This window comes from Vigna radiata, chromosome 4 (assembly GCF_000741045.1).
Source record: "Vigna radiata var. radiata cultivar VC1973A chromosome 4, Vradiata_ver6, whole genome shotgun sequence".
In the NCBI taxonomy this organism is placed as follows: domain Eukaryota; kingdom Viridiplantae; phylum Streptophyta; class Magnoliopsida; order Fabales; family Fabaceae; genus Vigna; species Vigna radiata.
The window spans coordinates 12,945,162-13,017,250 of NC_028354.1; the positions used below are offsets into that span (position 1 = coordinate 12,945,162).

General features: G+C 32.4%; 3 protein-coding genes and 1 pseudogene across 11 annotated transcripts in view; 2 read left to right on the forward strand and 2 right to left on the reverse strand.

The window, feature by feature from the left end:
- Positions 1-1,071: 1,071 nt before the first annotated feature.
- LOC106758377 (protein LURP-one-related 15-like) lies at positions 1,072-2,709 on the reverse strand. The gene is made up of 4 exons (XM_014641307.2): positions 2,636-2,709; positions 2,276-2,460; positions 1,352-1,570; positions 1,072-1,182 (listed from the first exon to the last, which is right to left on the reverse strand). Exons 1-4 carry the CDS (start codon positions 2,697-2,699, stop codon positions 1,072-1,074), a joined length of 579 nt encoding a protein of 192 aa, XP_014496793.1. The 5' UTR covers positions 2,700-2,709.
- Positions 2,710-14,498: 11,789 nt separating this feature from the next.
- LOC106758193 (pentatricopeptide repeat-containing protein At2g38420, mitochondrial) lies at positions 14,499-19,828 on the forward strand. Of its 3 annotated transcripts, none has more exons than XM_022779835.1 (2): positions 14,499-17,459; positions 19,309-19,828. In XM_022779835.1, the coding sequence occupies exon 1, from the start codon at positions 14,587-14,589 to the stop codon at positions 16,084-16,086; it is 1,500 nt and encodes a 499-aa protein (XP_022635556.1). In that variant the 5' UTR covers positions 14,499-14,586; the 3' UTR covers positions 16,087-17,459; positions 19,309-19,828. The 3 variants fall into 3 exon arrangements, with proteins under 3 accessions (XP_022635556.1, XP_022635557.1, XP_014496627.1); XM_022779836.1 differs by having other exon boundaries at positions 14,499-17,365; XM_014641141.2 differs by lacking the exon at positions 19,309-19,828 and having other exon boundaries at positions 14,499-16,225; positions 17,276-17,791.
- Positions 19,829-19,868: 40 nt separating this feature from the next.
- On the reverse strand, positions 19,869-20,971 carry LOC106758378 (annotated as a pseudogene).
- Positions 20,972-64,922: 43,951 nt separating this feature from the next.
- LOC106759597 (alpha-soluble NSF attachment protein 2) overlaps positions 64,923-72,089 on the forward strand; it is a 16,253-nt gene continuing 9,086 nt past the window's right edge. For 3 of the 7 annotated variants that reach the window (XM_014642844.2, XM_022779837.1, XM_014642845.2), the window contains exons 1-7: positions 64,923-65,449; positions 65,571-65,643; positions 66,573-66,652; positions 66,918-67,069; positions 67,273-67,432; positions 67,512-67,559; positions 67,943-68,023. In XM_014642844.2, the coding sequence (XP_014498330.1) occupies positions 65,156-65,449; positions 65,571-65,643; positions 66,573-66,652; positions 66,918-67,069; positions 67,273-67,432; positions 67,512-67,559; positions 67,943-68,023 (888 nt within the window). In that variant the 5' untranslated portion in view covers positions 64,923-65,155. The remainder of the gene's footprint in view (positions 65,450-65,570; positions 65,644-66,572; positions 66,653-66,917; positions 67,070-67,272; positions 67,433-67,511; positions 67,560-67,942; positions 68,024-72,089) is intronic. The other 4 variants (XM_014642846.2, XM_022779838.1, XM_014642848.2 and 1 more) reach the window with 2 other exon arrangements.

Sequence of the window (72,089 nt, forward strand, 5' to 3'; positions counted from 1 at the left end):
CAGCAAAAGAAATGTGGAATTTTTTAGAGGTCACTCACGAAGGCATTGAAGAAGTCAAACTAAATTTAGTAGTACGTACTCCTAAGCTGGCTTTTAATGCATTGAGTGACAAATGATAATCATTACTATGTTGCAATTTTATTTCAATCTCCTCCTACGCATTGCATTCAGTTTGGTCAGCATCGTCATCTCCAAGTTGTAATACATACAACTGTTTGTTAGGGCACTTACCATTGAAAGAAAACTTCTCATCACATAAGCAATAAAGGATTTTCTCTTTTCTCAATTGCATTTTTGTTGGACTTATCCTTTCCACATTAGAAATTTTCATTCTCAATCCTGGAGGGTAGTAATAGAGGTGGTAATGTCGTCTTTGTGTTTGATAATGTGTTTTTTGAGGAGAATTTTAGTTGTTGTAGTGATAGAGGAACCAATGAAGGATGGATTTGTCAGCATAAAAAATCTATTCCATCACTAAAGATGAACCATCGTAATTAGGAAAACCAATGGAAATGTCCTTGACCGATGAAACCTTCATGAGCAATAATTGTTGTAAGGACAACTTGATCTCCTCCATCGTAGTTTCCTATGATTTTTTTATTTCCATTGTTTTCTAAAGTTTTTCCATTGTCGTCGTCAAAGGACGAATATCCTCGGCATTTGTACGAATTTCAACTTGCATTTCTTTCACACGTGTGCTCTTGAGCATTCCTTTGCTCTTGTCTCCTTTTAACACGTAGTCATTTTCCTTTAGGTTTGTGTTTCTTACAATGAGATAAACATGACTTAGAAAATAAATGCATATGTTTATTTGAATAAGTAAACATAGAATTAATAAGTTGAAGTTTAAAGTTCCTTCTTCTTTCTCATCATCTGATAATTTATAATTAAAATTGAACTACCTTTTCCTTTAATGCATAAGATGCCACTTATTTAATAATAAAACTTTCATATAATAAAGAATTTACAAAATATCAAAACAATAAAAAAAAAACTCAAATAATTAAATCGAATACAAATGTATAGAAGAAATTGAGATATTCGAGTATGATTCAATCATGTTGTAACTCATCAACGTTGAAGAGTTAGAACTAGAGCCACAATGAATGCATGATCGATATTTGGAAACACGGACACCATGTACTTCTCTCTGCTAAACATAGTGCCAAGCTTTGTATTTATCTGCAATAACAATCATTTCCATGAATAAGTACGTGTAAAGCATATCAAATATATATATATATATATATATATATATAATGTGTGTAAAACAAATAATCATATTGTTTTTCCTTCCTCTCTATCTTGGGAAATTAATCAAAACAATAATTGTGTATTAAGATTAAATTACCTGGGCAACAAGTATGTTGGAATCGCCTAAGTAAACATCCCAAGAGCGTCCAGACCAACTTGATTTGATTTTGAAGTCACAAACATCAGTGACATTATTTGCCAAGAACACGTCGGATTTCAACCTTAACTGAAAAAATGAGGAATTGTGTTTTCTAAATATCAGATCCCTAGATTCTTCACTTTGTCCTCTGAATGCTTTCCAATCATAATTCTGAATCTGTATTATCCAGCAAGTTCAAACTTAGATTTATATGTTAGGATAAACTTAAATATAATAATAAAATTAAACGAGTTGTTTATTATTTACAAGTTTTGTTTATTTTAGAGTGTAAGGATCGACAAGTTAATGTAGTGTTTATTAGACAATAATAAGTAATAATCATGTTTTAATGATGGAGTTTATGGTTGGAGATGAAAAACTAAAATGTAAGTCTATAAATATAAGTGTGTAATTAATTGACATACATAATAACAAAACAAGTAGTAATACAAGGAAGTAAACAAGGTTAGTTTTGCTAATACTTTCAACCATCAAACTTTTTATACTAAATACTGATGCAATTGGATTCTATGATAAATGGGTTAAGGATCCATCTTAGTAAATGGAATTCCGATCAAGGAATTTTATTCTTCAAAGATTTAAGACAAGAAGATACACTGCTCTCTTTCTTGTTTCTGATAATTTCTAAAGGTCTATCTGGTTTGATAAAGCATACTGAGGCCAATAATATGTTATCTGGTGTCAAAATAGAGGCAAATTAATTGAAAGTAAGGCTTCTACCGTTTGTAGGGAACAACATTACATACTAATACTCACACTTCAATTTCCATCCATGATTTCATGATACGGGTTCTTGTTTTATTAAAGTACAAATTCATGTGTAAAAGGAAGAAAAAGAAGCTATGTATGAAATAAACTAACCGATCTGCGAAGATGAACAATGGGGTTTCCATGAGAGTCAAACAAGAAACTGTGTTTGCGGGGTTTTACAATGCTTACGAGATTGCTCTTAACAGTGAAAACTATGTTGCCATTGGTGTCTGTCACAGTGAAATTATCTGCTATACTCCTCTCCTTTATGATTATCAGATCAACAGGATGTGGACCTGCAATATGCAAGGCACAATATAATTAACAAATAACCACTTCAGATTAATCAAAGAACAAATATGAAACTCTTTAACATATCAAACTATCTATCAATTATATATGCTTATGATCATATTTTGGACCCCATAAAGTAAATGATTATCTGAACAATGCATAGAGGCTCATATATACCTGGAGCACAGTACTGAGGTGCGGTAATGGGAGTGCCAAAGGGTGGTGATAATTGGTTTGCCATATTTGATGGTTGAACTTGAAGGATGAGTTGCAGAAGAATATGACTTTAATTTGTATAATCAAAAACTGAAGCTTTGTTATATATATATTTATATATGTGGCAATCGTGAAGCATGTTAAAGGGATAGGTTTTCTTTGAGGGAAAGGATCAACTTCTTGTGATGACTAATGGTTTGAATAGCAGTTTTTGACTTCTCTACGTGTGAGAAAGTTCAACTAAGGAACAAGACAACGCTCTCTCCTTACATAAGAACAAGTAAATGTCAACCTGTTACTGGATTTCTTAGAATAAGAAAAGAAGAAAATAACAAAGAGAATATTCCACATACACAGGCCGTACGAATCAAGTCATAGGGGGAAATGATATATTAACATCAAAATTTGACACAGTTGAGGAATCCTCTTCCACATGGTTTTTTAATTGCTTTGAAGTTGCGCTTATGTGGAAAAAGGAAGACTGAAAAATGAGACAAATGGAGTGCGGGAGATTTGCTTTCGAATTTTCAGTGGGACCTTTTCTCCTTTCCCATACCCCTTCCATTATTATTAGAGCATAGTTTATGGTGAATCCTAACTCTCTTTTAAGAAGTATATTAAGTGAGAGAAATTTAAAATTAGAGCATAGTTATTTGAAAAATTAAAAGCTCATATATTTGCAATAAATTAGTAGTTAATTAGATTTCTTTTTGTATTTAAAATAAATATTCTTTTCTAAAAAATAGGTTTATGGGTTGGTCTTGACCCACGGGACTTTTGTAGATATTTTGGTCTTATGGGTTTTTCTGACTCCAATCCACGTGGATCAGGGTCAAACCAGGTAAAGGAGGCCAAATTGACGGGTCTAATTATTATGTTGATGCCTCTCCCTTATCAAAACTACACACACTCTTACTCTTCTTTTCTACATTTTCCCCTTAACTCACCTTCTTCATCACCAAAGGAACACTCACATGCACTACCTAACCTTCATTCATTCTTCTCTTCCATTGTCACCCACTTACAGTTCAGAACCTCCATCATCATCAGAAAAACATCATCACACAAATCATCTTCTCCAACTCGTTGATTACTTTTCCTCTCACTATTTTCTTCTACCTGCAGAAACGTAGAGGTGGAGCAGGCATCTAACCCTAGCTCGAGCCTCTTTCTTACGGATCAATCGTCGCCTCGATGCCATTTGTTAAAACTTTTGTCGTCCTCCAGTATCGACACCGTCAATAGTGACTTCTCCTGTAGTGCTAGGAAGGGGTCTAACAACAAACTCTCCTTCACACAACCGTGAACACTCCTTGCACTAGCCTCCCACTGCTAGCCTCTCGTTGAACTGAGCCTTCAATCTCGCCGCGAAACTACTTGTAACAAACACAAAGGAAGTTTCTTTACTGATAAAGCATAATAGCCACGTGTTATAAGAGATGAAAAACGTAGAGGAATACGCAAGAGCACACATTAAAGAAGGGAGAAAGTTAAATGGCGTGACTTAATATGAGAAAAAGCAGACTTATGGTATGATATTGTCCAGGCTCCACAACGTTTGATTGAGCTCAGTGAAGTCTTCCTAAGCTTAACGTCATTCATCTCAAGCTCCATAAACCCTAGCTGAGCTTAACATCATTCATGCCGAGCTCCAAAAAGTCTAGTCGAGCTCCTCATTTCAGCTCAAAATCGTGGTGGTTGATCTCTCTATTATCGTTTTATTCATTTCCTTGTTTCGACACTTGACACTTTTATATAACACTATTCATTACACTACTTCACTTGAGTTCATTGCACCTCCTCTGCAGAAAGAAGCACGGCAGGTCGCTTGAGCTCGACTAAAGTAGCCCAACAGGTTGGCTAAAAGAACCCGACCAGAACACATGTGATGAAAATTAACTATGTGAGTGGTTGAGCATGTCATTTACACACATTCTATTTGTGGTGGTGATTTGGTATATGTTGCAGTGTGTTTAGTAAATCATACATGAAGCATACCTGAGAGCAATGAACAAATAACTTGGTAGCAACGTATGACTTTTTCTACAAATTTAACATAATTTAATCCAACCAAGTTTTATACAACAACCAACGATATGTTCTTCCTATCTACCACAAACATTGTCATAATTACCATATCACAACACAAACTGGTTGAATTGGATGACTGTTGTGCAAAAAAAATTGAAAAATGAGGGCAAAAACATAAGTGGGGTAGCAATGAACAAATAAGTGGGTAGCAACGTTGGACTTTCTATACAAATTTAACATATTTAATCTAACTAACATTTATACAACAACTAATGATATGTTATTCCTATCTACCACAAACATCATTGCAGTTACCATATCAGAACACAAGCCAATTTAATTGGGTCATTGTTGTGTAAAAAAGAAAAGAAAAATCAGGACAAAAGCATAAGTGGCGAGTAGTGAACATATAAGTTGGTAACAACATTACACTTTTTGTACAAATTTAACATACTTTGTGTCAAATTTTGATGTTAATATATCATTTCCATTTTCAATTTGGTCCTAATGAATTTTGTTCAATTGAGTCTTTTTAAAATACTTAACGACAAATTATACTGATGGACATTTTTACATGGCAATGATATATGTGACGTGGTGCGAGAAAGAGCTCGGTGGAGCTTAGTGAAGAGTGTGGAAAGCTCTATGGAGCATCTAGAAAGCTTAGTGGAACATAAGGTTAGCTTAGTGAAGCATGTGGAAAGCTTAGTAAAACATGAGGTTAGCACAGGCAATTGGAGAACTCGGCAAGATAACTGAGTAGTGCGGTGTGTAGGACCCAAGAAAAAATATTTACATGAGATAAAATAGATAATAGACAATAATATGTGTTTAAATTATTATTATATTTAAAAGGTTGAGATAACTTGTTTGGTTAGAACCCGTGTGTTGAAAAGTGTGAATAATTGGAAAACACTAGAAGGATGGATGGGGTTGAATAGTGCTATGGAAAAAAATTCCAAAGAGATCATTTAACAACTTTGTTAAGTATTAAATGATTTGCACAAGTTATGAGACACTTGATTTGTAAAATACTATTTAAACCACAGGTTCAGGAATAAAACGTTCGTCAACTGTTTTCACAAATCTATTGCAGAACTTTAGGAAAGATAATTCTTAAGAAAGATAGTGTTTAATGACAAGAGCTTCTCTAAGAAATTAAGTTAGTAAGAAACTACAACATTTATAAGTAAAATACACTACAAAGATGTAGCAATAAACACACATTTATTTTACACTAGTTCGCACAACTAAGCTACATTCAATTCTCCTCTAAGACCTCTTAGAGGGTTCCACTAGATTTTCAATGAGGTTACAAATGAGTATTCGTACAATTCCCGGTTAAACTAGTCACTCTCAGTAACACTTCTTACACTGACTAGAATTAAGTATCACTCAATCCTAGTTGTGCAGTATTCTTCACCACTTCTGGTATCCCTAAGCAATCCTGTTATCTTCCTGATACGCTCCCTAGTTGAGTTTTATCCACTCCTGGTTACCACTAGACAATCTTAAGTGTCTTCTTGATACACTATTTAGTAACTGAGTTTCACCCAATCCTGGTTACCGTAAGGCAATCCCGGTATCTTCCTGATATACTATCTAGAACTGAGTTTCACTCATTCCTAGTTACCACCAAACAATCCTATTATCATCCCGATACATTATCTGGTAATTGTTTAACTCAACTGAGTTAATCGTTAAGTGTTTGAATTCTATTCTGAATGTGCAATTAATTAGATTGCTGACAAGTCCTAGACGATTACTCTCACAGAGAGGATGTGTTTTTCAGTACAATTCAATCTAATAGACTTTGTATATTTTTCTCTCTTTTTACAAGTTTAAGCTTATGATTCTATGAAGTTCGGAGTTTTTTATTCTTTCACTGATATAAGCTTTTCTTCTTGGATATTTTATTTTCACAAGTTTATCCTCTTGATCTTCTTTTCAAGTAATCTTCTATTTAAAGGCTTCACGAGAAAATATATGTTAGATTGAGCTTGTTTTTTATCTTTGGATCTTCAAGTCTTTTTGTAGGTAGCAGCCGTAGGTTGTAATCAACTTGTCGAAGCAGGAATGTGTTTTTAGTACTTTGACAAAAGTAGGTAATACGAACTTTTCAGTACAACTTTTGCTCGAGAGAACATTCCTTGAATGTCTTCTTTGTCTCTAATGTCTACTTCTAACTTGTACATGATAGAGCATGTGGATACTTGTAATAGGCAATCTACAAAGACTAGAGAAATTCATGTAGATATGTCCTTTTTTGATCATTTTTGTTTTTCTTGAGACGTTATGCATTTAATGCTCTTTAATGCATGTCCAGAACAACTAAGTGCTTTTGAAATTTTCTTCCATTTAAACAGATTTGACAGTTTAAGCATTTCTAAAAAGATACCAAGTAATTCATAAGATTTTCATCGTTGGATGCAAACATCTTTTTGTGTAAGGTATCGTTTACCCTATACAAGGCATTTAATAATAGTAGTTCTTTTACTGATCTTGTTCTGTATAAGAGTGTGTTTAACAAGATGTCGTTCAACACAAGTTTTTGAATCGTTCTTTATAACTTTTAGTGTGTTTTCCAAAAAAATCCTATAACACCTTTTTATTAAGACATAGTGAGAGCTCGTTGAGCATTGCTTAGCAATGTATGGCACTAGTGCATAATTGGCCTTTAATGTCACCCCGTAGACGTTGGACCAGAAAATATCCAACTAAATTATTGACCGGTGGCATTTTCATAAATAAGTTGGACATATAGATGTCGGTTCGGAGGGGCCCCGACGTCTATAATCACATAGACGTCGGGGCCCCTCTGAACCGATGTCTATATGTCTGACAGGTAGGTGAAAAGTCATTTTTTTCTACATCTAGACGTTTGATCCCGCCACCCCAACGTCTATATGCGATTATAAACGTCGGCTCCCCCTACATCCGACATCTATATATACCACGAATATTAATTTTTAAATAGAATGGGCGTCACATTAGTGAAGTCCCCAACGTATATTCGAGAATAGACATCGAGCGTTGGGGCCACTGACATCCTAGTTCCTGTTAAATCAGAAATTGCGAACCAGCAGTTACGCGCACTTCATCGTCTTCCTTCGCCTTTTCTCTCTGCGGCCTTGCATTTCCAGGTGCGATTGATCTCTTTTGAATTGTTTAAACTTACTTTTACTCCTATTAAAGTAGTCTTTGATGTATTATCTTTCATTTGAACCGATTAAAATGAGTTTTTGTTGTGTTTTGGTGTCGTTTTTCTCGTGTCTTTGGGCAACGTAGTACACCTTCTCCCTTTGTTGGCCAACGTCTTTTGGATCTCTTATGGCATTTCAACCCAAAGCCGAACCTGGGTCCTTGCCTAGTTTTCATGTCACCGTATTCTTTTTAGGTTTAAACCTTTTTTTGGTCCCTAAGTTATAAGGGGATGTTCAGTTTAGTTCCCGTTTTTAAAAATGTAAATCTTTGGTCTCTAAGTTATAAAAAATGTATCAAATGAGTCCTTTTTTAACTTGAAATACTGTTTTTGGTTGTTTCTTAACAACAACTACATCTTTAGATTGCTCTGATTTGTTTCTTAATAATAACAACACTTTATATTGCTCTTTGTACTTTGACCATGAACATCAAAAAAGGACTCATTTGATACATTTTTTTATAACTTAAGAATCAAAGGTTTACATTTTTAAAAGCGGGGACTAAACTGAACATCCGCTCATAACTTAGGGACCAAAAAGAGGTTTAAACCTTCTTTTTATTTGGCGGTTGGAAGGGAACTAGGCAAAGACCCAGGTTCGGTTTTGGATTGAAATGCCATAAGAGATAAAAAAAAAGACGCATTTTTTCTTACGAAGAAACTAGCAAAGGAAGGAGGTGCTACTATGCTACCCAAAGACACGAGCAAAACTACACTAAAATACAACGAAAACTCAGTAGATGTCAGTTGACATGACCGACGTCTATAGTTCCCTTAGACGTTGGTTAATTCCATGTCCGACATTTGTATAGATGTTGGACATGGCATTAACCGGCATCTATAAAGATGTCGGACCTACAGAGTCCGACGTCCCATTAACGTTACCCATAAAGACATCGAGTCGGGATCTAACAATAAAAGCCCAAAATAACAGACGCCTAAAGCCCTTTCTGCACTAGTGTGACAAAAGCGTGTTTAGCAAAACGCTCATATGACATATTTGATGTGTTTACAATTATATTGTTTAATGATGTGTCTATTGTCACAGTGGTGTGTTTACTAAAGCTTTTCTTTAATCATTCAGATTTTCACAAAGCATTTTCATTATAAATTTCTCATTTAATGATATTGATTTCACAAAGATAGTGCTTGTTAAACATCATTTATTTCATAATTGTTTGTTAAACTTCAAAACATGTGACGGTGTTAGACGGTCCTGTCTTATAGACGATATTTTCTTAACAAGGTAAGGTCTTAGGATTGAATCTTAGTCATGATGTTCTGTTTATTTTTATTTCCCTATTTGGATAGAAACATGGAGAGTAGCATTATATCCTATGAAAATGGTACGTAAGACAAAAAGATATGTGGTTGTCGCAACCAAAAAATCGCGACGAGATGATCCAAAGAAAACATATTTTGAAAAAGTGTTTTGGAGTCGCCACCATAGTTTATTCTGGAAAACTATGGAAAAAACCATAAAGAGAAGACACGGTCCACGAAAACCAAAGATTGGGTTCGGGAGTCGGTTACGCGTAGGGAAGGTGTTAGCATCCTACAACGCCTGCCCGAAGGCAGTACCTTTAATTAAATGCGCGAATAAAGATGTGGTTTGCAAAATGTTTAACTATCCCAAGAACAACGATATAAAGAAACAAAAATATTTTTTTAGTTTTTTGGGCCCGACAAGGATTGACCTTGCTCCTACGTATTCTCATTCAAAATGAGAAATCAGGGTTACGTAGTTCTTTCAGAAAGATTTGTGGTTTGAAAATATTTTGGTATTTTTAATAGAGAAGGAAAAGATTTTCACCACAAGGCCTACGCGAGCGGTCGCACGTGTGCTTAAACCTTTTTTCAAAATATTTTTATTTGATTTTTAATTTTTGTAAAAGAAAAGGAAAAGATTTTCAGCACAAGGCCTACGCGAGCGGTCGCACGTGTGCTTAAACCTTTTCAAAATATTTTTATTTGATTTTTAATTTTTGTAAAAGAAAAGGAAAAGATTTTCAGCACAAGGCCTACGCGAGCGGTCGCACGTGTGCTTAAACCTTTTCAAAATATTTTTATTTGATTTTTAATTTTTGTAAAAGAAAAGGAAAAGATTTTCAGCACAAGGCCTACGCGAGCGGTCGCACGTGTGCTTAAACCTTTTCAAAATATTTTTATTTGATTTTTAATTTTTGTAAAAGAAAAGGAAAAGATTTCCAACACAAGGCCTACGCGAGCGATCGCACGTGTGCTTAAACCTTTTCAAAATATTTTTATTTGATTTTTAATTTTTTATGATTTTAATATTTTTATTTCTATTAGCAAAGGGATATAACAACACACAATAATAAAAAAAATGCCAAAGCTGAAGAAATAATAAAAAAAACAAAGACAATAAAAAACATCACAATCCAAGCCCAATAAGAATAGGGGTGCAGAGATTAAAAACCGGGGGTGCTGAATAAAATACTGAAACTTCTGGTCTTGTAGCCTGTTAGGGGTGTATGGCCAAAAATGGGGGTGCAGCTCGAAATTTGTTGATCCAGGTCCAAGGGGTGCAGCAGCAAAGTTGGAGGTGACATGTAGTAGATTTCAGTCCAAGCCCAAAGATAGGGGGTGCGACAGCAAAATTGGAGGTGCCACAAACGAAATGGGCCCAATGCCCAAACTTTTTTTGTTTGCCAAATGCAGACTGGCTTCGGCCCAATGGGAGGGAGTGTGAATGGTAACAGTGGGGGTACCACTGGATATTTCGCTGACCCGGCCCAAGGCCTCTTTCCTTGCAGAAACAAAGTGGGGGTGCAAANAGAGTGGTGTGGTGACAGGAGGAGATGGCGCGCCCAAAAGCCAGGCCCAAGGCCCTTTTGTATGCAGATAGGAAATGGGGTGTGAATAACATACGCATGGTGGCAGGCGGAGAAACTGTAGTGCAAAGCCAAGCCCAAAACCCCTTCTGACCTAGACACCTCTAGGGGTTCAAACAAAATCCTCTCACTTCGCCAGGTGCAGCCTCAGAGACCTAGAGTCTCCTCCTCCAGAGACGAATCTAGAAACACCCCTCCTCACCCAACCGGCCACCGTCAACCACCGTCTGCGACCTCGTCAACAACGATGCTCGTTGCCGGAGCCACCAAGTCGAGACCGTCGTTCACCGTCAAGATGGCCGCCACTACCTCCATGGAAGTCGCGCTGCCGCCAGAGTCATCATCGCAGCCATCACTGTGCCAGTTGCTTCAAGTCACCGTCCACAGCGTCGTCAACAACGATACTCGTTGCTGGAGCCACCAGGTCGAGGCCCTCATCCCCGTCGAGCTCCCTTTGTCTCCATCGTGTCGCCGCCACTGCCTAGCTCTCCCCGCCTTAGGTCACGATGTCGTTTGTTACCAGGACCGCTGGCGACGATGCCGGTCACTATCGGGGTCTCGTTCTGTGCCCCGCTTCACTTCGAACAGAGCAATCCCACACCAACATCCTCCACTGTCGTGATTTCTCGAGATTTCCAATTACTCACGCTCCGCCAAGCTAGGGTCGACACAGGCGCCTTTGGTCATCACCCACGGCTACTACCGGGTCTGCAATTGGAAACCAAAATTCAGAACCACCATTAACAAAGCTACCGATTTCATTGCTTCACTTCCCTTTCAATCTTGGTTTTCTTGTTGTAAATTTTCACTGGTTTGAATTTGATTTTGCGTTGAATTGGTTGATGGAATGTTTCGTAGTATGATGTGCCCTTCTATTCTTCCTCCCTTATTCTTTGTATGGTTTCTTCTTCTTAAAATGGTGTGCGCCTAAATGAGGGATAACAGAGGACGAATTGTGGTTGCTGGTGTGAGTATGACGGTCTCTGTTCTTGGTGGTTTTTGTTTTTTTTCATTTTGTTCATTGTAGGTTGAGGGTGAGGATCCTAATGGGTGATGGAGATGGATTTTAGAAAATGAGGGAATGAGTTTCTCTGTTGTGTGTGATGAGGGTGTAGAAGTGGAGGGGCTGAATCGGTTATGTGGTGAGGGAGTAATTCCGCGTAGTGTGTTCTGAGGCGTTGTCTGTGAATGATTCTGGGTGATGAAAGTATTATGGAGGAGGTTGTGATGATGATGGTGTTTTTTTCTGTTGAGTCCGTAAAGGGATGGAGATTTTTGATAGAGATGAAAATGATTGAACCTGTTGGTGTGTTACAGTGTGCCCCCTAAGCCAGAAGGGTGAGATTTTTTCTTTGGGGATGAAGGTGGTTTCGGGTTATGATAGAATCTGAGAGTCAATGGTGACGTGAGGATGGTGTGGGTGGTTAACGCATGAATGGTGTGCCTGAAATTTGTTGAGGTCGTGGGGGAATTGAGAACAGTGCCAGAGTCCAATTTTTTCTGCTGGATCAACGCCAATTGCCACATCACACATTCTTCCCTTTTTTCTTTTCTTTTTTTTTTGTTTTTTCTTTTTTTCTTTCTTTTTTTCTTGTTTTCTTTTTTTTTTGTTTTTTTTTTCTTTTTTTTTTTCTATTCCCTTTTTGAATTAAATCAAATAGTAAAACAAAAATTAATAAAACAAAACAAAAAAAATAAATTAAATTAAATTAAAATAAAATAAAATAAAACAAAAATAAAAACAAGTCCTATTGTCCTATTATTCAATTATCCGGACGAAATTGGGTGTTGACAGTGATAGCTCAGATGGTAGGAGCTTGTTTTGATAGAAAGGTCATGTGTCCAATTCGTAGTGGGAAGATTGATGAAAAGTATTTTATGGAATATTTTTTAAAGCATTTTTTGAACCCTAATTTGATAGGCCACGTAGATAATGGACTCTAAGGCTGACATTGCATACTTTAAAGCAGCATAAGAAAGATAAAACATGATATTTAAGGTCTGATAATGAAAATTTAATTAGAGATCAATCAAAATTAAAATATATTTTATTTTGATTTTATTATGTATTCAATGTGCATTTACATAGGCTTGAGGATGAACTTAGACTTTCTGGAATTAGGGTTAGACGTGTCTCCTTATTAAATTAGGTTAAGACAAAAACTCTACACAGTGGGGAATGGAGGCAAACTTAAGCATTTTAAGATTTGTGATTTGTTTTGCTTCGAGCTTTACCAAACCTCGGTCGAGATGTTTTAGACCTTGGTCAAGTTGTATCAGACATTGGCTGAGATGTTGCAAACCTTGGACGAGTTATGTTAGACCTTGGTCGGGATATTGTAGACCTTGGCCGAGTTGTGTTAGACCTTAATTGAGACATTTCAAACCTTGGACTATGATGTATCAAACCTTGGTTGAGAGGTTTTAGACCTTGATCGGGAACTTTCAAACCTTAGTCAAGTCGTATTTGACCTTAGTCAAGTTGCATCCAACCTTGGTCGAGATGTATCCGAGCGTTGCCGAGTTGTATCCGACCTAGGCAAAGCTACATCCGACCTTGGCCGAAATGCATCTGACCTTGGCCAAGATGCATTCGACCTCGGCCAAGATGTATCTGACCTTAGCCTAGTTATATCCAACTTTGGTCGACCATTATCTGACCTTGGTCGAGCTATATCAAATAACTAAGTTGTATCAGACTTATCCTTATCTACATATATCAGGTGGCTTTGTATAAGAGGGTGCCTTGTGTTAAGACCACTCTATGTGATGAGTTAGGGTGCAAAATCATTTGTGGTTGCGTTGTTGGTTTGATAACATGTTTTGAGTTAAAATATGTTAGAGGATATGATGTGATTTTTATATTACATGTAGTAATGATATGGATATAAATTATGTGGTTGTTTGATAATATTACGCATGTGATGCCTGCATATGTGATGTGATGGTGCAATTGAGAAGCATGTGTCTCGATCAGAGGTGAGGGGGACTTTGGGAGCTGATCTTGAGGACTCCAATTGTGGTCTCTGGGAGAGCAGTAGGGAGTGGTAGACTCGACGTAGCAGTTTCAGAGATGTAATTCCTTGGAAAAGCTCTTTGAGAGGGTCATAGAAAGTTACACCAAAGGAACCCGACTTAGAGAAGCTCAACTTAGAGTGGTTGGTGCGTAGGAGCTCGAAGTAGAAATGCTTAGTTAAGAGTTGTCGGCCAAGGAAAGTTTAACCAAACGAACATACAATACAAACTACGAAGGAGCTTAATTTAAAATAATTCGTTGATAAAAATTCGGGCCATAGATACTTGATCGAGAAAGGTCGACCAAGAAAAACTCGACATATATATATATAAAAAGCATTTAAATTATAGTTAATGAATTACATAGATTAATTTTATTTTATGTATAAAATTATAGAAAATGATTGTGTTGTTATAGAATATTAATTTTAACTATTGGTAATTTAAAAAAAAAAAACATTGAATTTTAATTTTAAAATAAAGATGAATATGATAGAAATTGATGTTTTTTAAAATGTATTATCCTTGAAAAAAAATACCTCAGCATATTTTCATTCAAAGAAAGTTATTCTAATTTTTAACAAATGAATGGTAGTCATTGTAATTTATTAGTATATAAATTAAAGATACATAATCTTCAATAAAGGAAATTACATTAACTATTTATATAACCGTACATCTATAATTTTGTCAAAATCTGTTTTAGTTTAAGGTTTGATTTGCATCAGTCCCAAGCCAAAATTTTGGTTTTGTTTCGTGGATACAATTAATCCAATGTCAGTTCTTGCTCTGTTTCTCGGCAGATCGAAATGGTGAGACAGCCCTTATCCAAGAGAGCTAACAAATACCTAAGAAAATTCAGGAAATGGCCACACTCTCCTTACAAGACCTCATGGCACCGCAACTTTGGTCAACAACAAGCCATGCAAAAGCTCAAACAAGCAACCCTTGAAATGGGTTTTTCCCAGGAACCCCAAACAGCTAACCTTCCCCACCCTTTTCTTCTCTCCACTCTCCTTGACTCATTCAAAGCTTACAGCTGTGACCCAACTCCAAAAGCTTACTACTTTGTCATAAAAACCTTAACCAACACCTCCCAGTTGCAGGACATTCCTGCTCTCCTTGACCACCTGGAACACTTGGAGAAGTTTGAAACTCCAGAGTCCATCCTTGTGTACCTTATTAGGTTCTATGGTCTTTCTGATAAGGTCCAAGATGCTGTGGATTTGTTTTTCAGGATCCCCAGGTTCAGGTGCACACCAACTGTTTGCTCGTTGAATTTGGTTCTCTCACTGCTTTGTAGGAAGAGAGAGTATCTCAAAATGGTTCCCGACATCTTGCTGAAAAGCCAGCATATGAACATTCGCATTGAGGAATCGACATTTCGGGTTTTAATCAAGGCCTTGTGTAGAATTAAGAGGGTGGGTTATGCCATTAAGATGCTGAATTATATGATAGAAGATGGGTATGGTTTGGATGAGACAATTTGTTCTTCGATAATATCATCATTGTGTGAACAAGACGATCTGACCAGTGTTGAGGCTTTGATTGTTTGGAGGGATATGAGGAAAGTGGGATTTTGTCCTGGTGTCAGGGATTATACAAACATGATTAGGTTCTTGGCTAAGGAAGGGAAGGGTATGGATGCTTTGGATGTTCTGAACCAGCAGAAACAAGATGGAATTAAACCCGATGTTGTTAATTATACTATGGTCTTGAGTGGGCTTGTAGCAGAGGGGGAGTATGTAAAGTTAGATCAATTATTTGATGAAATACTTGTGTTTGGAGTCGTTCCTGATGTTTATACTTATAACGTGTATATAAATGGTTTGTGTAAGCAGAATAACATAGATGAGGCCTTTAAGATTGTTGCTTCTATGGAAGAGTTAGAATGCAAACCAAATGTCGTTACTTGCAATACTTTATTGGGTGCCTTGTGTTTAGCAGGGGATTTACGTAAGGCAAGGGAGGTAATGAAGGAAATGGGGTGGAAGGGTGTTGGGCTCAATTTGCATTCATACAGAATCATGCTTGATGGTTTGGTTGCGAAAGGTGAGATTGGTGAAGCGTGCTTTTTGTTGGAGGAAATGTTGGAGAAGTGTTTGTTTCCTAGATCTTCAACCTTTGATAATATCATCTTTCAGATGTGCCAAAAAGGCTTGATTGCTGAAGCAATAGAATTGACCAAGAAAATTGTTGCGAAAAGCTTTGTTCCTGGGGCCAGGACTTGGGAAGCATTGCTTCTTAAATCAGGATTCAAACAAGAGTTTTCAGAAACCACATTTTTTGGTTTGTTGGGCCAAAATTAATTTTGGTTGTCAAACTGGCTCAGGTAACAGAACTGTTATTGAAAGGACTCGCATCTTGGAAGACAACCTAAACCATATCAGCAGTTAACTGATACATGATGAAGTCATCAATCGGCATATGGAAAACAAACCTTTAACGGTATGTTTGGATAACGAATTTTAATAGGGTAATTCAGTTTTTTAGCGAACTTTAGAATGCTATGTGGTAGAATACTTTCTTTAGCTACTGTACATGGAAAGAATTTCAAATTCTAGTAATTTTAAAAGGTATTTTTTTATTAACTTCAGTTATAGAATTTCAAATTCCACTTAAAAGAATTTGGAATTTTTCATTTGCTCTCTCCGAAGCGTTTGTTCTTTCTCCCTTGCTACCTACCCTCTCTAGGTTCACAGCCCTTTGCTCTCTCTCCCTCTCTCTCTCTCAGACACACCGTTCAGAGCACTCTCTTTGCCGTTCATGCAGTCATATCCGGTTCATCACTGTTGATGTTCGTTTTTGTGCATTTCATCTCTATTAGATATGACATTTGTTCCTTCAATTTGTGTTTCGTTTTTTATTTCATTGTTTTGTGTTTCAATATTGATCGCATTGTATGCTTGTGAAAATCAACTCTAATCTTGCTTCACTTGGCGCAAATAAGAATCGATCGCCAACCATTCCGTTTTTATTTAGTCTATACTTTGTTTAGTTTTTTCTTATAGTACAATCTCTATTCTTTTTGTATAAATTAAAGATATCAAGTTTTCTTTAGCTGCAGCAGTAATTTATTTGTACTGAATTGCTTTGCTATTTGTGAAAGCTATCAAGTTTCTTAGTTTGTTAGTCTTATTGAATTTAACCAACTTGTCATAGGCCGGAAGTTACCACCATTAATGATTGATTATGTGAGAAAAGAACTCACATAAGAGGGACTTTGCTTTGGTGTTTTTCTTGTAATAAAAGGGGCATATGATTTCTTAATAGAACGTACCAAAGTCACTTGTTAAAAAAATTAAGAGAAATTCTGTTTTTTTTTTTAAAAAAGAAAATTCTCTAAGTAGTTGTGTTTTCTTATTTTCGGGAGAAGAAGTTATTTGTTTCTCCTTGGATTTATATAAAGAAATATTGTAATTTTATTTCCTATAATAAAATTACATTTTTGCTTATTGTCAATTTTGATTCTCATTTTCATCTTTTATTTGATGGAAGCTCCTTCAACCAAGTTGATGAAGATCCCTTGATGAAGATGATGAAGACGGAAAGCATGAAGAATAGGAGATTGAGTGGCATGATGAATGGGTAAGTGATGCATCCTAGAAGGAGGTTAGGTCAATCTTGAAGGAAAAGGTAGAAAAAGTCTAGAAAAGAGACAACTCCAAGAGAACTTAGAAAAGTGAGTCTTGCAATTTTGACAAAGTTTCACTAATGTCATTAAAGTTCTAAGAATACAAGAGGGGGAACTTCTCCTTTTATAGGTCAAGGAGAGATCTCTAGAAAGAAAAGTGTACATGCACTTGAAAAGAACCTAGAAGCTTCCTTGTCCAAGGGGGATGAATGGGGGAGTCTCTCCCTCCTAACTAACGTCCAAGGGAGATGCATGGGAGCCTCTCCCTTAAGTGACCGGCCCTGTGGATGTCCCTTCAATTTACAAAGGCTCTTCAAGGCCCAAAACTTTGTTCAAGACAACATCTCGTCAACTCTAACCTTTCCTAATTGTTTTGCTCATAACTTTCTCCACAAAGTTCTAAATGAGATGATTCTTTTTTGTTGAAAATTAGACTCAAAGAGTTTTCATTTGAATATAGGCTTGTGTCTTCTAGACCTCTAAGCTAGATGCAGTTGAATTTCGAAAGATGTTAACATAGGGACAAGTCTAAAAAAGGGCAAGATAACACGGCCAAAATACAGGGCCCAAAGCAAAATATTTATGTACATTTTTCAAAGCTTAAGAAAAGGGAAGAACAAGCTTGAAAACACCATATTTCATAAGAGTAGAAGTCCTTCTTCTTCCAATCTCCTAACCCCAGTTTAAGCTGTAGCTCCCTAGAAGGATCTCCACCAAGCTCCTTGGGTGATTTCCATCAGTATTTGCTTAAGAGTTTTGCCAATTTTAGAGTGCAAGGGTCAGTAGATTAATGTAGTTGTTATTAGACAATATTTGGAAATAAATGATGTCTTAATGATAGAGTTTATGGCTTTGTAGGTGAAAAGTCAATATGTAAGTTTATAAATTGTAAGTGTGTGATTAACACACAATGTGAAGCGTATTCATAATTTCTAAGTGAGTATTATTTTTTAACAAGAACTACAAGACAATAGTATAAAAGAGATCTGCCTTAAATTTTTGCTGTCCATTCCTAGAAAAAATAGGTGGCTACTTTAATTAGTACAGATCAATAGAAACAGAAAGCTTTAGACCATTGTACAATATCATCTCATATACTCATTGACGCAATTGGGCATTTAGTGAAAATAAGGTGGACTAGTTGGTCATCTGTTGTTAATAGCGGGATCCAATAGAACATCAAGAGTGTACTGTGATTTTTATTTGGTAACTTCCTCAAAAGCCTAATATTTTATCAATTCAACCAGTACTCTCGCACATTCTTGCTTAAGAAGGAAAGTAAGGACACAAAATGAGAGCTTTGATCAGTGGTTAGAATATCCCACAAGAAACACACAAAAATTATACATAAAACTTTTTTTAAAAACGTTATGTGGAATTTTTCGGTATTAGTTAAAGTTTTGAAAGATAACTGTTAGTTTTAAATAAATCCTCCCAATATATCGAAAAACTTTGTTATTTCTCTAAAATAAATTGTGTCCATTATAGTAGAAGTCTCTGCATGTAGTTGAAGAACGCTGGTTTTACGATGAAAGTGAGCAAAAATTTGAATTCACCAAAAGTGGGTCTCTATTTCGGAAAAAAGTCTGAAAGAATGTATGTATCCCAAGTTTCCAGAAAAATATCAGCCCCCACAACGCTGCAGGGAATTCAGCTTGATTCTTAAAACTCTTGCAAGATTCTGTTTGGCTTGATTTTAAATGAGAAGCATTTTTGTTTTGTATGCACCTACTTTAGTACGTAATGCTAAGATAAAAGCTTGTTTTTCACAATGATTGATAGCTAAATCAGGTACATATATAGCGCAGAGTGCGGTTGAGAGTGGTAGAAACAAACAAAAAAGGTTCAAATTATGCCAAAACGCGTCCTAATTGACCATTTTTTTCATATATGCCAGATGAATGGGAAGAAATCTCATGAGGACTATTCTGCAACACGTTTTCATCTTCTTTTTCAGAGGGGAAACGCGTAAACGAAACCAAATCAGTACAGCCTTAGCTATAATGATTGAAGAGGTAGAGATGAATGCTTCTGGGCAAGTAACTAGACTAGTGATTAATCAAGAAGGTATCACAGGCTGTAACAATGTTTTTCAAATGTGTGGGGTTCAACCGTTCGAAGTACTCAAGATCATCTCAGAGAAAGTATCCAAGATAATAGAAGAGCTGTGCTGACAATTTTCTCTACCCGATCTTAGATAATCAACCAACAATTTCGACGATAGACACACAATATGCTCTTATCATGGAGTACACAAAGGTAGTCTTGAACATAATGGCGTCACTGATTCGAGCCTGACCATCACAGCTAAAAGCGACGATGTTTACTCATTTGATATTGTTCTATTGAGTATATTATCTCTGGATGATCTCTATCTTATATCTAAACGAAATAAACGGGAAAACAAATTAAAGAATAAAAAAGAAAGCCAATAACAAAATAAAGGCTCAAATGAAATTACATTAATTTAAGTTCATTCAAATGATATAGAAGTGTGGTTTCAAAATTGGTATATTCAATAATGGTTTTAGACAATAAGGTATATTCAACATTGGTATTTGCAGTATCTGCTTGTTCCTGCAACAACAAAGCATGCTCAAGTTGCACCTCTACTTCACCCATTGTTGGTCGCTCATCTGCTTCATGTTTTACGCATCCTTGAATGATATCTACAAAGACTTGCCAACATTCAGGTGCAATCGTTCCTTCGATACTCGGATCAACTTTCTCTTCAACCGGCATTTCCATAAATTCCCTTTCTGTTATCCTTTGCACATATGTCCCTCCACACACAACTTGTAATAGAACCATACCAAATGAGTAAACATCAGTTTTATCCGTGATGGTAAAGTCCAGGATATGCTCCATAGCCAGGTAGCCAAAAGTACCTATAAATGAAAGTATTATCTTAGTCTAACTGGCAAGATTTCATTAGTAAGCAACGTCATAAAATGAAGGATAAAGATACTTAGACAACATTTTTTGACAACATTTGAACATCATCATACGTGTCATTGTGTGATTGGTTCATGGTAGTGTCTTAAACCAATCACACAATGACACGTATGATTGATGTTCAAATGTTGTCAAAAAATGTTGTCTATGTATCATTACCCTAAAATGAAACATTACCAGCAGCATCATCTACTTTAATCGGCTCTGGCTTTGACATAAAACGTTGTCCCTGTACGCTAAAGCTAAAATCTATAAGCTTTGGCTGCATGTTTCCATCCAAAAGAATGTTGCCAGGTTTGATATTACGATGAATGATGGTGCGTTTTGCTCCAGCATGAAGATAGTGCAGTCCCCGTGCTGCTCCTATGAAGATCTCTAACCTTTTTTTTCCATGGCAGTTTTTCACTTGCTATGTGTTGATAAAGAGAATCCTTGGACAGGTATTCGTACACAATAATCTTCTCTTTCTTGTGGTTGCAGAATCCTACAAGAGAGACAATATTAGGGTGACGAAGCTGGCAAAGAACCTCTATTTCATTCTTGAAGGTGCCTTTGTCTTCTACATTAAATCTTTTTATTATGACTGGAAAAGGAGAACTGTTTACATGATGTTACTAAAATTTTAATTCCAATTTTATGAAAGAAAAAAGAAATCAAAGAGAGACGTCACATCAGTAAAAATAAAATGTTGTTAAAAAAGGGTTTATAACTAGTGATGTGTAAGATCTCCGGTCTGAGTTTACTAACTTGGTTATTTAGTAAGTTAATATAATCTATTTTAATTATTAGTGAATAAAAAAAATCGAATTTGATTTGAGGTGGATGGATAAACAATTTGATTTATTGGTTAACTTAATCAAAAATATTCTTTTCAATTTTAAAAAATAATAATTTTTTTCTAATTCAAATCTAAATAAATTTTAATTTAAAATGATATTAAACTTCATAGACAATTCAAAATCAAGAAAATATAACAGTGTCCAAAATTATCTTAAACTTCCATTAGAATCCAAAATGAAGAACAAAAAGCAAAACAAATATGTATGTAACATTTATAATTTTGTGTCATTTATTCTTCTATAATATTAGAGTCTTAAATAGATAAATCTACAATTCAATAATATTGAAGCATCTTTTTCTTTATCCTTATCTACAAAACAAGAATGTTAACTAATAATATTGAAACACAAAATAATAATTAGGTGAGTTGGTGATCTAATGTGACTCACCATAGATTTAACCCACGTGAGTCAGATTCTTAATGGGTCGAACTGAAAATTTGCATGTATCAAAATTTCATTTTTTTTTCAACCCAGTCTAGTCTAAACCTGTACTGGACTTGTTTGGCTCACAAGTTTCAACTTGTTTTGATAGCACTATTATAAACATCAGTATGTTCACATTGTTGCAAGTAGCAAAATGCGGCAAAATTCGACTTTAAAATGTGTTTTGTCATTTTTAAAAATATTTCGTCCAAATTGGCATTGAATACACTCAAAACATACATCAATTTGTAATTCAATGTTGGTCCTAGGACCAATAAACATTAAATGATGTCATTTAACGTTTGTTAGCCCTAATGCCAATGTTAAATTACAAATTGTAAAATCCTTTTTTTCTTGTTAGATGAACAATGCCAACACCATAAACAAAAACTTTCACATTCTAAACTCCTTCGTTCTCTCTATTGTCTTCTTCATCATCTCATCTTTCTCCTTGGTTAGGATTGACATTACAATTAGAGAAGGAGACTTCTTCCACTCCGCTATCTTAGTCTATCTCAAGGTAAGTACCCCCCCCCCTCTTCCATTTTGTGAGTCAATTCTCCACCACATTTCAAGCTTCATCTTCCTTTGCATGTGATTAATAAAGTTGTCCAAAGTTTCTCTTTTAGATCGTGAGTCTAACACAATGTTTGGGTCACTAATCCAAAATCTCTTTGTGTTTGTAGAGCCATTTTAGGTTCTTTGGATCTTAAAGCAACTTGAAAGAGGGTAGAAATTTGTCCAACACAAAAAGGTGAGGAAAGTTAAACCTATAACTAATTGCATGTTGATTTTCGTCAAATTTATTGCTTGCATGTTGAATCTTTGACATGGATATGATTTGTATGTTATATGTTGTGTTTTGGGTCCATAAACAGGTTCAATTTGTGATAGTATTGAAGTTTGGGGTTTGGTAGGCAGAGAAGGAGTGAAAATCATGCTATTTTCGCCCAAGCAACACATTGTTGCCCAAGCAAGACAAGTCTTGCCTAAGCGACAGATCTTGCCCAAGAGAGAATGATACTATAACTAAATTCAGATTCTGTCAAATTTTTGCCCAAGCGACAAATTTTTTGCTCAAGGGAGTAAATTCTTGCTTGGACAACACATCATTTTCTTTGTCTAGGTCATTTGGGAAAAACTAAGATGTTGCAAAACAAGTTGGCTTCGTTTTAACACCAAGAGGGGGGGGGTGAATTGGTGAGTTTTCAAAATCAGAGTCTTTTCGTAATCTTTAACACAAAGTATAAAACTTTACAAATTTTCTTGAATCACAAGTAATAGAAATTTAAGTGCAGCGGAATATTGCAGTAGACTACGCAAATAACAAAGTCGACTGAATGTAAAAGTATAGGGATAGAGAATTCAAACGCAGGTTTTTATACTGGTTCGACCTCAATGCCTACATCTAGTGTCCTTCCAATCCTAGGAAGCAAATGCACTATAATGGTCAAGGTTTTTACAACAAGGCTTTTATAGAGACCTCCACGTCCAAAATATAAGAAACCTCTCTAACCCTCTAACAAAAATATAGGCAATACACACAGTAAGACTTGCAGCAAGATATCCCCTCTTCTATAATCTGCAACCCACTTTAAACAATCCTCAAAGTGTACTAGACTCCACGAGTCTACTCCCTCTAATCACAACAGGTACAACAAAAATCACCACGGAATGCAACACGAGCCTTGATCAACCAAAGAACACCTCAATTGTGCGGATAATGATCAATCAATAAGCAACATAACATGTAACACATAACAAAACATGTGTTATTAATAATGTGTTGTCATAATCAAAAACAGAGTGAATAAAGACTGTGAGATTAAGGTTAGCTAAACCAGTGCTTCCCTTATCAACAATCTCAACATAAGATTCCCGCTTTGTTAACCGTTAGATCAATTTAAAATTCTGAAAGTTGGTCCTAGACATATTTTGCTTTACTTTGACCAGTCATATATTTTATTTGAGATCTATAGTTAGAGCAATTTTTCATGCAAGTTTCTAGTAGTTTAGGTTGTCAACAAATTTGACCTTTGTTGCTTGTTTAGTACATAACTTTTTTCTACAATTATCGAATTTAGTTGATTTTCATCTATCATGAGGAGCTAAATCTCTCTAAGTGTTGAACCAAAGATGTAACTTTTAGAACTCTCTTGTGTTGATATTGTTATCTTTACCAAAGTATGCTTTTATTTCATGAATGTGAATTAGTTTATAATTGTTGTTGGATAAATTAGTCACTTATCTTATTTCATTAGTTTGGGATTGAGTGAAAATTTTTTTCAAGTTATGGTCCAACTAATTCTATTCCTGCTTTTAGATGCTAGAAATAAATCTAAGGCTCTAATTGGCTATAAAGCTCTTACTTTGAAGGAAATGATTCATTCAAGTAATCATTGAGGAATCATATGAAGCTTGACCATCTTAGGCTCTAGATGTCAAGAATGGACCTAAAGTTATACTTAAAAAATCTCTTACTACATGAATATTGCATCCTTATAAATAATGATTGAATCAATACAAAATAGGGACAAAGTGGTAAAATATAGTTTTAACACATATTTTTAATCTTGAAGTTAACCTTTTACTCTAAACTATTTTAGTATGTACTCCTTTAAATAAACATTATTTTTACATTAAACCTGTTTTGACACCTCTCGTACAACTAAAACAATGTTTCATTCAAGTCCAACTAGTTTAAAATTTGTGTATTCTACCAAATCCATTTGGATACGACACTTATGATTCTACCCGTTGGAGCATCAACACATATCTTTAGTGATTCTGACATTAAATGCATGTATTTGGATAATTGAGTATATAGAGTTTGTAGTTGTATATTTGATTTTTTTTATGAATGTTTGAAATACACTATTTTATTATGAAATTGATTTAATTGTTATATGTTTATTTTTGTCATAAGCTAGTGTATCCTCTCTTGTGCTTTTGTTTCTTGTGTTTGTTGTATTAATTATAATAATTAGTTTTAAATTAGAATAATTAGTCTTTATTAGTTAATTCTTGCATATTTACTTTTCTTTTATTTAATTTAATTATTAGTGTTAAATATCAATTATTATAATTGATATTATAATAATTGATATTAAATTGGTAGAGTTTATTTCCTTTTAACTCTTTCTAATTAGGTTATCGATTTGTATATTTATACTATTGTAATCCAATAATCAAAGTAGAAATTCATCCAAAATACCTTTCTATATATTGTTCTTCTTTTGTAACGATCATCTTTACTTAACAAATGAAAAAATAAGTGTGAGTTTATCTCTAAAAAAATGTTGATACAGCTAAATAAATATATGATCGTGGAAGTTTTAGTGTACATCTATGGTTTATAATAATTTTGTGTCAAGCTTTGTTTGAAGTTGTTAATGTAGAATTTGTTATATGCTAGTATAATTATTATCAATAACTAAAATATGTTGAGATGCAAAGATTAATGCATATAATATATTGGTGGCAATTGTTTTCTGCACCTTATCATTTTCTTCATTTGCACCCTATCATTTTTTTTTAACTCCAATTCTGTCCTTATGAGCTTTATTTGAAGCGTTTGGGAGGGTGCAGTCCAGATAATGAATGTGACTGATCGGAAAATAGATTCCGTACTTACCAAAAATGCTGTCTGAAAGGAAAAAAGTGTTTTCCAAAAATAACATTCCGGAAGAGAGAAGTCGTTATCCCAAAAATGTATTTCAGAATTGAATTTAAAAAAAAAAAAATCAGAAAAAAGATTTCCAGAAGCATATTTTCCTTTTTTGGAAACAAAATTCCAAAATATATTTTTCATTTCAAACTTTTTCTCAAATGAAAAGGAGATTGTCAAAGAAATAAGTCATCATTCCGAAAACAAATTAAAAAAAAAAAATCATAAAAAGTTTTGGAAACAAAATTTCAGAATGTATTTTCTATTTTCGGATTATATATTCCAAAAGTAACTTTCAAATAAAGACAAAACGGGAAATTTAATAAATTGATTGGGTGCGGGAGGAAAATGTTAGGGTGCAGAAAGCAACATCCTGTATATGTTAACTGAAACATTGACACGTGACGAATAGAGATTTTAGGTGAGGATTGTTTTATATATAGTAAAAATTTATACAAAGACTAGCTTTACTGATATAGTAATTCCAAACTTATAGAAGAATTATTATTTTTTTTCTAAAATTAATAACCAAATCAACTGATCATTTACATCAACCTAATTTTTTAAAATCTAATTAAAACAAAGAAAATTATACTTACACAGCTTAATTAATAATATAGTTTAAATAATTAACCTTTAATATATATTTACATAAATAATACACATTTCCTGAAAAAGAGAAATGTTAATTCCATACTATTATACCATATTTTAGAACAAAGTAAATAAACTAGTGAATTAATTAATCCACCAATTCGTGATTGATTTGGTCTGAGTTTAAATTTTTTTAGCTTACTTAAAAAATGAGACAGATTTGATGAATTTACTAAATGATTAATTCTTGATAGATAAGATCGGATTAGGTTAAGTGTGCGTTTTAAACGAACTAATTTTTACTGATTATTCAAATATTCAAGTTGTATTGACAACCTTATAATTGATAGAATAAGAACTAATATGGAACCAAATTAGTGGTAAAAGAAAGAAAACAAGTGTTGTATTGAAATTGATGTTAGCAAAAGACGTTTTGAAAGTGAATAGTTTGTTGAAGAAGATGTTTATAAATTGCATGAAAGTCGAATCCTCGTCACACCATAATAAGATCGAGAAGATATTGTCTGATAAAATGTAGTACAAAACATTATTTTTTTCACTGTATTGAATAGTTGATTCACATGCTTATTGGGGTTTTGAATTTGTTGTATATGTGTGGAATAGAGTTGCTGTTTTTTTCTCTGCATTTACTTCACTTAATATGCTTCTTATTTATGGACCACAAAGTTTCTATCAACCTTTATCAATTATGAAAATGAAAGTCATAATAAATAGAAGAGTTTAAACTCTGAGAGTGATTGCTATATTTTTTTCTCATATTTTTTTAGAAATAATATATTAACACCTATAAATATTTTTTTTTATATTTTATTTTTCTTTTTATTAAAAAATATAATTTTTTTTATGATAATTTGACATTTATACTATATATCAAACTAATATAAAAATTTGTCATTATATCATTATTTATTTTAAAAAATATATATTTTTCCAAAATAATTGATGATTGTGCATTTGTCCTTCTTATTTTAAAATTAAAAGAAAAATTATGATTCACTGGATTAGTGTCAAATTAAATCAGTAATCTCAATTATTAAATAATTTTAATTTGATTTGTTCATAGTACAAAGGAAAATACTAATTTGGTGAATAAATCTGTAATTAATTATTTGAAAATGCTAATAATTGTCTGTAAAGTTATTTATGTAAAAATAATTTATAAAAAATATTTAATTTTCTTTTACAATAAATATATTTTTTATCTAAAAATTATTATAAAAAATTATACTCATCTTTAAATTAAATTATAAAATATTTATTCTTTGTATTTTATGAAAGTTTATATAAAGCAAATGTTTACCCACCAACAATAAATAGAATATTTTTGGTGTAACAACGGACTTTCTTAATTAACTAAAATGTCACATCTAAATAAATTTATTGAACGTAATATTTTATATTAATTCTCATACTAAATAATTTATATTTAATTTAGAAACTCAATACAATTTTCAATAATGATTAAAAACCAAAAAGAAACAGGAAAAAATTATCATTATTATTAGTATATATATATATATATATATATATATATATATATATATATATATATATATATATATATAACAATATATGTAAAAAATTATCATTATTATTTATTTGTAAAGCATAAAACGACAATATTTTAATGTTTTTTATAACATAAATATTGACAACCCTACCTATCAGATAAGGCTATTTATGTTAGACCTAATATGCACTAAATTATAGACCTGCAATACGGATGCAAATAGGTTGAGTCCCATAACGAGCTTTTGACCAAACTTCATTGGTTAAATATTGATTTGCCATATAAATAAGTTAAAAATTATTCTAGAAGCTTGTTTATTCATAATAAAACTTTAATTATGATACTTATGCGTTAACTTGAGGTGATTGTACTGTTCACGATTATAATTTTAATTAATATATGAATGAATTAATGTACATATGAATGTAGTTGGGTATTTCTTTATTAGTTGCTAAATACTAATTTGTACAATATTGTAGGAAAATACTATCTTAGCGATGTTGGATTTATGTTAAAAAGTACAATTATGATACCATATAGAGGTGTAAGATATCACCTTAAAGAAACGATTCCCCTTGCAAGTGGCACTGAACGACATTATCGATTAGAGACAATGACATACATTATTTTAGCTTGTTATATCCTACACAACTTTATCCGTGGAGTTTTTCACGATGATCCATTGCTTAATGAGGTTGATAATGACTTGAATGAAAGGGAAGAGCACAATGTGTCATCTTCTCCAGTTCGAGAAGATGATTATAGGGTTGGTAGTACTATTAAGGATGTCATAGCTGATGAAATGTGGCGAGATTATCAAAATTCAAAGTTATTGTAATTCACATTTTTTTATGACTCTGTTCTTTGAATATCACATCTATTTGGTTTTATGAATAATTGAACTTCACTTCTTACCATTTTCTTTATGAAATAGGTTTAATATCGATAGAGGTAAGGGAGCTGCCACTGAGTCCACCATCACCTCCTTCATTTGTGGATGAATATAGTCCAGGGAATACTCAATTTGTGCCTTCCGTCCCATTTGGTGGAACTTCATCCTTAAGAGCCTCCAAAAGGAAGACACCTATGGTCGATGTCATTGATTCTCAATTTGATAAGTTGACAACCAGCCTAGACGGTTTCAGAAATGCCCTTACCTCTTCAAATGTGCATTTCGATGTAATTTCTTGTGCAGCCGTACGTCAAGTCTCAGCGATGGAAGATAGAAATCAAATACTACGTTCCCAAACGAAGATTCTTCGTGGCACCCCGAACTACACATATACAGAAGCTGACATTTATGAAATGTTGAGTGTTATGAACATTTTTGATGAATCCTTGCTCGAGCAATGTTATGAATTCTTATGTGGAAACCCCACATGTACGAAGAGGTTGATGGGACTTCCACCACACAAGCGGTGGAATAAATTTTGTAAAATGATCTCGGGCGGTGACGTTTAGGATGTGTTATCTGACTACTTGTATTACTATTATATTATGAGATGTACTTGTAATGTAATTCTGACTTGGTTTTCATCAATCCACTATTTCAAGTTATGCTTATGGTTATGATCTAATGGTTTGTCTTTGCTTGTTGTTATTTTTAATATTCCATAATTTGTTATCATTTACCTTGTTATTGTTTTCATTAATTGTTTTGTTGAAGAAATTGTGAAATGGCCTCATCATCAACCAAAAGGCCTAGAAAAAGTTGTAAGGGAAAAGAAACCGTAAGTGAGGCAGAAAATGCAGCCTATGTCAGACCATCTATTGCAAAACAATTAAATCAGCTTCGTGTCTTCAGTCATAGCCATCAGATAGAAAACTATACAGCTGATTTCTACACAAGGAATATTGTTGTTCCTTAAATAATGAATTTCGAATCATTTGCCGGTTCATGGTTATTTTTCCAACATCATCTTATATTTCAAGGGGTGGTCGAATTTCTTACATTGCAGGCAACCCTTTTATCTCGATTTAATCAAAGTTTTTTATTCAAATCTAAAGATTTCTACAAATGGATATTTGCTTAGTGAGGTGCACAAGAGAAGAATCAAATTGAAACTTGCCGATTGGTTGAATATTGCTAATATGAAGTATGAAGGTCAAGACTTTTCCTATGATCGGGAGATGGCATTAGCTACTATGGTTAGACTAGAAATGTAGGTTCAACGTGTTAAAAGAGTTGGTTCTTTGAATATTAATGATAGACTTCTGCATTATGTTATTGTACACATGTTGACTCCACGACCTGGAAATTTTGCAAGGTTATTGCAGGAGGATATCTTTATGATATGAGTGCTTAAAAATAATATAGCTATCAATTGGCCTCATCACATCATGCAGCATATGCTCAAATGCAAGGCCGGTGACACACCCCTACCATATGGTGTATTGATCACCCAAATCTTGCAATATTGTGAAGTACATGTTGATTCGATGCCAGCACTCATATTGGGACCAGACATCATTTTTCAATTAATTCTTTGAAGAGGTTGAATATTGTTAATGTCAACGGTGTTTGGCAACACGATGTCGGCGATGATGAAGAAGAAGACCAACCACAACATCATGACAACCCTGTGCAACCTCCTCTAGATCTTTCAAGTCCTAATATGATGACTTAAATGTGGGAGGGAGTACAAGACTTGCAACATAGAATGCATGGTATGGAACAAATGCAGGTGCAAGTTCCATATATTGAAGATAACTTGGCAAATCAATCTCTCAACATGAACCAACAATTTGCTTACTATTACGTCACTGTATTACATGACTTTTTTCATGTACTTGACCTCTATGATTGATTTCTTACATTACCTATATATGAATTGTACTTGTTTTCACATCTCTTTTCACACTTTTATTTGTTGTCAACTTATTGAGCTATAAAACAGATGGATCCACGAATAATTGGTGAATTAGAAGGAATAGTTACTCAAAGAACAAGACTATGTGTGGCTCTTGAATGCCAAGTACAGGCCATGGAGCGTCGAAATGAATTGTTGCGTCAAAATGAATGGTTAAGGGCTAGGAATCAATCATCTAATCCAACTTCGGAACAAATTCATAACTTATTACGACCTATGAACATTCAAGATGACAATTTATTGAGACAATGCTTCGAATTTCTATCTTCACATCCATCCCATACAAGACGTTTAATAGGAATGTCGGCACAATATCGTTTCAATACATTGCTTAGATACCTCAGTGAAGCAACTTCATCATGATCTATTACAGATATATTTGTATGTTATTATGTTTGCACTTTTTATTTTATGTAATAGATAATTATAACTTCGGTTAATTATCTCCTGCATTCAAAATTAATAAATCTAACTTCCACAACAAATAAATTCATACTACTTGGAACTAAATTATATTACAAACAAATATTATATTTAAAAAAAAAATCATTTCACTAAATTATAATTTAATTAAATTTTCAAAATTATTTTGAATAATTATTCTAAATTTTTTACTCTTAATAAACATTTTTACAGTTAAATATAACATTAACAAATATCATTTTATATTACTTTAATACCTAGGGGCATTTTGGTAATCTTCATTTTCTACCAATTAAACAAATTTGAGTAGTGCTCCCTGCACCTCACCTCCTTCTCCCTACACCTCCAAATTTACGTATTTCTCCTTCATTTAATAAAAGTCAAAATGCAATTAATGAATAGTTAATGATTTCTTAACCCCTAACAAGTTTCCTAACTCCCAACAATCCTGTATGAGGGTATAAACCCTATCATGCACCCCCTTTCCTGGTTACCATCACTCACAGTAGCGTTTTCTTCTTCACTTCACTATTTTATTGTTTTGAGTTGAGAGGGTATCCATTAGTGATTTTGATCAGTGGTGGTGATCGGTGGTGGTGATCTGTAGTGGTGATACTTGCTAGTGGGAGGAGGAAGAAGAGAAAGCTCCGTCCAGGTTAGTTCAACATTGGAAATAAACACAGTTAACCATCGTTCGTCGTGCAGTTAAGCTTGCCACCGTTCGAACGACGTTTTTTCTTTGTCGCCCATCGAGTTGCGGTTTCTCACAACCGCATTTGGTGTTGCGTTTCTCTCCAACTGCCCTTCGTGTTGCAGTTTTTAGGAGTCGCAGTTTGAAGTGCATTTCTACTTTGCAGGTTGATTTTAATATATTGTCATATATGTATTATGTTGTATGCTTATTACGAGTTGTTGTAGTGTTGTATTACGAGTGTATTACGAGTTCTTGTAGTGCTTTACTTAGTTCCCAGTAGTTCCAATGGGTGTAGTTATTTATAGATTATGACATCGAAAATGTTACTGGCATTATAATCTTCAATGCATGGAAGGTTAGGGTTTAGCTGGACTTAGGGTTCTTGAGACTGCGTTTATAGGTGTAAAAGAAAACAAGAATAGATGTTAGAATGTCATTGATATACTGTCATGCTTACTTTTGGTTAAAATGAGAAGGAAATAAAGTAAGATAGAAAGAAAAAGCAATGATGCGGGGATGCATGATTCTGGATTATGAGGGTGTAGAAGAAAAGAATATATGGTGATTCCTTAAATGAGATGGGGTGTTGCTGTGTTGGAAAAATTTGGAGCACCTGAAGAAAGGAACGTATAGGTCACTCGTGGAGAAAAGTTGGAGCACCTGAAGAAAGGAACGTAGGTCACCTGAGAATATTATCTATTTTAAATAATTTCTATTTTAGCTATTTTAAATAATTTCTCTTTTAGACGTAGATATATTTTTAGGTAGATATATTTTTAGTTATTTAATTTAAGACATTATTAATATATTTCATAATTTATATTTTAATTTTTAAATGTGTAAACTTTGTTTTAATTATTTTTAAAAAATCAGAATATGCAAAGTTGGAGAAATTATGTGGTTTAATTAGTTTTTATTATGCGGTTTATTAGCTTTTATTTAATTAAAATTATATACATAAGAAATAATATAAAAAATATTTAAGAAATAAATAAACCAATTTACGAAAATATACTTAATCTAAATTCATAATTAAAACTTAATTTAAATTACATTAATAATAAATAATATATAAAATTTTATAAACTTAAAAAAATTAACAAATAAACTAAAATTAAAATAACAGCAATTTGAAAAAAAAAAACTAAGAAACAAAAAAACATCAAAACCGCTTTCAACCCGCAGTCTGAACTACGTTTCTCCCAATTCTCCCAACCCGCAACAAAGTTGTGCACCCCCAAACCAAACCAACCGCAGATCCACCGACGGTTGCCTTTTAGCGCTGATCCAACTGTGGCGCGACTACATTCGTCGTTTGCATGCGTTCCATTTGCAGTTGGACAACGCACCCCCAAAACTCATACGTCGTTCGTACTACGGCAGGGGTTAACCGCAGTTCCAGTTGCGGTTCGATATGCGGCACCCCCAAAACCAATCTGCCCTTCGTACTGCAGCAGGTGTTAACCGCAGTGCCATTTGCGATTAACCCCGCCGATCCCATTCCCACATTTCAGATACACATTGATAAATAGTTTAGATGAAAAATGCAACCACAAACAAACCATGATTCTCACACCCACAACTTCAACAAGATCTACGAGAGGAATACTAACCTAGACGCCAAAAAAACTTGAAACACGATCTGAGAAGAAGAATTGGTAACGAGCAACGCTAACAGCAAACTCCACACGCGCCAACAGACAGATAGCAGCTGCACTTTAAAAACTTGATCTTGGAGGGGTGGAGAGCAAGACGAGTAAAGGTAGAATGAAGAAAGGGGGTGTAGGTTTCTTTTGGTGTGAGTTGCGGCAGACTCATTTAACTTTTAAAAAAAACAATGAATAGTTGATAGAAATAGGCTTATAGGGATTAGGGGTACAGTGGGAATTAAAGTAAGATTGGGAGGTGCAGGACGAGATCATGGAGGTGTAGGGAGGAACACACAACAAATTTTTTTTAACTATCACATCAATCAAATCCTACACTAATTTTCTCACAAACTATTCCTTTAAATCAACTCTCAATTACCTACAAATCCACTCAAATAAACACAAAAAAATTACCTTCAAATTCACTCAATCACTCTTCTCTAAATTATCTCTTGTAATCATTCCGAGGTGAACACATCCTTAAACATATGGAGTATCCACCAATTAGTCATACTGAATTTTCCCTTTAAATAAAATGTCAAATTCAAGTTGTTTATAAGAAGAACATGGGTGAAGGGATGTTTATCATAATTTGAAAAAGATAAACTACTGAGTTAAATATAATATACAATAATTATTAAACACCTTTTTCAAAATTTTTAAATTGTATACATTCAATAACATACTTGAAAATTTTCAACTCATTTATCTTTATATAGTCCAGTAATTGCTACTTTTATACCATTCAATTTATTAGCTTAGTTAAACCTAAATTAGGTAATATATTCACAAAATTATATTTAAGTTTTTAAGAAATTAACTTAAACTTAATTTAATCTTATAAAATTAAAAATTACATCAATTTATATTATAAATTTGTTTAACAGCGATAAGACAATAAATCTAATAAATAAAAAATAAAAAAAATCTTATTAAAATAGATTCTAAATATTTCTGATAACATTTTAAGTGTAATTTAACTTAATTCAATTTTTATAATATAAATTTATAAAGTAAATTTGCATTCGCTTCCTTTATCCTTTATTTTATATTTAATTGAATGGAAAATTAATTTAAATAACTCAATTTTATAAAATAGATTTAAAATATAAAATTATATTCTCTTATTTATTATAAATTCATGTTAAAATTGATATAAAATTTTCAATGACATATAAATTATTTTAAAAATATAATTCATATTTATTTCTATATTATAAAATTTTCTTATACTTCTAATTTATATATAAACTTAATATAAATACTCTTTTGATTTTCACATAGCTTTATAAATTATATCTCTAATTTTTGTACTAATAGAGTACTATTTTCGTACAAATACTATTCATAAAAAAGAAAAAGTTAAATCAGTAATAAATACGAAAAAACTATATAAGAAATCAACATTATTTTCAAAATCTTAAATATATTTTAAAGTCTAACAAATAATGTGAGTCTCTCTTTAAATAATTATCACTAAATTATGTGGCATTCACACGATGTTAATATGCGTGACATCTTACACTTAAAAATCTCTATAGTAATCATTATAAGCTTTTCTTAATTTGTTTTGGTCCCTCAGCTAAAATAATTTGTACCTTTAATAATGGGTGACATGACACTGACGTTACATTCCCATAGCATGTGTAACATGTTCTCATTTTAACTCATGTAAACAATTATATTTTTACTAATTTTTATTTTTTTTAAATTTTATATTAAGATGAAATTAATTTATAATATATAAATGATTGTAAATCTTATTTTATATATAAATTTTAAAAAATTAAGTTAAATTTAAAATCTATTTTTAATTCTTTTATTTTTTATTTTTTATTTTTCATTTTTCATTTTTCTTTTCCCACGAGCACCATTCTCTTCTTTTCATTTTGCAGGTATTGTTAGGTTTGAATCCTTGTATCACCATAAACTGAAAAGTCTTTTGAGATTCAGAGTTCATGTGCTTTTATTACAGACCAATATACCTCTGCAAGTAATTCTTTTATTTTCTTTCCACTTTAATTCTAAACAAAGAAAAAAAAATTAATTTGCTTCTTTTATTTAAAATATTTCACCTCTCAATATAAAATCTCTTCTTTTTTTTTCTCTACCTTTGAAATTATTTTCTAATTTTTCTTTTTTATTTCTACCTTATAATTAGAAATTGATAAATACATCATAATGTGAATCAATTAAATTTTGATTTTATATAAGTATATGTCTTTTTATTCTATATATCTTAAGTTTTCTTTCTTGTTGTTGTGCTTGTGTATAGATTTAATTATTGCATATATATGAAATATGAGTTAAATAAACGAATTTCTTCTAGTTAAGGTATCGAGCGATATATATTAGGGATTTTCCTAAAGTCTTTGAAATACTTCTTTAAAAAAAAAAAAAAACATGAATTCAAGTAAATAGAAACTAACTGAACTTATATAGAATTGGGATGTTTTAATAAGAAGTGATTTAATGTATGAAATTACGTTTTAAGTAGAAGTTGAACTTTATAACAGAGTCATCTCTTAAGTGACAAGTTCTTTATTCAAGTTTAAGTAATGAAAATTTAGTTTCTAGGTGTTTTGAAAGAAAGAATATATAAATTTGAAAAAAATTTGAGAGGAAATTGATTATTGTTTTTTTAAGAGATTTGAGATGAGTGAAAATAAATTTTAAAAGTAAAATTTGTAAAAATTAGTGTAAAATTTGATCAAATAAATAAAAAATATTTAATGAATAAAAATTAAATATTACTAAAATACTCTTAATAGTAAAAATAAGGGTTAAATATGTTTTTAGTTCCTCAAGTTTCACTGATTTTTTGTTTTAGTCCCTGCATGAAACATTGATGATATTTCATCCTCTTAGTATGAAAACTCGTATTTTTAGTCCCTAAAAACAGACGCCGTTAGTTTTTTTGTGATGTGGCTAACGGCACAGCCACGTCTTCTCACAGTTTCAGTGTTCTTTGTCTGCCACGTTTCTTCTTTAACTTGTGAGACGATATAGACGCAATCAATCTGCACGCGCCATCGTCACTTCCTACCTCACTTCCCCCAACCCTCTCCCTGTCGTTGTCACACCCATTGATTCTGAAGACATTGTTGTCGATTTCCTCCACCAACCCATCTGCTCCAATGTGGAAACACAAAATCACTTCTTCTTCTTCGTCTTGAATTTGGTTTTCTGCATTATAGATTTGGGAATCCTGGTTCTGCGCATTCTCTAGTTGAATTTGGTTTTCTGCAGGTTTATTGTGGTTGCAGTGGTGGCTTTTCACGAAGAAGGAGAAGACGCAATTCTTCAACTTGGTTAAAGATGAAATTTTTAGAGGGAATTACCGGGAAATTTATTTTATTTTTTTGAGGTTTAATTTGGGTGGTTGAAGAAAAATGGAGTTTCTCTGATCTGTGGTTGGGTCTGTGTGTTAAAGTAAAAGTGTAAGGGGAAATTTATGTGTTTATATAATTTTTTTTTCTTAATTTGGGTGTTTTGGGTTGAAATGTTCATGTGGTGTTTTTGAATCTGCATAGGTGAAAGCTTTTTTTTTGGGTTGCAGCTTGTGCTAAGTTTGGAATGCAGCTTTACTTGCCTGAAGTGAAATAGTTATTGTGGTGAACATCGATTGAATCTTTTCTTTTTATTTTTTATTTTGCTTGTGCTCTCCTTCTGTTCTACTCTTACTACTACTGTTTTTGCTCATGGCGGTTTCAAAATTTTTGGCAGAAGAGTGTGAAGCTTTTTTTCCTTTAGAAACCGGTTTCCCTTCGCAATTTCCCATACCCTCTTCCCCTTTCTGCGATTGAACTTCCACACAACCCTCCGAAGAATCCACATTCATATCGACCTCCGAAAGTTTTGATTTTTTCGCCGGTGACGGCCCGAATGAGACAGCTCCCCTCGAAAAAAGAGTTGTTGGTGGTTTTGGTTTTAGTTTAAGTTTAGGTTATGGTGGCCATGAGGGTGGCGCCGCTGGTTGGTCTGTGAGCGTTTGATGGCGACCATGAGGGAGTCAGAGATGAGGGATCATGGTCGGAAGAGAGATGGCAGACGCGGTTAGTTAATCCAAATGCTAAAGAACACCGACGTGGCAAGCAATGATCAATGGATGTGGAAGTATACGTGGTTGTGCCATTAGCCACATCACAACAAAACTAACGTCTGTTTTTAGGGACTAAAAATAAGAGTTTTCATACTAAGAGGATGAAATGCCATTAATGTTTCATGCAGGGACTAAAACCAAAAATCAGGGAAACTTGAGGGACTAAAAGCATATTTAACCCTAAAAATAATATAAAATTAAAATTATTAATATTATATATAATTATAAAAAAATATTATTATTATTATTATTAAAAGAGGAAAAATATGGAAATTATGAAATATAGCATAGGTAAATATGAGAATTAGTCATAAATCCTTATAAATCTTATGGCATTTCTACATTACCAAAAAAGAATGAATGTCGCAATTTTTTCCTTTTCATTCCTCGTTAATCTTTGCAAGCGAACACATATTTTATTTCTAATCTATCTACGCTAATATTTGAACAAAACTTTCCTCTCAAACAAATATCTAAGCTTCAATTTTGAAAAGACTGTCACAGTAGCATAATTACTAACAACACAAGCAAAATAAAATCAGAAGTGTGATTTTCTCTAGAAAAAAGAAATTCAAGCAAGTCTTGTTTAGGTGTCATTCATGGTGTATTTATAAAAGTATTGTAGTTAATGGTTAAATCAAAGTAAAGGTTAAATTTTTATTAATTATAATTTATATGGTTTTGTAATAAATAAAAACTTATGATTATGATATAAGAATTAAAATGTTTGACGTCAAAATATTATATTATCATTTGTAGCGTTTAAACTATTATAAAAATAAGTTATTTAATTATAAATTAGAATTAATTTCTTTATGTAATAAGATTTTATTAAAGAGAATAATTGACTATAACATATTATATATATATATATATATATATATATATATATATATATATATATATATATTACAAAAATATATTTTGTAAAATATTAAGAATATTCTATATCACAACTATCTATATATATTTAATATGATTAGGCATGTTTTTAGTTTTTAAATTATATGAAATTAAAATTCGTTTATTTCTCAAACTTTGATAGAATTTAGTTTTTAAATTTTTAAAATAAATGGATATAGTTTTTCTAATTTAAGTACATTTTTTTTAGGTTTAATACCTATTTTGGTCTCTAAATTGGTAGGGTTTGTTCAAAGTTGTCCTATCTTTTTTCAGTTATTCAAAGTTATCCCATGTTTTGTAAAAAATGTTTCAAATTGATCATTTTTCCTTACGGCGTTAGAAATCTAACGGAACTTGGCTAACCTGTCCAATTTGTATTACGTGGCAACTGTGTGATGTGTCCAATTTTTATTATGTGGCAACGTTACCAGGTTACCTGAAGATTCTACTTTAAACCAAGGAGGAGTATGATGCGAACCATCCTGCCGGCAAAATCGGGAAGAGTCTCATCTTCAAGGTCCTCCTCTTTTTTGTTGCTTGAATCTGCCCCCAAAATCCCATCCTTCAAATATTTGAAATGTCTCGACATGGCTTTCAGAGCCAACGCCGAGTACACCGTGGCAACACCATTACCCGCCACCACTCCAAACGACTACACCACGCTCTTCATCTGATTTTGGTAGTGCTTGTACCTTCTGTCAACCTTGGAGACAAATCAAAGCCAAAATAAAAATATTCAACAATTTAATTTGAAGGTTACAGCTAGTTAGTCTCCATGGAATGAAATGATTCACTATGCATGTTGTAAGAATAAATATTGCCAGGAAAAGGAATATGGAAAAGGGGTTTGCATTTTGATGTAAATGAAAAGGAGTGAATATTGTCATGGGTTGAGAGCATAGCATTTAATGAAGATTAAGGGAAACTAGAAATTTCTGCTGAGTACTTCTTCAATATGAAGAGGTTAATATAGTTTACAGAGTAGAGAGAGTAATTCAGTTTTCATTTGGAAACTAGTTTTTGGTTCCATGAATATCAAACAAGAGAAAGTGAAAGGGAAAGGTGCTACCTTTCTTGTGAGCAGTTCCCAAAGCACAATGGCAATGCTAAAGACATCGGCTTTGTGATCATATGGTCTATGTTCAATAACCTTCCATATGTCAAGGGAACAACAAGTTTAATCATAATCAATACAGTAAGCATAAAAGATTATTCTAATGCAAATATTTCATTCCTTCGGAAACATCAATGGCCACTTTGAGTAAAGATGGAAGAGCAAGGGTTGTCTTCTGTTTATGCAAAAAGTCAAACATACTTCCACCAGGCATGTATTTGTGAAAAAAAAAATGTGCATTGAAATTGACAGTATCTTTTTCCATTACATTGACCCCTTAATCAATAAGAGAAGTAACAAGAACCAGTTTTACCTGTGACCAGGTACAAGTTTGGGGGTTTTGTACAAGCGCCAACAAATTTAACAATATTTTTGTGCTGAATTTTATTGCAAGAATTAAATTTATAAAAGCCATGTATTAACAACAATCTTCATGAAATATTAGTGAAACTCGAAGAAAGGTTAAGTGTGGCAGGGAAGATGAGTGGAAATCGTTGATAAAGCTAATAGCAAATTTCATTGGGGGATTGTGTCATGTAGGAAGAATGGGAGTGTCACCGACGGCGACGCGAAACACAGTGTTGATGACGTCTTCAGTTGCACCGGGACGACGCGATGGCGAATGTTGACGTTCATTGGTTTTTGGGTGAAAAAGTAAACTCTAAATATTTTGAAATACTAGGTGCCACGTCAATCAGGCCACACAGTTGCCACGTAATAAAAATTGGATCAATTTGAACCGTTCTTTACAAAACATGGGATAACTTTGAACGACTGAAAAAAAGTAGGACAACTTTGAACAAACCCTACCAATCTAGGGACCGAAATAGGTATTAAACTTTTTTTTATATGTCAAATATGTTTTAGAATGACTTTTGAGTTGTTTGTATAGTTTTGACATGTTTTAACTCAGATGTTAATTTGGAACACTATTTAATAAGTCCAAAAAATTTAACATCATTCAATTAAAAAGACTATATCTATTTATTTTTAAAGTTTGAGGAAAAAAATATATCAAAGTTTGAGAAGGATGAATTTCAATTTCGCGTGTAAGTTCAAAAACTAAAAGGATATTTAACTCTATTTAATATCTCCTAAGGATATTAATATAAATTCTTCATGAATCAACAATCTAAAAGATCTCAAAATTTTCTCAAATAAGTCATATAGAGAAAGTTCTCTTTCTACTCGTTTAATAGGTACATATGAAAGAAAAATGTGAAATGGTGAAGTCTTTATAAGATTTCATTATCAATCTTAATAAAATTAACATTCAATACAAACGATTGGTCTACCTATGACTTGACTTATAATAATAAGACTTAATATCATTTTATTATGGCTTAATACCTCTTTTGGCCCACCAAAAGAGGGGTTGTGTGTTTGCAAAATGATGAAGATGAAGTTTTGATGATACTCAAATCAAGTCAAGATTTATCAAGATTCAAGAAGATACTTTGAAGACTTGTTTTAAAATGGAAAGTTTTTGTAATAATTGTAGTTTATTGTCTAGGACTTAGATTTGCATTGGTTTTGATTCCATGTACTTTCATATTTTGTAATTGATGCCAAGAGTCAAAATCGCACTGTTTTAATCGATTAAAACTATTATTAATCGATTAAAAGAAGTAAAAGCTGAAAACTCAACTTTTTCTGTTTTAATATATTAAAATACATTTTAATCTATTAGTTAATCGATTAAAATACATTTTAATCGATTAAAGCTGACCGTTGGAGTTTTCTGCTTTTGAAAACTAGGCGTAGTACTCATTTTAATCGATTAACACTTGTATTAATCGGTTAAAAGCGTTAAATGGCCACTTTCGAAGAATGAAAGAGTACTTGTTTGAGTCTAGATATAGGCTCGCTTTATCCATCATCAGTAACTCTTCCCTTACGCTAAAATACTCATAACTCTTTGAGAATTGTGTGCTCTTGCTCAGCTAAGAAAACTCTTGTCTGTGGTGCTGGTGTAGTGCTGCTACGGTGACGGAGGAATAACTGGTTCATCCTTGGTGCGTCTGAGGAGGTGTGTGGAAGAGGATCATCCTTCGTGAAGTATTCGGAGGAGGTGTCTAATCCTTTGTGAAGACTCAAAGGAGGTGCAGGTTCATATCTTGTGGTATCAAGAGAGGTGGTTTCTAAACTCTTACAAATTTTTTCTTTGTGAATGTAGTTTGTAATTGTTTTGTGATTAGTGAATTGTTTATCTTGATTTGAGATAAGCGATTGGACGTAGGATTGGTAAGATCCGAACCAGTATAAAATTCATCTGTGCAAATTTCTCTCTACCTTACTCTTTTATTTATATTTATTATTTGCATAGTAAGATAAATTGAATAGAAAGTAAAAGGCACACGTTTGTATTAAAACCCCTCTTGGTTTGTTATTCCATGCTAACCATTCTACTGCAGCCACTCTGACAATTGGCATCAGAGTTTGATTTGATAGTTATTCAAATGGCAGGATCATATCAAACCTTCGTAGAGGGTGCCTCGATCAATAGATCACCTTTATTCATAGGTGAAAACTATGCATTCTGGAAGGTTAGAATGCAAATTTTTATTGAGTCTATTGATTGTGAAATTTGGTTGATGAGTTTTACAGGGTCTCTGTTTGTAAAATTGCTCAAGAGATGTGGGAAATACTAAGAGTGACTCACGAAGGAACAAATGACGTGAAGAGGGCGAGAAAAAATAACTTGATCCAAGAATATGAAATATTCAGGATGAAGCAAGGAGAAACAATCTCAGATGTTCAGAAACGTTTCACCAACATTATCAATCACTTCATTGGACTAAGTCATTTGAAAATGATGAGCTAAACATCAAAATTTTGAAATCTCTAGACAGGTCGTGGCAACCGAAAGTGACTACGATTTCTGAGTCACAAAATCTCAATACAAGGACAATGGCGACACTATTCAAAAAATTGAGGGAGCATGAGCTTGACCTCGGAAGACTCGATGAAGAAGAAGCCAAAACTAAGAAAAAGACATTGGCTTTCAAATCCGAAGTCGAAAGAAGCAAAAGTAGAATAAAAGATGAAGACCAAGAGGATGAAGAAAATTTGAGTCTTGTGATCAAAAGGTTGAACATGTTTATGAAATCAAGAGGTAAAGAAAGATTTCAATATGAAAAGAAAGAAAACCAAGGATCTACCTCAAATTACCGATGCTACGGCTGTGGAGAAAAGGGGCATCTAAAAGTTGACTGCCCAAATCAAAAGAAGGGTGAAGAAAAAAAGGAAAATAAAAACTTCAAGAAAAATAAGGCCTACATTGCATGGGAGGATGACAACGAGACAATTTCTGATTTGAGCGAATTTGATGAAGAAGCTACTGTTTGATGGCAGATGACGAAAATGCTAGCCAAGTAGGTAATTCTAGCTATTCAGATAATTATAATCAATATGGTGATGATGAATTGCTTGAAACATATTATGCTTTATTAATTGAATATGAAAAGTTGCATTATTTACTGTTAAAATTTATAGATAATCTAGAAAATTTGTGATTAATTATTTACATATTACCGATAATTTTATATTCGTGTATGAGATTTTTTATATGTGAAAAAATATTTGAATCTCTTAATAATATATATGGAATACCATGTGTAAATAATTTTTCACTATTCAAATTCTATAGATAATATATACAAACCACTCAAATTTTCCATTACTCAAATTTTATTGTACTACACAAGAAAATAAATAAATGGTACTTTAACATATATAAATCTTTTATAATAATTTGACATTAATTTTTTATTTTATTATTTTTGATAAAAATATAAAAAATCATTCTTTTATAATTATTTTATCTTTATAATATATGTTAAATAAATATAAATATTTGTCACTTGTTAGAAAATAAATCATATCCTGAGATTATTAAGAGAATATATTNTTATTATTATAGGTGATTTGCAGTAATAATGTTACATTATTATAGAATATTTATAGGGATAAAATAGTAGAATTATAGATTTTCTCTCTTGTATATATTTCTCATATTTTTTTCAAAATTAATAAGACAGTTTTTTCCCTATTTCCTTTCTTTACATGGTATCAGAGCAGGTTTTCTGATCCTTTTCTACTTTGTCTTTATTGTCGCTGGTGGCAGCGGCCATCGGCGGCCCCCTAAAAGTCTCTTTTTCAACCTGTGTCTTTATACTTCAATGGACAATCTCTGGTTTCTGTCTCGCATCCAGTATTGTCGTCCGACCACCGTCTTCGGCCACTGTCTCCGACCACTTTCGCAGCCATCGTCTCCGCCACTTGTGCCACAATGCGCCAAAACCTAGTCCTACCTCTATTGCTTCTGTTATCTTCTTCTCTATTCTGAAGGCCTCCCTTATGTTCAGTTAAATCCCTTGAAGTTTTGTTGCTACTCAGGGCAGTGAAGTCCCTGAAGGTTTGTTGTTGTTTGCCTCTGCAGGACAGTTGTTTCCTGAAGGCCTCCCATATGTTCAGGGCAATTAAGTCCCTTGAAGGTTTGTTACTGTTTAGGGTTATTAAGTCCCTACAGGTTTGTGGTTGTTAGCCTTTTAATTTTAGCTGTTGCAGGGTAGTGTAGTCCCTGCAGGTCAGTTGTTGTTTGCCTCTGGAGGACAGATGTTTCCTGAAGGCTTGTTGTTGTTTAGGGCAGTTAAGTCCCTTGAAGTTTTGTTGTTGTTTAGGTTGATTAAGTCCCTACAGGTTTGTGGCTGTTAGCCTTTTAATTCCAGCCGCTGCAGGGTAGTGTATTCTTGCAGGTCTGTTGTTGTTTGCCCCTGCAGTTTGTTGCTGCAGGCCCTTCATTTGTTCTTGCAATTTGTTGTTCATCAATAGTAGCGAACAACGGAAATGACGGCGCGCCGATGACACTCTTGAAGACAGATTACATATTTCAAATTGAGTTTATGTATTTCAAGCTTTGTTCATACAATTTGTATGCTCCAACTGTTTGAGGGGGAGTGTTAGAAAATAAATCATATCCCGAGATTATTAAGAGAATATATTGTTATTATTATAGGTGATTTGTAGTAATAATGTTACATTATTATAGAATATTTATAGGGATAAAATAGCAGAATTATGGATTTTCTCTCTTGTATATATTTCTCATATTTTATTCAAAATTAATAAGATAGTTTTTTCTCTATTTCCTTTGTTTACATCACTCTCTCATTATTTTACAGACAAAATTGATCCGTGAATAAATTTTTTATGACTTACAAGATGTGAAGCATGTCATGGGTATTTTTTATTCTATTTTTGTCTTTTATATATATATATATAGATACATTCTTTCAACCTATTTTGAATATAAGATTGGAGAAATAGTAGGTAGTTTTATGATTATTTACTTAATCTGTGTTTTGGGATGTTGGTATGATGATGTAACCACTTTCATTTTCAAATTTCTTATTCTGTGGCAATGTTAGAAAACCTCTAATTTTACAATGATAGTTTGAGTTAGTGTTTTGCGTAAAATGAAGCAACAAGTAGAAGGAGGTAAACATAAATCGCAGACCAAGCTACCTTGTCTTGTGCGACAAACATGTCTGAACTTTTGCAACTTCAACACTATATTTTATTTAAATGAATGTATAGTGGGTGTAATAAGATAATATAAAAGAAAACAAAATTCATAAAATAAAAGGGTATTAACGAGGAAAAAGAAAAGACAACAACCAAAGAGAAATTGATGGGACTAAAAGAGTTAAAAAAACTGATGATGTACAAACTATACTGGATGAATCGGACGGTCAAATAATTGTTTGGAAAATACATTATTGGACGGTTCATAAGCATTGTCAGTCTTAATCTTCGATTTATGAGGATAGTAAGATAAAATGTGATTAGAGTCCTTAAATTGAAATTAGACCATGATTAAAATACGATTAATCATAAGTCTATAATAAAAAATTATAAATATAAATTATTCATATTACTTACACATTTATTATTGTCCCAAATATATTTATAAATTGACTTGAATGTGAGAAAAACGAAAAACTTTGACAATTACCTCACCAATCAGATTGAAAAAGGAAGACAGAGAAAGATTTGAAAGTAGAATCGAGTTATCAAGAAGACGGATCGCTCAGCCTAAACCGCAACACATACTAAAATAAGTAGTTTAATATTTTATATTTGGTTAAAAGTTCTTTTTGGTCCCAATTTTGGTTCGGAAAATTCATTTTGGTCCCTGAGTTGAATTTGTGTTCAATTTCGTCCCAAAGAACGAATTTAATGTTCAATTTGGTCCTTTTCAGTAACTCCGTTAAAATTGTTAACGGCAACGTGTCCAGCTCTGCAACTGCTGAGTGAGGTGTCAGTTTTTTGCTGACTAGGAAACCTTTTCAGTTGGAATTAGGATTTTTTAAAAAATTTAGAAGGACAAAGTGGGAAAAAAAGAAAGACTTTCTTCTTCCTCTGAAACCCTAATTCCTCTAAATTGAATCGCCAAACTGCATTCAAGTGCAATAATTCTACATTACTGTCCTTAAATTCACCTTCATTTGGGTTCGTCGGTTCTGAAACCAGAACTTGACTTGCTTATTCTCCAACCCAAGCCTCTTACTGAGATCCAACCTTTGCTTGATGAGGACACTCCTTGAAACTAAAAACCAATAAAATCAAAACCCAAAAACCACAAACCAATCTTACCACGTAACTTAACTACAAAAGAAAATTAGAAAAAAAGTAAATAAAGTAAAAAACGACTGAGTTTTATAAAGTCATACTCATCATCCCTCATCCTCCCCATCAAACCAGCATCAAAATTTTCCCCAATGAGACCCATCTCACTAGGGCCCTCCATTTTCCTTTGCTGAAGAACATAATAATAGCTTCATCAGCAACGAGAAGGGGGATGAACAATAAGATGCATAAATGAAATTCAATGCCAACAGAGAAATAAACAAAAAATAAGATGTCTGGAGATGGAGACCGAAACCATACATTTGAGTAGAAGAAGGAAGATGAATTTTGCATTGAAGAGGAAATGGATTGAGAAATAATTATCAGTCACAACAACTCTTGCACCCCAACTGCTAACCCTCAAGGCTCAATCCCCACAAAAGGTTTTAAAAAATTGGACTGACCCTCTACCTTTTATCTCCCAAAAAATTTTATTCCCGTTTCTGCTTTTGGGTTTGTTTTTTGCAGGTGCGAGATGCAACGGTGATGGAGGTGCGATGGTGATGGAGGTGCGATGGTGATGGATGTGCAATGGTGATGGAGGTGCGACAGTGATGGAGGTGCGAGGTGCGATGGTTGCTGACGGCGTGCGAGGAAGAAGATGATGGACAGTGGTCGGTGGTCGACGGTTGGAGTTTGGGTAATGGTAGAGGAATTAGGATTTCGGAGGAAGAAGAAAGTCTTTCTTTTTTTCCCACTTTGTCCTTCTAAATTTTTTAAAAAATCCTAATTCCAACTGAAAAGGTTTCCCAGTCAGCAAAAAACTGACACCTCACTCAGCAGTTGCAGAGCTGGACACGTTGTCGTTAACAATTTTAACGGAGTTACTGAAAAGGACCAAATTGAACATTAAATTCGTTCTTTGGGACGAAATTGAACACAAATTTAACTCAGAGACCAATACGAATTTTCCGAACCTGAGACAAAAAAGAGCTTTTAACCTTTATATTTTATATTACAATTGCATTAGTGTCTCAGTATCCACTATTGACGATATAAAGGTTTTATTTTTTAACATTAGAAAAGTGGATTTGAAAATGTTCGTATAAAAATTTAAACGATAACTTAAAGGTAAATTTTATTGAACAGTAACTAAAACGTAAAAATAATGAAAATATAAGTTACAAAAGTAAAGTTTACATAACTCAACTACGTCAACATCTACTGTTAATATTATAAGATAAGGTAACTTTTGTAGATAAAAAATAATAATATTATTAATATATTAACAAAGATTTTTTCTGACTTGATATAATATCTATATGTCATTTTCTTATTAAAAAATATATGTCATTTTCTTATTAAAAAATACAGAGACAACAATATATTAACACAGATTTTTGATAATATTTTAATATAATATATATGTCATTTTTTATTAGATTTAAAATATGTTAGAACAGTAAAAAAATAGTAAATCAGTAAAAAAATATACATATATTATATTAAAATATTGTAAGAAAATTTATGTTAATATCTTTTTTTTGTCAAAATATATTTTTTAAAAAAATAAATAGTTTTTTTGGATGATAATATTACTTTCTTACAAAAGAATACTCTCAAGAAATCAGATTTTGCGTTATTTTTAATCAAATTTGTTTTTTAAATATTTTCATTTGAAAATCTAACTTTTCCTAGTTAAAGTAAAAGTTTTAAACAATATTACATTTATTAAATAATTTAATATGGTAGAAGATTAAAATTTTAATAAAAATAACATATATTTGGTTTCAAGAAAACGTATGAATATATCCAGTAGCATTTTTTACCAACCCAGTTCAGTTCTCCGAGAATAATGATTTCTAGGTATGGAAAATTTTCTCACATACGAAACGTGTCTTAATTTCTTAACAAAAGCCAAAAAAGGAACTCACTTTTTTTATAGAAATTAAAAATTTATTTTCAAGCATAGATACAAACTAGATAGTAAAAAAAAAATGTGTACAATTAATCTATCACGAAAAAAACATTATTTTGGTACGTGAATATCGTATGTGAAATTAAATATCTATTACTAATTTAATAATAAATGAGTGATATAATACATTTAATAATATAAAATCAACTTATAAGTTAAATATTGTGATATATTTTTATTACATTCTTATATGTTTAAAAATTAAGATATAAGACAATTTAATTTTTTTTTCTATTCTTCTTTAAAAATCTTTTAATAACAAAATCATGGAAAAGATTATAAAGTAGACAGACTCCAATTAGACTTAATTTAAATTAGACAAATATTATTCAACACACTTAACTTTTTTACATTTATTTGATAGTATTGTTTCTTATTTTTTATTCTTTTTTTTTTAAAAAAAAATACAAAACTTTATATTTTTATGATCATTATTTATACTTTCTGTATCAAAAGAATGTAAAAATGTGTTATAATATCATTCTTATTTAAATTAAACATATTTATGAGTACCTTTAAACTTCTTTTGTGAAGTCTAAAACACAGAAAGAGAAGAAATTAAGATGTAGAAGAAGAAAATAGTGACAGTATCCCATTTGAAAATAGAGTTGTGTCGGTGCAAATACGAAAGCACTTTATGAGAACGGCCCACGTATCTTAAAATATGAAGACTCTTGCTATATAGACAATTGGTGTGTAGGGCGAAGTACTGATAGGAAAAAATACCAATTTTCTGTCAGTGTCATTGATAAGAAAATGAATATATTTTGGTTTTTAATGGAAATGGAATGGTCCTGTTGTGTTCCAAAATGTGAGTTAATTAATGATGTATTAATGATCATAAATTAGCATCTGAATTAAGAAGAAGAAGCAAGAAATAATGGTAAAAAACTCTGAATTCTTATCCCATCTCATGAGCTGTATCCACGACCCCATGTTTGTTTAGATGCTATATATGCAAACAAAACGGACACTGCCATTCAAACAATCATAAATGCCACACCACATATTTCCAAACTTCTCAAAACCCTTTTTTGTGTGCTTAATTAAAGAGAGATCCTTTGAGTAAATGTACGGAAAGCATTTACATGTGCTGTCTCTTGGACGCATTCTTCTTTTCACTTCACTTCCCTTTTTTCCTTCTTATCATTTTTTCTCACTATACACAGTTTTACATGTTGTAAACAAACTGATATATGGTAGCATTCATGCTATGTATAATCAGAGAACACTCAAATACTAGCTCTTATGTATGAAGGAAACCTAGTTCTGTGAGGTGTAGCTCACCCGTTTATGCTTTTAGATTTCTAGAAAGATATTAGTCTAACTCCCAGGAATTAATACATCTTTTATGTGTATCATACAAGTTATATTTTATGTAATTATGGTAAGTATCTCTGGCTTTTATTACCAAAAACATCTTCCCTATATGTTCTCTCATGGTGGGGTTTTTATAATTGTCTCAAGACTTTAGGACAATAATAATCAACAACTTTATATAATAAGAGTGAAGATCACCTAATTCCATGACTGATTTTATGACAGATTTTTAATATCCACCACTGAGAATGCAAAATTCTGAAAATTCACAGCTGATGAGTACAACTTTGATTTCTCCAATAGCTACAATATCAACCATAGTTTCATATCAAAGTTAATTTGAACCATAGATGATACCAAAGAAAACAATTAAGCAGCACCAACACAATAAGCAAGAAGAAACTAGCTTGATAAACCTAGCTAGCTACTGCAAACTAGCCATGCATATTTGTCATATTGCAGAAATTAACACAATAACTGGTGAAGAATGAAATACCTGCATTTTTTTTCTTACCCTTTCGCTTCCTATATGAATATTACGAAAGTTCGAAACTCCTTTACCTCTTTTTGTCTTGTTCAAAGGCTTCCTTTTTGGCACCGTGACGATGGCATGCAAAACGATCAAAAGAAGTTATATGAACATAAACATGCCGTGTAAAATTATAAGGCAACTTGTGTCAAGAGACTTGTGTAATCAATGTTTATGCCATGAAAAGGCATGCCACTATGTCAATATATAGTTCCCAAGTGCGCACAACAGATGAACTTTTTCTTTTGAGGAGGATAAACCTGGCACTGAGTCATATACCACTTTCGTCAATTTTAACAATAAAAGCATAAGAAATTGAGGCTGTGGCAAGGTATTAACATTAACTAGTGCTTCATTGAGAATGACCTCGGTTGACACAAGATGAAACTGAAGCCAAAAGTAAGTTTTTTTGCATGGTGATCTTTATGCAACATTGAGTTTTCCACATCAAATAAAATCCTTTTTGCGATGTGTGATTGGAGGGGAGAAAGAGAGACCTACGAATTAGACTGTGACTCACACTAACCCCTTCATCATTTTGATTAATACACATGCTTAAGATGTCATGCTCTTTGATTAAGACACAATTAAAGTAGTTCATTCTACACACAGTAATATTTGTAAGACCTACATATATACATATATTTCAAGCCACTCAATATATCAATCATCAAAGTTTGAATGTCTATTCAACTGAATAAATGCTAGTTTGATTCAGTTACAAAATTTAATAATCATCACGTCTTCCTACCACATAAAAACTTCAAGTGATTTTTCTAAATGTTTTCAGTATATGCACCAGTTGCTTTTACACTTATTTCAAACAGTGCTCTCAATCTCATCATGTTGACTACTGAGGCATGCTAATGTTGAAGAATAAAGGGGCTAAAATGAATGAAGATGATGAAGATACACAGTACTATTACTCACCTTCTGTAAGAAGCCTATATATAAAAAATTGAATTTGGTGCTGAATTGTGAACATAAGCCAATCAAAATCCCATCCTTAAACACTTCCAAATGCAAGATAAGGTGCTGTTGACATGATGGGGAAGAGGGGCACATGAAGGACTAACTCGCTGCAGAAAATATAGGATCTCTCTAGCAGAAAAGAATGTGACAATTCTCTGAGTTCACACCCCTTGTGTTGTGTTCAAGAGTTAGTGTTGCACGTGCCCTGCTTCTCCATCTTGCTCAACATGCACCTTCAATTGTGATGATCATGTCACTTTGTATAGTAACAGGATATACTTTTTGTGACCCTCAGAAGAAAAGGAAGAGAAATTATTGAAGAAGCTGAAAGGCTAAAGAAAGAGATAGTGAATTTTTGGAGTGGAATCTGCAAGCGATGCATAAGAAAAGAGGGAATTGAGAGTGTTTTTAAAGGGAGGAATGGGAGATGGAAACAAGAAATGAAAGGCTTAGTTGGGTGCGGGGCCTGAGATTTTAACCCAAACAGCTTGTCACAAGTCATAAATAACAGGACCACACCACTTCATCACTCACACACACACACTCAATTACTCATATACCCCATCAACTACTCCAAAATTAGGGTACAGATCTTCTTTATATATAATATATACAACTAAATTTCATATGAACACAACAAATCAAAGAGTTTCTCATCTACTAAAAGGATTTCTATATTTTCGTCTTTACTGTACATTACTGACAGCAAGATTTGAATTTAAAGTCTACTGTAAATCATGTAAGGAATGGTTAATTTGTTGATTGTGTAAAGACTTTTCACAGCTCATAAAATGATGATAAGAAATATATTTTAATAAACTTACTCAAATTATTTTAATATTATTCTATGATTTTGATTTGTTGTTTCTGTAGATGTTGTGTTTACCCTAAATTGTTCTTCCAGTGTACTCCCACTATATGCCAATGAAATTTTAATTATTTAATTTCTATATGCTGATATCACATGAACTCACCATGACAACAAAATATTATTAAACCATGTTGAGCATGTAATGCTTTTGACAACCAAAACAAAATAAAAAACATTAAATATAAATTACGAAAATACAAACTAATCATATTCCTCTTGTAAATATGATCAAGGTTTTATTCTTGGAAGAACATTTTGTTAAAATTTAAATTGATTTGGGTTAGAAAAAATAGACATTTGCAAGAGATTCATCAGATGAGAGACTGATAAAATTTACATTTTGTGAGGCTCACTCAAAATAGATATCTTTTGATTCTCTTTAAAGGTCAAAGCTTCCTTGTGAAAGCTTGAAGAGAACTTGTAGGGTTGAAGATCCAACCCTACAATTGTCTATTTGTGTATATAAATTAATATAAAAAAAATAGGGGAGAAAACCAGAAAAGAGCTCTAAAAGTTATATATATACACCATAGAAAAACAGAAAAAAAAATGAAGGTGTTGGATAGTAGAACTCATATGGTACAAGATCATTAACTTCTGTCACTGATCAACTAAAGAAAACGTACACACACAAACCCTTATGCTTCAAATCTGGACGTAAATTTATTAAATAGAAAAACTAAAGTACAAAATCTCTTTGGTTTTATCAGCAATTAAACACAGATGTGGCCAAAATAAAAAACCTTGTCATTTTCAAATCTCTCACCATGATAAACATAACGTAGTGTGTAGCAATAATTATCCTGAGGAATGAGACTAAAGTTTCTTTAACCACCATAACTGCCAAATGTGCTGCTTAGTGCAGATTGAACCAGTTGCAGCACGCCTACGTTCATAGGAACATAACAAGGCAACATGTATATATATGAAAAAATCACAAGATCTTACCCGTATATATTGAAGATCACATATATATATATATATATATATATATATATATATATATATATATATATATATATATATATATATATATATATATATATATATATGATCATAAACCCTTATCTTTATCTCACCCAACTTTGGTATTTGCACACCTTTTTTTTTACATTATGTCATTTTCTGTGTTGATTTGGAAGGAGAAAGGTAGTAACTATGTGGGGAAGAAGGAGGATTTTGAATAGACCAATCTTTCTGAAGCATATTTCTTTCCCTCATTGAGAAGTGGACAATATGATGATGAGCCACTCTTTAGCACGAGGTTGTTAGCATATATTATTTTCATCATGTCCACACATTTAGACGGCTGCTTGCCACATAACATGCCCAATTGTGTGTCGTGATCACAAATGTTGCTGTCTCAAGTTTGGCGACACTTCTTTTCCTCAGAAATTGCTATAAATAAGGAAAAATAAAGTTAAGATTAACTCCTTTCATAGAACATTTGAGCACTAAGGAAAGTATGATACTGTTAGAAATCTAAGTATGAATCTAAGAGAAAATTGAACAATATATAAGAAAAAATAACCATAAATTGATATCTTAAATGGATTGAAAATGATATCAATATGTTATGTATAAACTGACTCATGTCTTAGTGATACTGTATTTCCTTCTCAAAACCTTAACCTTGTTATGATTAAGAAAATTGGCACAATTGCAAAATGTTCTGTCGTATGCACTATTGTTCCACCATTTATGTTTGACAGTGACTTTGGTACCACAGTATCTAGAACTGCAGATAGCTCTCTTGTGCATGGTTCCACAATGAGTTTATCATGCTAAGAAATCAAGGATTTGTCAAACAATATATGCAAAGTACTTCCATAGTGGAAAGTTTTTCTTTGTTCCAATAATACTTGTTAGCTTTTTTGTTGTCTTGTTTTTGTGGTCATGAATATTCTTTTCCAATCAACAACCTAACTGCTGCTTTTTTTGAATTGAATTATTTCAAAAGATTAGAATAGTGGGTTCGTGGAGCATGTGAGGACACAATTGGTACTGATGAGACTAACACCCTATTTTCTTTTTGTATGATTTTTTTTTTTTTATTTTCTGTTTTCTTGTTAAGAAAAATTAAAAATAGTCAAGGTTTTTAAAGCTTCATGATTTCACTGATTGAATTTTTTACTCCACTAACCTTTGTTTTCCAAGGCCACAGAAACTTCTCATGCCTTAGTAATAGGAGTAATATGCAGAAAAATATATCCCATCTCACTCCTAAAGTAATAGTTCAAAAAAGAATAATGTAAAGTCATTATGTGAGATTATATATATGCTTCTAGTCTATCATATACCTCCAAATATTCGTGTTTCCTAGTCTATAATAGAAACATGATTTCTTTAGTTTGGCAGAAGTGACATCATTCTCTATCTGTATTATAAGGTCTTAACACGTTTTAGAATAAGCTAGAATAATATAAAGATATCCAATTTTATTTTATTTGAGTTTATCCAATAGTTATACCCCATACTAGAAGTTAGAAGGGAATAGGTTTTATTCCACATGTGCTCTAGCATTTTTCTTTTATATAAAATAGTTTTCGTAAAATTTTTCAAATCATTTTTAGTTCTAATAAGTTTCAAATTTCTTTTCCAAACACGTGATTTAATTCGTAATAAGAACTAAAACTTATTTTTAAAATAAAGTATTATAATTTTTATAGAAGATAAAATCAAATTTTGAAATATTATGACTAAAATTGTGTTAGTTTAAATATATTTTTAGTTCTATATTTGTATCTTGTTTTTAATATTTATTTTAGTCGTTATTTTAAAAAAGATTGTTTAATTCCTTATTATTCTGTAGTGGTTTTGTAAAATATCTTCTTTTTTATTATTGATTTTAGCACAATTTTGAGCATAGATTTGCGGACAAGTGACAAAAATTCTAATTATGATTTTGAAAGTTTTGCATAAATTTATGCAAAAGATTTATTTAAGTTAGTAAAAGAGTTAAGATCTTTGTAAATATCGTATGTATAAGTATTTATCAAGTTGATATTCATTAAAAATATCAGTTGTATTTATAGAATCAACATGGATCATGGATTTATGTTTCTGTTAGAATAATACTTACCTTAGGAATATAGTAAAAACGTCATTGATAAATGTAATAATTACTTATTATTCACACTTATTATTAGAATCTCTTATTTGTCTTTATTAGAACCTATTATTCAACTTTGGAAATGAATTCAAGGTATGCTTAATTGTGCCATAATCCTACCTTTATTCATTTTGTTTCTCAAAATATAATGGAAACAAACAAGCTTGTGATATTCCTTTTGTTTGTTTGTGTGGTAAAGAGATATAGAAAAATTGAAATTTGTAACTTAGTAGTTTCATCGCTATTATAAATTTGGTTTTGACAAGGGTTTATATTACTAAAAATTTATCTAAAAGGATGGTTAATAATATAGATGACATTTTTTTGTTGATTAAAAACAAATTAGATTAATATATTTGACTAAAATCATTGTGTTTTGGATAAGATATTCTAAGAGGGTAATTTTTTTTATTTAAGAATTTAAATTGTTTTATGACATTATGTTGTTTGGATAAGAAGGTTTGAAAAATTGAAAATCTAGAATTTTATTAGAGTAATTGGATTATTTAAAATTAGAGAATTTTAATTTTCATTTAAAATATAAAAATTTGAAAATCGTTTTATTTTAAAATTCATATTTTGATTTTTGTGGCTTCGGTCGACCTAAGTTTGACCTGACCGGATGTCTCGAGCTAACTCGACCTAACCAAACCTGACATGATTTGTCTTGGTCCCATTTAGGCCCAACTTGACTTGGATGTGAGTCAAGCTAGATTCAACCAAACTTGACACGATGTGGATTTGTGTCAACTCAACTTATCTTGACTTAATTGATAATGACCCTACCCTAACTTAGCTTGACTTGGATCCATGTCAACTCGACTCTACCTTGGTCCGGGTTGACTTGGCTTAACCAGGGCCTAAGTTAACCTGAGTCAATCAATGTGGATCAACTTCTCTTGATCAAGCTTAAATCAACTTAGCTCAACCTGAACCTAGGCTGACTCGACTCGATTTAGGTTAAGGTAGACTTTACTTGACCTAAGTCAAGGCTGAATCAAGTTAACTTAGTCTTAATTTGGTTAAGCTCAACTTGATCTTACCGAATTATGAGCTATCTAAGCGTAGTCCAACTCAACCCAATGTGGGTCATCCCGACAGGGATGAATGTTGACATGTCCTAACTCGGCTCAATTAGGAATAGGTCGACTTAGATCAAATTGGGTCAAAGCCAATGTGGCTTAACTCAGGTAACTTGGATCAACTTAACTCAATTGAACTCTACCAACTCGACTCGATTGGGCTTGAGCCTATTAGACTTGACTGAATCCAGATTGACTCGACTTGATTGGACTTGTGTCAGAGCTTACATGGCTCAACATGTGCCTAAGCCGACTTAACTCCATTTGGACTCAATAAACTTGGATTGACTCCGACCAAGGAAGAATGGACCTGACTTTGGATGAGTTTGACCCAGTACTATCAGACTAGGGTTTGACCCAATTTACCAATTTTTTTTATGAATTTTAACAAAAAAAAAAATAACATTAATTAAGATCAACCATAAAAGATAATCAATATAGATATTTTTTTAATTTGTAACAATTATATGATATTTAAATATTTTTTTTTTGTTTATTTGATAGTAATTGAAATACCTTATCAAAATAAAACAAAAAAACTAAATTTGACTGTCTTTTCCAACAATATATTTGAAAAATATAAAAATTTTAAATGAATATCAATTGAAATTCAATATATATGAATGTGCTAAAAATTGTGAAAAATGGAAATCTTCTTCTATTAGATTTGTTAAATACAATGTAACGTCTGCTCACGGGAGTTTGGATTTTGATTCTTGTTAGCTTGGAGGAAAGTATATGTTAGGGTTTTCTTCTTATATTGACATTGATATATTTCTTTGAAAGCGGAACTTATGCGAGCTAAAATTACTATTGAGATAGTTGTATTTAGAAGTTGGACTTGGTTATGTTTAGAAGGTGAATTCATATATCTTTTAAGAATCATAAGATTGTACTATGATGTTATAGGGGTAGGTTAAAATGTTTCTGGCCATTTGTACTATTTTTAATTTTAAAGTTTCACATATTTTTGGAAAATGATAAATGTAATAAGATTACATGAGTTGCTTTCCTTTTATATTTGTCAAGAATTTTATGGAAATAAGTTTGCTTTAACAGGGTATAGGTTTTCTTGATTACATAAATTTGAATCCGGCCTCTTGTTTGTATTCTTTCTTTCTTTATATACATATCCTTTACAAAACATATGATTATTGAGATATGAATACCAACTCAGTTGGCATGTGATATTTTTCATTGCGATGTTATCTAGAACAATGCTTTTTACATATAAAAGAACAAGTTGAAGTAGATGATTAGCCGCATTTATATGTGTATATATATTAAATAACTCTCATTGTGAGTCTTTGTTTGATACATGCATATATTGACCAAAGTTTTGAAATGAACTTAGGCAAAGATAGAGGTAGCAATTCATGGTAAGTAAAGATAGTCAAGGCAATCTCCAGTAGCCTAGTAGACGCAAACAGAAAGAAGCAATACCTATTATGTAGCAACCTATGATAGAATGCAGAGAGAGAGAAAGGGGTCAAAAAATAGGCATGTAGAAACAAGATAGAGACACATATATGTGCTTTCTGATTCCTAGGCCCCTATAGATTTGTTTTTATTATAACTAGCGAGCTCTACAAAATGGTCTGATTTAGAAAAAGTTTGTGCTATTCCACAGCATGCATAGGTGTTAACATGGAGCCATTCTTTTTGGCTTCAAGAAAGAGCCATGGTAAGTGTGTAAAAGCCATTGGTGGGTCATGTTTTTTTTTTTTTTTTCCAACAAGACATGTTATGTGTGAAAACAAAGATTAGTGCTTCCCTAAAATTTATTCCTTTGGGTCCTTCATGAGTCTCACCTCTCACATTTTCGATTTCTCGAACCAACCATGGCCTGACATTTAGCAAATCAGATAATGAAAGGCCAACCACAGAGAATGGAGTCTCATGCTGTAATGGTATGGATCTTAATACCATATCATGATACACTTTTTTCTTTTTAGAAGTAGACTTAAAATCATTTTGTAAGATGAGAATTGTATCCGTTTATATACTATGAATTAATTTTATCTCTAGTCGATATGAGACTTCTAATACTTTTATATTCATTTTGACAGAGAATACAATGGTCATAAAAATATAAATTTTTGTATTTTTTTCAAGAAAAAAAAGAGTAAATAGTAAAAAATGGTAATGCCAAATAAATGTAAAAAATTGAGATTTGTTAAAAAATATTTTTCTATTATTAATTATCACCAAAGTTCAAATTTTCTCTGTGGAGTTGTTTTACTGTGTTTTACTGGACATTAAAATTATATTAATATTACTATATTAAAATTCTTTTTAATATATTTTAAAATATAAAATCAGTGTTTGTTAATGTATTTCAAAAGCAGAATAGATAAATAAGATAGAAAAACTCTGAATAGAAAATCCAAATTCAGTGCATATTTATTTGAAGATATCTAACAATGTAGAGTGACTTTTTGGCTGGATGGTGTGATATATAATATGTGGATGCAGCCCATTGACCTGGCTTTCCACTCCACTAGGACAGTGATAATGATGTGAGTAGAAGAAGACAATATTAACCAAATATATTGCAATATAAAAGAATAGGTGTATGCATGAAAAGAATAAGGGTTATAATATGTGTAAAAGCATAGGAATATATGAAAAGAGAGTGAGATTTTGAATGGCCTTTTAGGATTTACTAATATATTATACCAGACACGTCAATTTTGTAAGCTACACTTGACATCACACTCTAAAAGAAATACTTAATTAACAAATCAAATTAGTGCTTTATGTGGTGTTAACCAAGATAGGGAGTTGGACAAGAAAGTAGGTATGGTGGCATTGGACTCTGTTAAATGGGCATGTCACTTGCAACCACAATGTCAAATAATGGACACAAAATCAATAATTAAAACTAGTTTAATTAAGTGGGAAATAATTCAATATTTTCTAAGTACAAAACTCATCATTTCAACTTCAATTCCTCTCAAAAATTTCGTATTGGTTAGAAATATAACTAATTTATAATATATAAGTGTGTATCGTACCCTAGTGGTTATACCTCGGTAGTTGATTGGCCGAGGAGGTCACACAAAATGTATTAGGTCGACCAACGACCAAGAACTAATCCAGGTAAGATAAATATCATTAATGTCTAATTAATACATTTAATGACCGTATCAAGAATAAATATGTGGCATTTATAAGAAATTAACAGGATATATGACAAAAAGATATATTGTATTAATGGTTAGTTAATGGACTAGAGGTTTATAAAACCTATAAATACAAGGTTAATGTCCAGATAATTTCATTTTTTTCAAAAATACACTTAAGAACATGCTGAAACGATATTTTGACTTGAAAGTGGAGTGTTTTCTGCAGGTAACGGACGATGTAAGGCTAGATTGTGGAGGATGGTCAGAGTGAGCGTGAGGAGTTGAAGTGAATAGTAGAAAGAGAACGAAAAGGTAAAACTCGGTCCCCATTCAACAAAAACAAAGTGAATACAAACTCGGTCCCCATTAATTAGATATATGACCAATATAATATATAATTATGTATAAATTTCAATTTATAAAAATATAATTAATTTATAATATATAAATAAATGTAAATTTTCAATTAAATTATCTTCTTACACCAAATAATAACTTAACTTATCACACTATGGAATAGGCTTTTAAAATTGATCAAATAAGTTTATCAAGATAGTTTTTAAACTATGGTTATACTAGAGGTTGTTAAAAGTCAAAAGAATCCATGATGATTTTAAACGACGATTCATAAAAGAATTGTCGTCAAATTTCAACATCAACGCTTATCACAACATTTTAAATAAACATGGTTATTTCACCAAAGCTCGACTTTTAACAACAATTCTTGAAATAACTATCATTAAAAAATTACTAAAATTGTAAATTATCACCGTTAATTTTTCATCACGATAACTTGTTAAACATCTTCAATCAATCATGTAAAAAGTTCTTTTTGTACTTATATATAATACATTTTTAACCCAAATAATAACTAACACGTAACAAGAAATTTTACATTCTTTTTTCATCATAAACTATTCACTACAATAATAACATTTTTTACTACCCCACGTAAACATATTGGAGGGAACTTTAGCTTGCTTTTGTATTGGCAACATTTTAATAATAATAATAATAATAATAATAATAATAATAATAAGAAGAAGAAGAAGAAGAAGAAGGTTTCACAAAGTTAGGAACGTGCATATCTGATTGACCCCAAATTCATATAATCTAGCACTGGTGTGTATATAGCTTTTTCTTTTCTTCAAAATTTGGAATGAAGAACATGGTTTAGTACCTTGCACCATGATATCGTCACGATAGCGCAAGCGCTCCAGGAAGAGTTTTAATTAAGCATTTAATTTTGGTCCTATCATACTTATATATAAATTATTATATTCATATTATCATAATTACTATAAAAAATTGTAGAACTGGTTTGTATATTATTTTATAATAATTCATTAAAAAATTATTATAAGATATAGACTGTTATATAATATATATATATATATATATATATATATATATATATATATAATTTATAGATTTAAATGTTAATGTAAGACCAATAGAACTTAAAAAACTAAATAAATCATGAAACGAGGGTTGTTTTTCAGTTATGAACATTAAATTAGCATTATTAGTATAAGATTTTCTAACCCATTTTTCTTGTAGATTTATGATAAGAAAATGATATTTTAAAAATTTAGGTAGGGACAAGAGGCATTTTCCTAGTGAATAGCATGATTGCTATTCTTGTCCAATCAAATGGAAAAAGCAAGAAAAGATTATTCGAAGATATGATTTTGGTTGATGTTTGTAACGAGATAAGGACAGAGTAATGAGAAGTATATATCTTTTACATGACTTGATTAAAATATGCAGTTGAGTATGAAGGCAGTAAACCATGTAGCAGTAGATTAACTTAGTAATTGTCATATACGGAAAATTTTACTCATCTATGGAGAAATAGACCACTTTTCAGGTATGGCTAATGTCTGCAGATTCAATCAATACCTTTCAACGTTGAAAGGGAAGGAAGTTTTCTTTCCAATGGAATTCATCACAGCCATGCATTTCAGATTGACCGAGTTTTGCTTAGGACTTGGAAACATGATGAGCTTCTTCTACCAAGCACGTAATTGCTGAATACTTTGAATTCAAGGGGACCAAAATCACCATCTCAATCATTTCATGTTATGCAGGAAATGCTAATTTCTGTTGCACTAATTAAACTCTCTCATCATGGAATCCACCACTTATTTTAAGAAAGTGGAACTTTGGGATCAAATCATAAGATTTCTCATTATTAAAAGATGAAAAACAAAATAGTGCCTTTTTAGGTCAAAAATGTAACACTTTCCAATCTTTTCTAAATTCATCCATTAATTAGTGTGAACATAATGTTATAGCGTTGCCCCTCTTTTAATTAAGATGTTTCATAGTTAAATAATGCATTTGACAAAATATCTTATATTATGCTTTGAAGTTGTTTTATGTTTCTGTACATTATTATTATTAGTTTAAACTTTATACATTTGATTGATTTATACTTCAAAGTTGATTTATGGTTATATTGGATTGATTTATACTTCTAAGAAGTTGATTTATGATTGTATTTGTATTTTAATATAATTTTTATTCAAAATATATATTTCTAGACTGTTCAGGACTATTCTGACTATAAAATTATATGTAGGTTTGTTTCTATAGTTGGAAATGTTACAGATACCTGTTCTTAAAAGAACAGGAGAATATGCCTTGATTGTGATTATAATCATCATTAAGGTTAACGAAAAAAGCAAAAATAAAAATAAAAAAGACCCTACTGTCTCGGTTCAGGTCCAACCGAGGCAGTAGAGGCGGACATATTGTCTGTTCAGAAAGAACCGAGGCATAAAGTCTTATGAAAAAGAAAATCAAAAACTCTATATACTGCGATTAACTTTGAACCAAGACAAAATCTTATCCTTTTATGTCTCGGTTCAAAATCGAGATAAAAAGTCTACTCCTTTTAGTCTCGTCTAGATATGAATGAAAATAATCGTTATTGTTCTTGATTATACTAATTATCAGTGTGTCTAAGACTTTAATTGAAAACTATTCATTAATATGATTAAAGTTTTCAAAAGTTATTAAAATAATTCGTTCAATTCTTTCTATTTTTTTTTCTAGCCAAAAGAAACTCTCCTCCTTCAATCAATTGTTCCTAAATGAATCAAATTCAATAAAAACAGTATATGTGCTTATATTATACTTTTATACATATACTTATAAGCATATATATATATTTACAAAATTCTAGAATATGTTAACAGAGAGAAACAAATAACATACTTTTAAGAAAAGAAAAAAAAAAATATATGAAAGGCTGTCATTATCAATTATCAATTTGCTGTTCTCTCTCAAATATCATAATGACAGAAGCTAAGATCACTGACTTGGACTGGTTACCAAAATGCACCCCACCAGAAAGTTGCCATGTCCATCTAGATCAAATAAATACTAAACTTCTCTATTTCAAATTACACTTACACTTTCATCATCATCCTTTTTCTTTTTACTAATCAATTTAAAAACTATTGTTATGAATCACTCTCCAACCAACTGTTAGTTTCATCATGATCCTTCATAATTTACAAAATTATGTATAAATGCAAGATGTTGAAGTATATTACATACGTTATATGTTGATTGAGGTTGGGTTTGGTTGATTCAAAGAGAAAAGTGGGATTGGAAGCGAAAGAGAATAATGGCCAAACCATGTTTGTATAACCAACGACCAATCCCGCTAAGTTAGGCCTTTAACAAGCATCTCAATCTAATGTTCATGACTGTAATATTATGTATCAGTAGTACATAGTGGTTGAATGGTCCTACTTTAACATGTGCATGGCCAAAACCAACTTCACTTGTTGCTCCCTTCATGGATTTTTCTTCTTCAATATGTAAATTATGATGATTTTCTTATTAGATACAAACAAAGTCTCACATCAAATAAAATAAGAGATAGATGTAGATTTACATATACATAAATATCTTCATTATAAAAATTTACATATATATGTATCGAACTTCCCTACACATCTTTCAACCAGAGAATGTCCAGATTACTTCTAAAATCCTAGTCTTACAATCTTATTATCATTTACAACTTCTATACATTATACTTTTAAAAGTAAAAATATGTCACAATTGTTTCTCAATAATATACATATCAATCAAAATTATAAGTTTATATCTTTAAAAAATATTATTTTCCTTGTAATAAGCATAAATTAAATATAATTAATATGACTTTNTATCAATCAAAATTATAAGTTTATATCTTTAAAAAATATTATTTTCCTTGTAATAAGCATAAATTAAATATAATTAATATGACTTTTCATTTTAAAACGGCTTAAAATTTAGTTATGTAGTTTAACAATATTTTACGATTTCTGTGTTTTATTCGATATTTATCTAAAAAAGTGAATTTTGGTTTAAAATAATCTAAAAATAAGAAGACTGTTGAGGGGAAACTTTGAATAGCAGCAGCCCAATTGTCTTGTTAGTCTATTGTGGCCTAACTTTGCATATATAGTGATGAGTCATGGATACGTCTATTCAAGTTGACAGCTTCACATTTTCTTATTGGGCTCACAGTTTGATTGAATCCTGTTTTTAGCTCAGAGCTACCAAATTAATTAAATAGCTTAATATAATTAAACCTACAACAAATCAAGAAGAAGAAAATCTCATAGACCCTTTTGTCAATTTGGGAATTCTTTAGAAAACTATTTTGAAATGTAAAATATCACAAAATTAGTAAAGAAATGAATCAAACTATTAGAAAATTATATAATTTAATGGACCAGCCTGCATGAATTCAGTCCGAGTAAGCTATATTTTTTTAAGCTGAGTTCAAAATTAATACATATTGAAATTTCAAAAATTTTTCAATTTAATCTTACCCGAACCATTGATAAGTAAAATTAACTTATGAGTGACAACACTAGTTAAAATCACTCAAATACTAGTTAGTTTAAATTCTATACCAAATCTTATAATTGCTTTAACTAAACATTCAAATTTGACAAACATGGATAATTTTTTATCTATCAATTGTATAATATTTTGTTATACAAATTTTTAAATAATTATTTTCACTGTAAGGTAAATTAAGATATATATATTCATAACTTTTGAAGTGATCAAAATATAGTAATCTATGACTTGGACATATATATTGTATTATTTGGGTCTGTTTTTATTCATTTAAATAGATGCAAAATCATGTAAAAAAAATGAAAACTATTCATTCAATTTTGTTTTGATAATATCTCATTTGATAAAATATTTTTTATTTCCTGATTTTGTTTTCTACTTTTACCTACTTATTTGTGTGATCTGAGACTTTAGGAATGAAATTGTTAATGAGTGATTAGTTGGTTAGTTGTAAAACTTGAAAGTCCAAAATGGTTGCAAATCCTAGGTAGTACATGAATGCAATCGTATGACCATTATGTTCCACTTTATTATTTTAGTGCACTTACACTCATTTTCCTCTTCTCTCTACCATTCCTTCAAATGCCTGTCCCACCAAACAAACACCCATCAAATCTACCCTTTCCAATCCCAATCATAGCTTTTCATGTCCTAACCCCAAACTATTCCTTAATATCACTACATACTGTTTTTTAATACTTTATTAATAATTCAGAATCCGTATAACTTTTTTCTTTAAGAAAATAAAATAGAAAACTATAAATCTATTATTTTAACATTTTTAAGTTGAAAGTGATATAATATTTTATTTATTTATATGCTTTCCTAATAATCTTTCCTTAAAATACCTATATAAGCTATATATTATAGAATTGAAAGTTCGCATCCTAGAGTGTGATATTTTAACAACTTTGTTTTATAATATTTTAATATTATTTATGTATTATTTTTTATTAATTTAAAATTATTTTACAATTAATAATAATAATCATAAAAACTGTCATAATTAATTACAAAATATTTATAAAAATGTTATCAAATTATCATTTTTCAACCTGAAAGAAATATTGAACCACGTTAAATAAAAAAAATAAGTAATTAGTGTAGAAACTAAATTAAAAGAAGCATTAAGCCAATTTTAAATTTTTTTTTTTTTTTGAAATATTGATGGTAATTTTTTTTTTGTTGAACAATTTTTGTTAAATATAACTAAAATACCAGTTAATTTAACATAGGATAACGTCAAACCTTAAACACGGGAATCTGGGACTTGGTTTGCAGAATTTTGAAGTTGACATGTCCGATTCGGCTTTGGCTTGACTGAAACGAACCGAACTAACAAGCAAAGCAGCAGAAAGAAGATGCATAACCAATACCACTACGCGACGTCGTTTTTACGCAACAGCGTCTGTGGCGACCTTTTCTGTAGCCAAAACGCAACGGTGACTAAGGAAGCAACGCACGCACGCAGAAAGCAACAATGGACGATCACATGGTGAAGGGACATATACTAGCCAAGAAAGCGGAGAACAAGCTCCACGCTTGTTGCCCCTTGTTCGGTTCCAAAGTCGAAGACGCCGCTCTGTTGTTCCACAAATCCGCTACTTCCTTCAAACTCGCCAAATCATGTCGCATTCTTTCTCTCACACGCAATCTCTTCCAAAACTTTTTCTTTTCCTTTTCATGTTTTTCTCACACTTTTAACTGTTTCTTTGTTCGTTCAGGGGACAAGGCGGGCTCACTCTTCGTCGAATCGTCTGCATGTCACATGAAGGTTCTGTTCTCACCATGATCCTTTTCACACTTTTAAACCCAGTTTTGTGCTTTGGATTCATTTGTTACTATATATACATTATATAATACGATGCCCCTTTGTCCAATTATGGGTAGTGCAGTTAGGTAACAAGCATGATGCTGTAAATGCTTATATCGAAGGTGCTCGTTGCTACAAGAAAACTTCATTACAAGGTGCTCTTTAAGGTCCTCCCTCGGATTCCGTGTAGAACTTTTGCTTAATTACTCATTTGCTCCCTTTACATAATCTCTCTATTTTTTTAGTTCTTGCACACCTAGAAGTTGCTATTTTTAGGCCCTCCATGTATACTATTTAGTTCCGTTTTTTTCTTTGTTGTCGGAAATTGTGGGGACTAAATTGGAATCTGTAAAGTGTATATGTAGAGATGGGAACAAGTTAGAAAGTGTGCATGTGTAAGAACTAAAATGGGTATAGGTTTCGAGGGTAAGGAGTAAAATGTAAAGATTGTGTAAGTATGTTGGCAGAGTAAATAAACTTTTATTTTTCTTTCATGTATTCACATTGTCAATAACTTGGAACAATCTAATTAAGATGGGATGACTTATGTTTTATCTTGGTAAATTGGACCTAAAAGAAGCATTTGAGATTTGAGCTATTCAATTTTCATGGGTAGTTACAATGTGATGACTATGTGAATGCGTAGAGAAAATGATTGCATACAATCCGGTTTCGTTGGTGTCTTTACATTCCCAGGGCAGTGAAGATCCATCTCAGTACCATACTGTGCTTTTTTTTTTTTTTTACCTATTTTTGAAAATTGTTTTTAGTTTTCAAAGTTTGGCTAAACAAGGGTAGTTATACATCTGGTGCAGTGTGGTGTAAGGCATATACATGTGGAGTTCAAAAATGTTGAACAAGATAAAAAAAAAAAAAAAAAGACAAGAAAACATTTCTTACTGTTTATGTTTCTTTTTCTAAACGCTTGTTTGGAAATACTTTGTAAAACTTGATAGAATATATATGAGACATTGATTCATGAGTATGTGAAATTGTACTAGAAAATGTCTTTTAAACCAAAAGTTGAAAAGAGAATGAAACATGACCTTAGCTAACTTTTTTTCCTTCTGTTTTCTCATTTAAGGAGCTGTTTTCTGCTTAAATAAAGTAGTGACAATCTACGAAGAGCTTGGTAGGCACATCATGGCTGCTAAGTATTCAAAGGTACCTTTTGTTGTTGAGTATACTCATTCACTGTGTATAGGGACATGACTTGGCAAGTCTGTTGGCATGTACCTTCCTGCCCTGTCTCTCCAATTCTGTTGAAGACCTTTTTCATGTTCAAGTTCACGTTCATGTGGTGTTATGTTATGTTATTCTGTATCTGTTTTTTGTTTATTTCTTTCATTCTTTGTGGTTCTGATTGGGAGTTTAAATCCTTTGAAAATAAAGTAAATTTGCAGAGTTGAATTTATGTTGCTGGATTTAGGAAATTGGCGACTTATGTGAGCTCAACAAAGACATAGACTGTGCTAGATTGCATTATGAGAGGGCTGCTGAACTTTTTGAAATTGGAGATGCAGCAACCTCTGTCATACAGTGCAAGCTTAAAGTTGCACAATTTTTTGTCCAGCTTCAACAGTAAGTGTGTTTAACTTTCTTTTACCTGCATATCTCTTGAAGTTGCATGTAAGTTCTGTTCTATTCTTAAAATGGTTGGAGCTACCAATTAATTGCGTTGGGATATGCATACCATGTAAAGTTTATTTACCCAAACTGATTAGAAATGAAGTTGCAAAACATTAAAACTTGGGGTATATTGATCTACTTGATGTTTTTACCAGATATCAGAAGGCAATTAAGATTTATGAAGATATTGCCCGACAGTCACTGAATAGCAACTTGTTGAAATATGGAGTTAGAGTACATCTTCTTAACTCAGGCCTTTGTCAGCTTGTTAAAGGGGATTTTGTTGCAATTTCCAACTCTTTGGAGCTTTATCAGGTTCTTTTTAGAGTTTCTTTTACATACTGGAGAATACTTCGCACTTAAATTTCTGACATGTTTTCATTTGATAACGTAGGACTTGGATCCCACATTCTCCACAACCCGTGAATACAAATTTTTGGCTGTAAGTCGTGGAATTTTAATGGAACTGGATCATATTCAGACTAAGTAGAATAGAGATAATAGGGACATTTTTATTGTGTCTGTTATTAAGATCTTGATGGGAGAATACAAATCTAAAACGGAAGAAGAAAAAATTAGTGTGCAAAGAGGAATCTACACTCGTGAAATTGACCTTCCTTCTGTCCTCTACCTTTGTCTTTAAATTCTCAATGACTGGTTCTATCTCCTATGTGTTGAAATCACACTACTAACTGACAGTAACTTAGAGCTTGTCCAATTTGCTCTTAAGTCTCAATGACAAGTGCCAGTAGTAATTGGCTCCCCTAGTTTCCTGCACACCCTTCTATTCTTTCTAATATACATAATATAATCATCATATTTCAGGATTTAGCTGCTTCAATTGACGAGGAAGATGTTGAAAAATTTACTAAAGTAGTCAAGGAGTTTAATGACATAACCCCATTGGTATACTTCTCTATCCCTAGACAGAAAAACAGAGTCACGTGACTACCATTTAATGTTATCTAATTCTTTTAATGTTTGTATCATTTTATTAAAATCAAAATCAGAATCCATTTGTGTTAACTGCTGGAAAGTAATATAAATGTTTTCGTTGTTTGATTTGTGAATTGATTAATTTTAGAGGCAATGTTGATCTCCTTGTCAAACTTTGCCATGTTTGATATAGATGTCATTAGTTTTATTTATTTGTGATCTAAATAAATATCTGATTGATTGTTTTTAGAAAGGGTTAAATATGCTTTTAGTTCCTATATTTTGGAGTGATTTTGGTTTTAGTCCCTCTTTCAAACTAAGGTACAATTTAGTCCTTCAACTTTAGAAATCTCTTGTTTTAGTCCTTTTTACCAAATTTTTTTAACTTTATTTGTTGTTTCAAACACGTTTCTCAGTTAACATTGAAGCAAAAATGTGTCAAACAGTGCAAACAATCCAAATGATATAATGAAACGTGCTTGAAACAACAAATAAAGTTAAAAAAATTTGATAAAAAGGACTAAAACCAGAGTTTTCTAAAGTTGAAGGACTAAATTGTACCTTAATTTGAAAAAGGGACTAAAACCAAAATCGCCCCAAAGTATAGAGACTAAAAACATATTTAACCCTTTTAGAAATAATGTACTAGAGATTTTTTTCTTAAGCAAATTATATACTAAAGTTACGAACGTACACTATAATTTCATATGCAGATCACAAAATGTCCTTTTTCCTTCCTGGAGCAAAACTTATTTTAGAATCTCAAGTTCTTTAGCTAATCTAATTTAAAATTAATGTTGTTTGATCCACCGTCTTAGACATTGTTCCTAAATCTGTCTTTTTCAATCCTTTTGTGTGAGTTCATTTGTATTTCCGACCTCTCAAACTTCACAATCTTCTCAATCTTCTATTACTTTTTAAGTTGGAGGAAGGATAAGTTTTCACTTTATATGACTTGAAAAGATTAATATGAAAGAAAGAAGATTTTTATTTGAAACAAGAGAGATATCTAGAATCTTCTAACTTCTAGTAGTATACTTAATATCCTACTAACAACGTTCCCCCTTAAGTGGTGAATGGAAATCTGTTATTCTTAGCTTACATCTAAGATAATGAAACCATTTAGTGGGAAGATCTTTCGTAAACATATATGCTAATTGAAGCCTAGATGGGACATAAGAAGCAATGATAAGGTTACTCTCTAGTTTCTCTTTGATAAAGTGTCAATCTATCTGTGTGTTTGGTCCTATCTTGCTGAACTGAATTATTGGCAATGCTAATTGCTAACTTATTATCACAATAAAGAATCATAGGCTCTTCACATGTCACGTTAAGATTGTTTAGAATACTATTCAGCCATAACAATTCACACACTCCATGTGCCATAGCTCAAAATTCAGCCTGTGCACTAGACATTGTGATAAGCAAGGGAAAAAAAGGAGGGGGTCTTGAAAGTTTACTATAGGAAGAAAAATAAAAACAGAAGTAATTAACTGGTTAATATTTAGTTGTTACCTTATATGAAATGAAGACTTTTTGTAAAAGTTTATAGATTGTCATGTCAGGGAGAGTTAGGGGAGTCTTTCTGAATTGATGTTTGTGACAGGGAGAACCCTGAGAGAAAGGAAAACAATTTTCATTTAAAAGCTTTGGTTTCTACAATGTAAAGTGAATAGTACACCACAAGACTTTTATCTTTGCTTGTTTTTCTATATTGTTCTTCCATCACTGTTTCTAGGTTCCTGACAATTTGATTCGACCTGCCAAAACAGAAGGGGGGATTATGGACAGTAGAGTGAGTTGTTTGGAAAGACTGATCAGCAAGCAAGGAAGAGTGATTGCAAAGATAAGACAAATTTGTCTGTTGGCAAAGATACCCTACTATGGGAAATGAAGGAGATTGATAGGTGCCCATATTTATTAAAACTGCAAGGACTTCCCAAGACAGGTTCTTGGATGTTCACCCAGAAAAACCAGACAGCTTTGTCAACAAAGAAACAAGCACAGAAAACCAAACTGTTACACTAGCCCTGGTCTTTCGAGAGGATCAAATTGTCCCTAGCCTCCCTTTTACAAAACTTCCTAAAAACTCCCAAAACAACCCACATACAAACTATATATAGTAGTCTGTTTACAACAACCGCATAACAGGCAGTTATAACTGCGTGATATCCTTATTTCTCTTAACATACACTTTCCCACTGAACCTATCAATATCCCCTCCATGAAGCTTCACCTTGTCTTCAAGATGAAAAGCAAGAAACTCCGTATTGATAGTTATTACAGATTTCCAATTGTTTTCAATGGATGAGATGTGTTGCCATTTGATTAAGACTTCCAAAAAGCTGGAGGTCTATCCACTAATAAAATAGTCCCTAGACCTTTGCTAGAAGCATCTGTTCCTAGGATGAATGGTTTAGAAAAGTCTGGGACTGCCAATACTAGTAATTGAGAAACAACATTCTTCAAGGTCTCAAATGCATGTTGAGCATCTAGTGTCCTGTGAAACCCATCTTTAGATAACAATTGCGTGAGTGGTTTAGCCATCTTACCATAACCTTGTACAAATCGGCTGTAATATCTAGTGAGGTCCAAAAATCCACGCAAAGCCTTAGCATTTTTCAGAATTGGCCACCTCTCCTTTGCTTCTACCTTCTCTGAGTCTACTGCCACCCCTTCTTGAGAACTGTTGACCGTGCTCACAGAACCACTGCTTTCCCCCCTCCCCTGGATGAATTGGAAAACCCAGCTGCACTTCCTCCTTCCAAAGAATGACTCCTAGTCTGTGGCAGGGGTATGTAGTTAGCATTAGACCTTTGTACCATCAAAGATCCTCCCTTGGAAGTGACCCTAACCTTTTCCTCTACCATTTGAGCCTTCATCATTAACTCAACAAGGTTCTTGGGCTCATACAACTTAACCTTCTGCCCTTATTTCGTCCTTTAATCCGTTCAAAAAAATGCCAGTCAAATGATCTTGCCTTATATCTTTCAAGAACCCCGCATATTGCTCAAATTGTTCAATATACTCTCCCACCTACCCAATTTGTCGAAGCCCAATCAAGACTTCAAAAGGATTTTGAAGCATGGTTGGCTAGAACCATTGAACAACCGCTTCTTTGAAAGCCTACCATGTGGGATTCAGATAGCAAGTCTCCCACCACTGGAACCAATTCAGGGCTTTCCCTCCAAGGAAACCATGCCATCCCTCATCCTTTCCTCCTCATTGATTTCTTTCAACTAGAAATATCTCTCCAACCGGTTAGTCCAGCCATAAGCCTCCTCTCCTACAAAAACAGGAATATCCAACTTCCTTCATTTTTCTCCAGTCACTCCTAAATCTCTTCATTCTTTGGACTGTCCTTACTGCTTCCCTTGACAATAGAAGCACTATCCTCGGTATGTTTATTAGAGGATGCAAACCGTTCCACCATCATTGTCAGCCCTTTAATCATTGCTTCCAATCTTTGGAACCTTCTCTCATTTTCATGTTCTTGCTCTTGCACTATGCGCTCCAACCCATCCAATCTTTCATCCATTCTTGTATTGATCATGCCTCATAGCCACCATAGCACTAGGAAAGGGGCTCTGAATACCAATGATAGGTACCCAAATTTATTAAAAAACAATAAAGACTTCCAAGATAGGTTCTTGGATGTTCACCCCAAAAACCAGACAGCATTGTCAACAAAGAAACAAGCATAGAAAACCAAATTGTTACACTAGCCCTGGTCTTTTGAGAGGACCAGACTCTTCCTAGCCTTCCCTTTACAAAATTCCTAAAAACTCCCAAAACAACCCACATACAAACTATATATAGTAGTCTGTTTACAACAACCCCATAACAAACCGTTACAACTTACAGCTGCCTGATATCCTTATTTCTCCTAGCATACACTTTCCCACTGAACCTATCAAAGATTAAAGAACTTCTTCAAGATATCAAGAGACAAAAAAACATTTCAGATGGAGGAGATAATTCAATCAATCAGTGGGTTTCTAACACCTTGAAACAACATTTGTTTTACTTATGCATG

Excerpts from the sequence above, each read along its gene's own strand:
- LOC106758377 (XM_014641307.2), bottom strand. The coding sequence starts at position 2,699 with ATGGCAAACCAATTATCACCACCCTTTGGCACTCCCATTACCGCACCT. Across the intron at positions 2,461-2,635 it reads ACCTCAGTACTGTGCTCCAG|GTCCACATCCTGTTGATCTG; the intron begins GTATATATGAGC and ends TGCATATTGCAG. Across the intron at positions 1,183-1,351 it reads CCAACATACTTGTTGCCCAG|ATAAATACAAAGCTTGGCAC; the intron begins GTAATTTAATCT and ends TTGTTATTGCAG.
- LOC106758193 (XM_022779835.1), top strand. The coding sequence starts at position 14,587 with ATGGTGAGACAGCCCTTATCCAAGAGAGCTAACAAATACCTAAGAAAA.